The 72,089-nt window shown below is 39.6% G+C and overlaps 1 protein-coding gene across 6 annotated transcripts; it reads left to right on the top strand.

Annotated features, from left to right (window-relative positions):
* Nucleotides 1-25,239: 25,239 nt before the first annotated feature.
* Nucleotides 25,240-65,108, top strand: ADGRF1 (adhesion G protein-coupled receptor F1). Of its 6 annotated transcripts, none has more exons than XM_055330293.1 (17): nucleotides 25,240-25,350; nucleotides 33,580-33,644; nucleotides 36,626-36,704; nucleotides 38,537-38,629; nucleotides 39,943-40,000; nucleotides 42,187-42,336; nucleotides 43,585-43,758; nucleotides 45,414-45,514; nucleotides 46,360-46,418; nucleotides 50,321-50,481; nucleotides 51,606-51,769; nucleotides 53,459-53,647; nucleotides 55,356-56,729; nucleotides 58,412-58,453; nucleotides 59,455-59,514; nucleotides 63,392-63,458; nucleotides 64,890-65,108. In XM_055330293.1, the coding sequence occupies exons 3-17, from the start codon at nucleotides 36,675-36,677 to the stop codon at nucleotides 64,961-64,963; spliced, it is 2,796 nt and encodes a 931-aa protein (XP_055186268.1). In that variant the 5' UTR covers nucleotides 25,240-25,350; nucleotides 33,580-33,644; nucleotides 36,626-36,674; the 3' UTR covers nucleotides 64,964-65,108. The 6 variants fall into 6 exon arrangements, with proteins under 6 accessions (XP_055186268.1, XP_055186267.1, XP_055186271.1 ...); XM_055330292.1 differs by lacking the exon at nucleotides 33,580-33,644 and adding an exon at nucleotides 25,655-25,739; XM_055330296.1 differs by lacking the exons at nucleotides 25,240-25,350; nucleotides 33,580-33,644 and adding exons at nucleotides 25,445-25,561; nucleotides 25,655-25,739 and having other exon boundaries at nucleotides 59,493-59,514.
* Nucleotides 65,109-72,089: the final 6,981 nt, after the last annotated feature.

The following is a 72,089-nucleotide window of genomic DNA, read 5'->3' as shown; positions in this document are numbered from 1 at the left end:
TCTTTCCTTCACTCCTATAGCCAACCAGTTGCCGGTCTTATAGATTGGACCGCCTCAGCATCTGTGATGTTTACCTGTTGCTCTCTTTTTTCCCCAGCTCCTGGCTTCCCTGGATTATTAAAATGCTTTTGCTTTCAGTTTTTCCCTCTGTACCCATCTCCCACAAAGCAGCTGAAGTGAATTTCCTTCAGTAGCTCCCTATTGCTTGCAGGATGAGAGCTGTACTCCTTAGTGGGCCCAATGGAGCCGGATGTCATGTCACCCTAAAGTCATGTCACCTTTAGTGGGCTCCTAAAGCCAGATGTTTCTGCAGATTTGCCTTTCACCAGTACCTCTTGTATTCCACTCACCACACAGACACACGCTCTACATACACATTTTTCACCTTTTCAGAAGGATACTCTTTATTCTCTGATCTCCTTCCTCATTTCTTTACTTGTCCATTTCCTCTCCTTCAACCCACCTCAAAGCCACCTTATCTACATATCTGTTTTAAGACCTGATTCCAGGGTTATTCCATCTCTGAATACTGGGAGGCTTTTCTTGACTAATACCCATCTCCAATTCCAGGAACAACAGTTCTTCCTTTGAATCTTTCTACATTCTTCATCCATGGAATCTCTAGCCCTTTATTACCAACATTGTTCATTTTTGCTTTAGCACTTATTACAGTGCCAAAACCAAATAAATATTTCTCTAAGTGATTGCATAAATTCTTACCATTTCTAATTGGACAAGTGTCACCTACAAATCTCAAGTATTAACAACCAAGGAGTTTTTTTCCTAGAGGACAAATCTGCTATGAGAAGGGAAATAAGGCCATTTGACTTACCCAATATTTTTAATAATCAAGAATGTGGATTTTCTCTTATTTAGCATTTATGAAGTGTTTACAGAGTGTTAGGAAGCACAAAAACATACCCTGCTGTTAGTCAAAATTAAAACAGCTCTGTCAGGGTAAGTGCTTTTACGGTTCTTTAATATTTTAAAAATAAAATGAGTTTTTTGGTTAGAGAACACTTTTGCAATTTGAATTTCAAACTCTTGCAAATGGATTTGCCTTTTACTTTTCTGTACTAGCAACACAATTAACTTGAATATGGACTGTACTGTTTTACTTTTTGTAAGCACAAGTTCACTCACTGGTAGTTGTGACGAACACATCCTTAGGTCTACCTATAGAGAATATTTGCCTACAGGTAGCAGAGGAAAGACACGTCATACCTGCTATAATTTACTGAGCACTTACTCTGTACTCAGCACCTTCTATCTATCATTTGACTTTACAACAACCTCTGGATGCAGGGGTTCATTTATAAAAGAAGAAATTGAGACTCTACATATGCCATTCAGTGGAAGGATTCCTGCGCAGCAGTGGATCTTTATCAATGGGTTTTGGTGACATCATTGTACAGAATAGGATAAGGAGGCATAGGTGCTTGCTTGTGAATCCCTGCCAATCACTGGCCTCTAGTACCTGCAATCATCTCGGATCTTGCTCTACCCTGGAATTTTCAACCTTCTACAACTACCTAGTATAAAGACCTGGTTGCATCGTTCTGCTGTGATTGTTTCATCACTAGTTTTCATGCTCCCTGACTACCTAAGTGTCAGTTTGTTTCATTCTCTCAAATTCAACACCTCTGAAATTCGATTTGAGCCAGATACTGTTTTCAAGATCAGATACTCATCTTCCAATCTTATAAACTAATCTATATTAATAAGTAATTGGAGGAGGGTTAGAGAATCTCTAAATTTCCCATTCATTTTGAAAACTCATGTAAGTGTGTTCTTGAAACTATGTCATACTGTGCCAATGTTGTTTAACCAAAAGATGAGTCTTAGGTACATTTCATGGCATGAAGTGGGAAAGGGTCATGTCACAGCTGGCTCAAAGATAATTTAATTTTTGGAAAGTAGGAGACCTTGAGTTGGGAAAAATCCTCAAATTAGCTAGTACAGTGTTCTTCAACAGAAATATGCTAGTCCCATAGTTACATACATAATATGAAACTTTCTAGGAGCTAAAAATTAAAAAGAAACAGGTGAACTTAATTTTAATAACATACTTTGAAATCTTCTGTGTATTTTACATGCTGGACTAGCCACATTTTAAGTGCTTTATAGCTAGAGGCTACCCTATTGGGTAATGCAGCTCTAGAATCCCAGGGTAGAAAGAAAACTCAAAGTTATCAAATCCCACATCTCTTTGAGGGATGAAACCCAACTAACTTAACAAGACCAATGTGATCCCTGATCTTGTTCTTTCAGAAGGCTTCCCTAATGTTTTCAACTGCTCTCTGTGTGAAGTGGAGGATTTCCAGAGTCAGAGGACATAGAACATGATTATCTCTTAAGTGCTTTCCAGTTCAAATGTTCTATGACTCCAAATATTTAGCTGCCAACTTAAAGACTGTGTATATAGTAAAAGTGAAAAACTTCAAGGGAAGAAATAGGCCAAGTAAATTGATGAGTCATGTATTTCTGTCCACATGTTAGAGGATTTAGAACCAATTGAAAGGAAAAATTGTAATGTTTCTGTGTAAGTAGCTTCTTCTTGCTATAGTTCTTAACCCTCCATGTGATGTGCTTTCTCTTTTGGAAGAGAAAAGAGCCCTTCAACCGGTCTATCACTTAATCACTCCCTACGCCATCCACAGATTAGAGCTCAACCCCAAAATACCTCAGAAAATAATGTATGAGTAGTCATTTATTAGTGTGAATTCAAGCTAGTGAGCTTCTCTCCCAAGGATAATTGCAATTAAAACCTTATCTCTAATTATAGGTATTGAAGAGACAGGAAACTTCTCATCCATGAAACCAATGGATGAGAAACCAATGGTAGAGATTCAGCTAAATCTTATTTTAGGCAAAAAAAAAAATCACTTTTAGGTCTTCAGTTTGTCTTATAGATTGAACAAATACCATGACTTAAGCAGAGCAAACTTTCTTCTTTCACTTTATCTAGGCCTTTTATCTATTTATTCAACAGCTGATGGATTATAAAAAGGTCACTACCCCCAGATTATGGTAAGTCCAGCAGAAAGAACTCAACCAAGAACTTGGGATGGATTTGCCCAAATTCTTCATTGCTACTGGAATAACAGTTCATATTATTATGGTGAACACAAAGATGGAGGGACTTTTAGAGTTGGAGACAGGAATCACATGTCCTTATCCTAAAGGAAATACTTGACAAATTTTTTGTCAAATACATAAAGAATATCCCTTATTTTTTGTAAAATTGATGAATTCAGGACAATTTAACATATAAATTCAGGGATGACATGTGAAAGCTCTTATTAAAGTTGGTTATAAAATCTTTTAAATAATACCATCTTCTTTTTTTAAAAAAAAGATTTTATTTATTTATTCATGAGAGAGACAGAGACCTAAGCAGAGAGAGAAGCAAGCTCCCTGTGGAAAGCCTGATATAGAACTTCATTCCAGGACCCCGGGATCATGACCTGAGCCAAAGGCAGACGCTCAACCACTGAGCCACCCAGGTGCCCCAATAATATAGTCTCCTAAAGGACTTTTAAGAGATAACTTTATTTACAAAACACAATCAACCTTTGCAGAAACACTTTTTTTTTTTTTAGGAGACTTAGACCTACCATTAGTACAGCATTTTTCTGTTCTTTCATCCCAGAATTAACATTCAGAAAACTCCCGGCAACCATCTCAACATCAATGACTTTTTGAAAAATAGTCCAAGAAGGCAGAGACCTAAATAAAGGAAGCTACAGAATAGTTTTGAAAGAGAAGGGATATGATATAGGGCAAAAGGATTCACTCATTTATTCTCCAGCTCTTTTCCAGAAGGGAAAAAGAAAGAGAGAGAGAGAGAGAGAGAGAGAGAGAGAGAGAGAGAGAGAGAATAGTGGTAAATCACACTCTTGGATTGTGTTTTCCAAAGATGGCCACAACATCTCCCATTCCACATGCCTTTCTATAAAGTGAGCTTGTTATGCCTTCATCAATAGGTGAAGTCTAATTCCCCTCTGCTTGAATGTAGAATGGTGTTATGACTCGTTTGGAACCCACAGAACTGAGTGGAAGTCAGTTGCATGTCTTTTATTTGTTGTTTGCTTTCTTAAAAACTTAGTGAATTTACCTTGCATTGCTGCATGATGTGCTCATTTGATTTTTTTAATTAACCTTTTTATTTTGATATAACTGTAGAATCACGAAGGGTTGCAGAAAACAGAGAGTTCCAGTATACTATTAACTCTAATGGCAACTAAACATATTGTAAAACTACAGTTCAGTATTGCAGTTCATTCAGATACTGACATTGATACAGTCAGGAAGATATAGGACATTTCTATTACAAGGATCACTAATGTTGCCTTTTATAGTCACATCCATTTCCTTCCCATCCATACCCTCTTCTTAAGCCCTGAAAACCACTAATCTTTCTCCATTTCTCTAATTGTGACATTTCAAGGATGTTATATAAATAGAATCATATGGCATATAATCTTTTGGGATTGGCTTTTTTCACTCAGCGTAATTCTCTGGGAATTCACTCAGAGCATGTTGCAGGTATCAATAGTTTGTTTCTTTTCATTGCTGAGAAGTATTTCATGGTAGGATGCAACACAGTTTGACCATTCAGCTGTTGAAGGGCATATGAGATATTTCCATTTTGGGGCTCTTATGAATAAAGCTGCTCTGAATCTTCATGTACAACTTTTTGTGTGAACATACATTTGCACAAATGCCTGGGAATGCAACTGCTAGTGTACAGAAGTACAATTGATTTTACATGGGGATTCTGCGAATTTGCTAAATGCATATATTATTCAAAGAGTTGTGGTGTGTGTGTGTGTGTGTGTGTGTATTTTAGTTCTCCTTGGGATTTTCTAGGTAGGTAATCATGTTATCTATAAATCGGGACATATTTATTTCTTAATTTCTGGTCTGTACAACTTTTATTTCTTTATTGCCTTTTTGCATTGCCTAGAACTTTCAGTGTCATACTAGCAAGAGTAATGAGAATAGATATCCTTGCCTTGTTTCTGATCTTAGGATGAAAGTACTGTTTTTTTCCTATTAAGCGAAAGGTAAACTAGGCATGTTGTAAATGTTCTTTATCAAATTGAGAAAAATCCTCTTTATTTCTAATTTTCTAAGAGTTTTTTTAAAAAATCATGAATAGATGTTGAATTGTAACATGTTTTTCTGCATCCATTGATATGATCATTTGATTTTTCTTCTTTCACTTGTTAATGTAGTTTACATTGATTTTTCAATATTGAACTGGTCTTTCATTCTTGGAATAAGCTTCACTTGGTCATGGCATATCAGTGTGGAATCTCTCTGCCTCCTTTTATGTCTCTTTGCCCTCTGCCATTTATAATTGTTTCAAGTATTTCCCCCATACAGGTTTAGAACCACATTAAATAACAATATGGTTTCTTATTTCAACATTAAAATATAATTTAGAAAACTCAAAAGAAGAAAAGTCTATTGTATCTATGCATATTTTTATTTGCCAAGTTCTTTCTTCCTTTTTGATACACCAAATTTCCTTCCTTGATTGTTTTCTTTCTATTTAGAGAATTTCTTTTAGCCATTCTTTTAGGGTAGCACTGCTATTGATAAATTTTCTTAGTTTTCTTTTGTCTGAGAATGTCTCACTTTGCTTTTCATTCTTGAAAGATTTTTTAAAATATAGAATTCTTTTCTTTTAATATTTAAAAAATGTCTCCTGTCTCATAGTCTCTGATGAGAAATAAACTGTCATTTAATTGTTTCTTACTATAAGTAAAATATCAATTCTAACTACTTTTAAGTTTTTTTTCTATGTCTTAATTTTTGGATGTTTGAATTTGATGTGCCTTGGTGTGGATTTATCTGGGTTTATCCTATTTAAACTTTGTTCAGCTTCTTTAATCTGTTAATTTATGTCATTTGTCACATTTTTAAAGATTTCTGTCGCTATTATTTTAAGTCCTTTTCAGCCCTGCCTGCTTTCTCCTCTCCTTCTGGAAAGCCAATGACTTTAATGAATGGTAAATCTTTTGTTATAATCCCACAGGTCCCAAGGCTCCGTTCACTTTTTTCCAGTCTATTTTCTCTCTGTTGTTCAGATTAGGTAATTTCTATTGTTATCTTTTCAAATTCATTAATTCTTTCCCCTGTGCCCACTATTTTATTGTTGAACTCAACATTGAGTTTCTACCTCAGTCTTATTGAAAACTATTGGACATATATGTCACTGTATAAGTGTAAGGCATACAGTATGATAGTTTGATTTATGTGTATTGTAAAATAATTACCTCAAAAAATTCAGCTAGCATCCATTCTCTCATATAGGTACAATAAAAAGAGAAAAGAGAAAAAGGAAAAAAAATTGTCCTTGTAATGAGAGCTCTTAGGATTTATTCTCTTAACTTTCCTGTATATTAGTGTATAGCAGTGTTAGCTCTAGTCCACATGTAGTACATTATATCCCTAATACTTATTTATCTTATACATTGGGTTTTTATTTTGTTTTTTTTTTCAATTCTCCATTCTAAGGTTTCCATTTGCTTCTTTGTGTCTTCTGTTTCTTTGCAGAGACTTTTTACTGTTTCATTTGTTTCAAGCATATTTATAACTGCTCATTGAAACATTATCATTATTAGCTGCATTAAAATATTTGTTAGAGGGTGCCTGGGTAGCTGAATCTGTTGGGCAGTGCCTTTAGCTCAGAACGTGATCTCAGGGTCCTAGGATGGAGTCCTGCATCAGGCTCCCTGCTCAGTGGGGAGTCAACTGCTCCATCTACCTTTCCCCTCCACCTCACTAGTGCCTGCTCTCGTTCTCTAATAAATAAATAAAATCTTTCAAAAATATTTAGCAGGCAATTTTATCATCTCTGTCATCTTAGTATTGACATCTCTTGATTGTTTCTTTTTATTCACTCCATGATCTTCCCAGTTCCTGATATGACAAATGATTCACTACTGAAAGCTGGACATTTTGAGCATTATATTATGAGACAATAGAACTTATTGAAACCTTCGGTTTTAACTGCCTTTTTCTGACACTGTTCTAGCGGAAAAGAGGAACCCCTCATTACTGTGCTGTAGGAGAAGTCCAGGTTCTCACTTGGCTTTTGTTGAAACTCAAATGAGGGGCTTCTCGTTACTACTGAGTAGGGGTGAGAGATCTGGCTCCCCATTAAGCTTTCACTGATACCTTCCTGGCTGATAAGGGTAGGATTGCCTTGTTTCTGTTTCTACTGACACTGGAGATGAGGTGATCTTATTATATCTGGGCACTGGTGAAAGTCCTGACTCTATGCTATACTTCCTCTGACACCCCCTACAATAGAAGGTAAGCTGTGCCTCATTACTGCCACTGCCAAGTGGTAATAGAAGTCTAGACTATGCATGTGTCTCTACTGAAGCCAGAGGGACAGGGAACAGGACTTATATATCTGGTAGGAAAGGTGTCCCAGGTCCCTACACCACTTTCTCTGATACCACCTTTGCAGGAGACCTTGGGTGCCTCATTACAGCCTGGTGACAGTGGAATCCTAGGCTCCCCATTTTGCTTTTTCTGGCATGGGTTTGAGGTAGGGCCACAGTTTTTCTATTGTATTTGCCTGCAATAGAATGATTATTGTTTAAAGGTTTTCTGCTTTGCTAATTTGCCCTTTTCCTGTGGTATTCCTTGGGTTTTTTTTTTGTGATTATACCTGTTAACATTCTTGGATTGCCAGCTTCTTGCCAGCTCCATGTCTGGGATGATATGAAAAAAAAAAAAAAAGAAAAAGAAAACACAAGGGACTCACCAACATGTCATTTTTTTGTGTTCAGAGATCCTTAGTGGGTTTGTCTTCTTCTTTTTGTGTTCAGAGATCCTTAGTGGGTTTGTCTTCTTCTCTTCACTTTTCAGGGCCTTCTTATGTTTGTTTTATGTGTATTATCCAGGACTTTTAGCTCTATAACACTATGGACTGAATGTTTGCATCCCTCCCCATTCATGTGTTAAAACATAATCCCCAAATGCAATGGTATTTGAAGATGGAGCCTTTAAAGGTAATTAGGTCATGAGGATAAAGTCTTCATGATGGCATTAGTGCCCTTATATAAAAAGATTCATAAAAGAGCTTGCTTCCTCTCTCTACCACAGGAGGATAGTGTTAAAAAAAAAAAGTGCCCATCTGCTACTGAGGAAGAGTGTTCTCATCAGAAACCAAATTGGCCAACACTTTGATCTTGGACTTCCCAGATTCTCAATCTCTAAGAAATAAACCTCTGTGTTTAAGCCATCAAGTCTATGGTACTTTTGTTATAGAAGCCCAAACTGACTAAGACGCATGACTTTTGAGGCTAGATCAGAAAAAGCTATGCATCTTCTGTCTGGGTATCTTTGTATGCTTTCTCCATCTACTTTGAGTCCACCATACTGGAAGCCACAAGTAAACACTCCAGTCAACCATCACAGCTGAGCTCTCAGCCAGCAGCCAGTATGCAGTGCTAGCTTTGGAAGTAAGTTTTCTTGGCTGTCCAGCCCAGGCAAGCCTTCTGATATTTGCAGTCTTAGATAATATCTAATTGCAAATGGCTGAGAAAATTACTCAGCTGCACCATTTCTGAAATTATTGTTCATAAACACAGGAGTAAAACAATTGCTTATTTTTTATACCTCTAAGTTTTGGGGTAATTAGATGAACATAAATAATAACCAGAACATTATTTATAAAAGGAAAAATTGAAGAAAAGGAAATTATTTTACCTTCTCAGAGGTCTTTGGCAATTGTTTTCTATTGCTGTTCTAACAAATTACCACAAGTCTAGTGACTTACTCATTTATTATTTCATTATTCTGTAGGTTAGAAGTCTGAAGTGGGTCTTACTGGCTTAAATTCAAGGGGTTGACAAGGCTGTATTCCTTAATGGGAGCTTTAGGCAATAATTCACTTCCAAACTTTTTTAGGTTGTTGGCAGAGTGGAATTCCTTGTGGTTGTGGGACTGAGGTTTACATTTCTTTCCTGGCTGTCAGCCAGGGGATGGTCTTTGCTCCTAATGGCTGCCTAATCACTTCTCTTGCTTTCCACCATTTCCTGGAGGCCCCTCTATAGTCCTTGCATTTAAGGCCCTATATCTCAGAATCAGCAGTGATGTGTCAGTCCCTCTCATACTTCATATCTCTCCCACTCCACCATCTGCTGCATTTCTCTTGCTTTCTTCCTTACTACATATCTCTTCTGCTTCTAGCTGGGGAAAGCTCTCGGCTTTAAGGGTTTCTGTGATTTGATTGAGCCCACCCTCATAATCCAGGATGATTTCCCTATTTTAAGGTAAACTGTAAATTTAGTTATCTTTGCAGAGTTTCCTTGGTCATGTAGGGTATTATATTCACAGATTCTGGAGACTAGGGCATGGACATCTACAGGGTGAAAGAGGGACATTGTTCTGCCTATTACAGCAGTCAACTAGAAAGGAAAATAGCACTTAGGTATACTGTCACCATTTGTGCCTACCAATTTCTATAGGGCAGAGCTAAATAACCTCCTTAAATTCTTCCCAGTCAAAGTTTCTTAAATCTACCCTCCTGGTGTTTTCTGCCATCTCCCAGAATAGCCTGTGATTAATCCCAAGGCCACAACTTAGAAAGAAAAAAGGTTGTGTTCTGAATACAAAGACTCATTCCCACTCCTACCTGCCCCCCTTCCTTCCAGACTGTTTCTGAGTATTTGGAAAGGATCTAGCCATTCAGTATGTGAAAATATATTGGAAACGAGGAGTAGGGGAAAGGGAAGGAATGGGAAAGGAGGAGAGGAAAAAGAGAATGACTGGAGAAGAGGGAGGGAATGGAAGAAGGAAAGATGAGGAAGGAGGAGGAGGAAGTCATAGCATAGGGAGGTATGGAGGTGAGAGAACAGCCAGCTGATAGGATGCTATGGATCTTCTATTTGGACATCTATCCAGCATGGCTGACAAGAGACACAGACCCACTGAGTGCCCACACTAGCCTTTACAGAGACTTTGTAAAAACCAGAAAAGGCAGCAGGCTGGACAGATGTGACACATGATTTGGCAAGTGGAGACCAAGCTGAGTTTCAGCCCTGACTGTGCCAGGTGCCCTTGGGAAGACACAACCTACACAGTTGTATGCAATGCCCTGATGGTCTTCACAGACAGCTGTGTGCCCACAGTGTGTGTGTGAGGTACAGCATTGGCATTGGGCTGTGGGTTACTCTCACCAGGGACCTTATCCTGCATTGTCTAAGGAAGACCTGGAGGCAGACGGGCCTTGCCTGGTTACAGATGGAATCAGAACTCTTCAGTCATAAATCATTTCTTTCTCCAGCCAAAAGAAGTCTCGAGTCCCCTTTTCTGTCTGTCTGTCATTCCTCCTTGAGGTTAGTCACCAGGAAAGAAAGTAAAGAATTAGAGAAGCTGGAGAAAACTCCAGAATCCCCCCCCCCCCATTTAAAAGAGGTCTAAATGGCAGGGGCTGTCTGTTTTTTGCTGGTTATTTCCTTTGATACAGCAGCCAGAAGGAGGGGTGGCCATTGAGGCAGGAAGGAAGAATAATGTTGTTTAATGTTGCCCAGCTCAGCAGATGAAAGCCTGCAGGCCCTTGGCTGAAGATAGCACATAAAGGGACAGACAGAGCCAAACTTCAATCATTCCTCATCAGTATTTACATCAGTGAGCCCTGGGTACTGCCCTGCTGGCAGCCTGGGTTCTAGTAGCTGTTGGCTCATGGCCTGACTGGAGAGAGATTCCAGATTTTGGAGGGAGTAGAGGGAAGTAAGAACATCATGTCCTGTTCACTCGGAGGGTATGGATGCCTCTGGAGAGGCCAGATGTACTGGCCACCTGGATTTGGGGTGAGGCACCCTCTCACACCCAGCACACATGTGCCAGGAGAATCTCAGATCAGAGGTGAAGGAGGCCTTTCAACTAGGATATGGTTCAGCTTCTTGACTTCAGCTAGGAGAAATGGGATCCTGCCCATTTTATAGGTAAAGCAACCAAGCCTGTCCTTACCTTGAGTTATACAGCTAGAAAGTAGATTGAAGGGGAAGGAGGGGAAGATAGAAGTGCAGTCTTTGATCCCCACTGGTCCCCTCTGGAACACTCCAGCAACCTGGCCAGCCTGGACCAGCATGAGCAACATTATGGAAATAGTGCTTGCCCGTTTGCCCCTTACCCATCCCAACCAACCTCCTTTGTAGGAGTTGTCAGAATCTAATAAGCCTATTATCCAAGGCTTACATGTGTGGTGTTGATTATTTAAGGGAAGTCATCCTATTAAAAGCCAGAATAGCAAGGGAGAAAATAACCATGGAAAAGAGAACTCGACGCAGGCTTTTAATTCACTGTAGGACTTGATGAGATGGAGAAGGAAATGGCTATTCGTTTGAGGAAGCCACATTTTTTAAAGCATTTTTCTTTGATAGTTGTTAGAAAAGCACTCTACATACATAGTCTCATTTAATCTGCACAGCAACCCTCTGAGATAGGCATGAATTGAGGTAGGTTTATGGATAAGTTTAGGAGTTAAGATGCTTTATTTAGCGTCATCAGCCAAGAAAGTAGAATTGACTTCAAAACCAGCAGTTGTACCTCGAGCCCCTATTCTTAACCCTTGCACTATCTGTTTTTCATGGTGCAATAGGAGAGGCAAGAGGGAGTTCTGGGAAGAAATGTGCAGTGGATTTGATTGGCAGAATGGGTGTAATTTATATACATTTTCTGTACTCAGACATGGGTTAGGTGCTCAGTATTTCTTTGGGCATCTGCTGATCTAACACTTAGCTATAATATTAATGTTATAGAAAAGTCAGCTGTAGCAACATAAATAAGATCTCCCAAATTCAGTTTCATTTGATGTAGTGTCAGCTCATTGTGAGATTGATGAAATGACCTGGATGAGTCTGCTCATCACCAGCTCTATTAGACTCCAATTCCCATTATGATGAGTGAGGTGGTTACACTATTATTGTTTATTTGTCCATGTCCTTTATTAATTATATGTCCCCTGAGGGTAGGGATTGCTAGTATTTAGCTCAGAGAAGTCCCTCAGTAATTAAAGAAACTCTCTTCAGTTTCCTCAGTCCTCTCAAGCTCGAGTTAGTTAAATCAAGATATTTTATGGTGATCATTTCATAATATACACATATATCAAATCATCACGTTGTACACTTTAAAGTTATACAATGATATAGGCCAATTACATCTCAATAAAGCTGGAGAAAAGAAAAAAGAAAAATTTTCAGCCATATGATTTTGAGTAAAGTTATGAAACAGCTAGAGTCAGGGCTCCCATTGTCTCCTCAAATGGTCAAACTGCTTTTAAGAATTTAAAACAGTAATTTAAATTATGTTTTGGGACCCCCCCAAAAAAAAAATCTCTGAAGTGGAATTTCTTTTAACAAATATAGGTCCAGAAACTTTTATTCATTGCACAGATGGGGGAATTTAATCCTTTGAAGTATCCTACGACCGATAAAGTTTCCTTAAAACCATATACTTAAAGTCTCATGATTTCTAAATTTGGACATAGAAGCATTAAGTCATGATTTAAAGGTAAATAAGGAAAAGCTCAGAAACCCAAGGTGGACAGACCTAATTTTCAGAGTCAGCTTTTCTGCTGATTCTGTGACCTTCAATGAGCTGGCTAACCTTTCAAAGCCTTTTTCATCATTATAAAATGGAAGAAACAAATAGAACCCTTCAGAGGTGGTTGTTGTGAAATTTAGTTGAGTAAATACATGCAGAGCATTTCCTGGAACTACTGTGTTCCTAAACGTGAAATTGGAGGTGAGAAAGAAGTGGAATTGTCTTGGTTATTTCTATTCAAAGGCTATTTGTGTCCTAGGAAAGAGTAAGTGGCACCAGGGGTGGGTGGTTGGAGGAAGCACTGTGGTCCATTTGTTGTGGGACAACCACAGGGAGAAGCAACTTCAACAGGTTCCATGACTCACTGGGGGAATTGCATAGGTATTGTGCCCGGATGAAATTCACTACTCCCCCTATCCACACCACAGAGAAAGGTGGATCCTCACATTTTCTTTGATTGGAGGTTTTCCTTGTTTCTTAGTATAGAAACCTATTCTGTGAATCATTACACCTCTTTTCCAAAGACCTGAAATAGTCTACTCTCAGGGAAAAAAAAAAAAAAAAAAAAGCTTCTTTTCTATCTCTTAGATTTTATTTCTTGTATCTAGTAGGCAAGCCAATACTTTAAAGTGCCTTAATGTAGGTAAACACTGATATTAGTAATTCTCAGTGTATTTCCTATTCCCAAGTATTCACCCTGAAAAGATGTTGCCCTTGGAGACCTCTTGAAATGTTGGGTCATGGTAAACACAGAGCTGATGCTTGTTAAGTGAACCTGAAGGGTCCAGATGTTGTTCTAGCTAGTCAGTTGTTAGGGTCAGTTGGATTGAATATAGGCCTCTTCATGTATTGTGTGTCCAGTTACCTGACACCTACCAAAGTAAGAGGAGTTATCTATGGGATCAGATGGCTAAGGTGATCCAGATGAAGTGCCAGAAATTTTCCATACCATGGACAAAAGATGGTAGCTCTTGATGTACTGATGGCTTTTGTGCAATACCCAATATCTCATTGATTTTCATCTATTTTTGGTTGGTTAAATAGATGAGTCTCAACAAAAAAGTACAACATTATAATTTTTGATGAATGTGATAGAAATAATGTGGAGGCCAATAAGAGCAGCGTGAGAAATCCAGAACCATATGGGTTGGACCATTTATGGCAGTTAGCTTGTAACGAGGGTGAGGGTGTTTTTGGATGAGATTCATATTTGAATTGATAGACTGCATAGGGCAAATTGCCCTCCATAATGTGAGGAGCCCTCAACCAATCAGTTGAAGGCCTGAACAGAACAAGAAAACTGATCTCCCTGTGAATAGAGAGAATATTGTCACCTGATTGATTGAGCAGGGACAGGTCTTTCCTGGCCCTCAGATTTAGACTCTTCTGGGATCTTGGATCTTGAATTTGTCAGCTTTCACACTGGAACCCACATCATTGGCTCTCCTGGTTCTTAGGGCTTCAGTTCTGAACTGGAGCTGCACATCATCTTACCTGGGTTTCTAGTCGCCCATGGCCGATCTTGGACTTCTGAGCCTCTGCATTCACATGAGCCAATCCCTTATAATCAATCTCTTTCTATCTACGTACAGCCTATTGGTCCTATTTTTGTGGAGGACTCTGACTAATAACACACTTGGTAAATTAAGCATGCTTGTGTTTTTGTTTATTCTGTTCAGGCATTTGATGAGCCATTTAAGTTTGTCTTCCCACTTTAAATAACTGCACCCCAAAGTCTGGCCTGCTGCCTAACTGTGAGTTGCTGTCATGAGAGGGAACTAGAAAAAAGAATATGGGTTTATAAAGATAAATTGACACCAGCTCCTAAAATTCTCTATGTGGATTGATGTGGATTTTTGTTTAAAAGTTTTTGTGAAAAAGTTTTTTATATGACAAATTATAAATTAGGTCTCTAGCTGGCAGAGTCGTTAAGTGTGAGGATGTGTTTGATCAAGTTTATGTGAAAGAAGCATTAAATTTGAGAATACTCCACATAAGAGTCTGCTTTGAGGTCTGAAAATTAGAGTTAAGTCAAGTTAAAAGAAGTCTTTTAAGAGAGGTTGTTACTAATCAGTACCAACGCTTGCCAGAGCACCGAACACATACTGCAATAGAGAGCTTTGGGATTTATTCTTCATGATTTGCAGTACCCTCCTCCACCATGCCCTTGCAAGGCAGAGGAACTGCCAAGGTGATCAAGAGGAGGAAAGGAAAGGGACAAAAAGGTGGGGTGGGTAACAAATATAGATGGATAATTAAGCATGCTCTGACCTTGTTTAAATTTCATCGGTATGCAGGAAAATAGGAGCTGTCTCCAAACGCACATCATATCCCAGGGCCATAAAGCCGGAGCAGTAACAAATATAAATAGCCAGAGCAGCAAAAGCGAGTATATTTTTTCTGTCTCCCTGGCTTCTTTCCTCTCCCCTGCCTCTCTTTCTTTAGGAAATAAATGTATTTCTTTTTAAAGGTGTATCTTTTATTCCCCATTATCCCAGAAGCTCCTCTTTGCAATTTCATGATAAACTTGCAATGGAACATCATCCTGAGTGGAAATATTTCTCAATATCAGGTTAATTTTGTTTTATATTTTAATGACACATGTGAGCATGCACATATATCTCACAAGCCTGGGGTATAACTAAAAAAAAAAATTCTCTTTTGTGTTCTTTAGTAAAGTTGGAAAGTTTCTTCATTATGGATCTTGTATATTTGTTAGAAACATTCCTCCGTATTTTATTCGAGCAAATGGAAAATCAAGCCATATTCTTAATTATGGGAACCCAACATTCAAAAGCTATTAATTATCCTTATGTTTGCCTTACATTCAACACAATCTCAATAAATATATTAATAGATTTTGAGGGCGCCTGGGTGGCTTAGTGGGTTAAACGTCTGCCTTCAGCTCAGATCATGATCTCAGGGTCTTGGGATTGAGCCCCGCATTGCATCTGGCTCCCTGCTCAGTGGAAAGTCTGCTTCTCCCTTTCCCTCTACCACTCTCCCTGCTCATGCGCACTCTCTCTCTCTCTTAAATAAATAAATAAAGTCTTTAAAAAATAGATTTTGAAGGAGGTAGTGTTTGTTGGAGGGAGGGACCACAAGCTGATTTTAAAGTCTATACGGAAAAATTCTCCTAAAGTTTATATAAAAAATTATTAAACAGTAAAAAGAAAAATTTGAAAAGGGAAAATGATAAGGAAGAATTATTATATTGGATATGAAGATGTATAGTGAGGCTACAGCAAATAGTGTTGTTTGTCCTTGAGTAAACACAGATGAATGAAAAGGACAACAAAGTCCACAAATAGACCCCAAGACACACAGGAATTTCATATTTAATGAAAGTGACATCTCAAAACAATGAGGAAAATCTGGAGTTTTCAATCAATGGTGTTGGAACAAATAGTGAGGTAACTGAAAAAACAGTCATTAGCATCATTTAGCTGCTACTGGCCCACTTACACTACTTATTCCAAGAAAACAATGACTGGTTCTCAAGCAGGAGTAAAAAGGGAAGAAAATTTAAAAAAAGCAAAATTTCCAGGCAAAAGATGCAACTAATTCCTACCTCTAACTAGTAAAATATAAAACTGAGATGGACTTCAGTGATTAGGACCAATTACAAGTAAGCCTCCTGACAAGGAACAAGTCAGGGTATGACCATCAAATCTGTTGCTGAAACAATTGGATTAAGATGCTTCTAAGTAAATCCTTTCATTTGGAAAAAATTGCTCCGGGAAAAGAGACCAAAGGTGTGGCCTGATTCCCTCAAGGTATCTGCCAAAGAATGGGGTGGGGGGGAGGAGGGGGGCATAGCTATTGGCACTGAAATTTCTGCATCCATTTCCAATGCATGTGGGAGAGAGGACGGGTTTCCCCCACATATCCAAGCAAGACTTGGACACCAGTGGGGCATCCTACCTTTTAACTCAATTCTGACACTGTCAGTCAAGATAGCATCAGACTCCATAGGTTAAAGTCCTACAAACCTGCCCCCCCTCCACATCCACATCCCCTACTTCAGATGTAATTGCAACTCCAGGTTGTTACCTATACTTCTGAATAACTGGCTATAAATCAGAGGTTCCCATGACTCTCTCCTTTGGTTTGTTCAATTTGCTAGAGTGGCTCATAGAACTCAGAGAAACATTTTACTTACTAGATTACCAGTTTATTATAAAAGGATATTACTCAGGAACTGCCAGATGGAACAGATGCATAAAGCTCCCGCCCTCTCCCAGTGTGCCACTGTCCCCAAATTGCCACAGGTTTACCAACCTGGAAGCTCTCGGAAACCTGTCCTTTTGGATTTTTAATTTTTTAAAAAATGTATTCATGAGAGACACACAGAGAGAGGCAGAAATATAGGCAGAGGGAGAAGCAGACTCCCTGTGGGGAGCTCAATGTGGGACTCAATTCCAGGACCCCAGGATCACGACCTGAGCCAAAGGCAGATGTTTAACCACTGAGCCACCCAGGTACCGCTGTCCTTTTGGATTTTTATGTAGGTTTCATTACACAGACAGGATTGATAAAATCATTGGTCATTGGTGTTTGATTCAGCCCTCAACACCTGTCCCTTCCCTAGGAGGTCAAGGAGGGTGGGGCCATAAATTCTAATCCTTCAATCACTCAGTTCTCCTGGCAACCAGCTCCTGCATCCTTAGATGCTAAACAAAAATCATCTCTTTAGCATAAGACAATTTTACTGCATCCATCACTTAGGAAATTCCAATGGTTTTAAGTTTTAGGAGCTCTGTGCCAGAAACAGGGACAGAGACCAAACACATGTTTCTTATTATTAGTCACAATATCACAGGCCATAGAGCTAATTGGAATAAAATAGTTAAAAAACCAACTATGTTTTTAAGAGAGTTGCACTGTAAGGAAAGCCACTGTTATACTAAAAAGGATTCTAACTTCTTTGCCTAAAGCCACAAGTTTGGTTAGCACATTATCTGCCATCCAGCTTCACTCAAATGTTTCATTGCATTACATATAACACCTCTCTCTATTCTTTTCCAATACATTTCCTTGCTTCCCATCTGCCAGACTGGAAGCAAATGCCACATACTTTTCATATTTCTCTTATGAAAGCTTGTGTCCCACTCTTGGTACCAATGTCTGTATTAATTTAAGCTAATTTACACTATAGTAACAATTTCAGAATTTCAATTGCTTAAAACAAAAAAAAATATGTTCTGAACATATAATAGATTTTAAACAAATACAATCCGCCACATCTATTGATGGATTTTTATACTGCTTCTAATGTTCACATATTACAAAATAATTCTGCACTGGATATATTTGTATAGGTATGCATTTGAATGATAATATTGTATAATTTTGCACACAAGCAAGCATATTTGTAGGTTATATTTCTAGAAATTCAGGCATACTTTAGAGATACTGCCAGTTTGGTTCCTTACCACTGCAATAAAGTGAATAGAGCAATAAAGCAAGTCAAATGAAAAGTTTGGTTTCCCAGTGCACATAAAAGTTATGTTTACACTATACTGCAGCCTATTAAGTGTGCAAGAGCATTATCTCTAAAAAAACAATGTGGTACCTTACTTAAAAAGTACTTTTTCCCTAAAAATTACTAAGCATCATCTGAGTTTTCAGCCAGTTGTAATCACTGATCACATGGCACCTAACAAATTCAATAATAATGAAAAAGTTTGCAATTTTGTGAGAATTATCAAAATGTGACACAGAGACTCATGTCTCTGTTTTCCAGCAAATGCTGCTGGAAAAATGAGGCTTATTCATTTGCTTGATTCAGAGTTGCTATAAACCTTCAGTTTGTAAAAAAAAAAATGCATTATGTGTGGAGCACAGCAAAGTGAAGTGCAATAAAAGGATGTGTGCAATAAGAGGAAGTGCAATAAAAGAATTGCTAGTCCAAAGGATATGTGCATTTTATAATTTGATACAGAATTACTAGTTTATAAACCTACTAGTGGTATATGAGACTGCCTCTTTCCTCCTACCTACAAAAATTTTACCATTTCTTTTGATTTTTTTCCCATCTGCGAGGTGAAAAATAATTTTTCATCATTTTCATTTATCTCAAAAGTATTTGTATCCTTTTTTTGGTTTATTCCTATTTGCCCACGTGTCTCTTTCTTATTGATTAACAAGAATTACATATTCAAGAAAGGAGTCATTTATGATGTAAATCAAAAACATTTTTCCAGTTGCTTATTTGTATTTGGTTGCTGTTCATTATATTTTTTGGTAGGAAGAATCCCGCCCCTCCCTTTTTAAGTGGTCAAATATCAACTTGTGTGTGATGCTCGAGTTACGGTCTTTCTTTACAAAAGGTCTTTTCCATAAATGAACATATTATTTAAAGAATAAAATGGAAACAATTTTTTGTTTTCTTCTAGTATTTGTAGTTTCATATTTTGTTTTAAAATTAATAATACAAATGCAACTAGTTTTGGTGTGGGGATGAGGTAGGAATACATTCAATCTCTAACTCCCTATTTGTGAGTGCCTTTGTAGGTGATGATTTGTTGGCTTGGAATAAGGCATAGTAGGAGACTAATTTTCAACGAATATATTCTTGTAATTTTGACTTTTGCACCCCATTCATATGAAATCTACCAAAATTTCATTGAAATAAGTAAATTCTTTGTTGTTATTTAAAAAAGGAACAGGAAAGTAAGCAGCCCCTGCCCAGCTCCTGTTAAATATCATTCTACAGGAATATGGAAATAATGTTGTCAGATCTCAGTTTTCAAAAAAAGCTGAAGTCTGGATTTTCATGTGAAATCCCTTGATGTTTACATGTTAGCGACTAATTCGGAGTTTTAAAAATACTGCATCGGCCAAACAAAACACATCTGCAGGCCAGATGGGGCCCTCAGGGTGCCAGTTTGAGACCTGTGGTTTAGACATGTATTCTTACCCTTGGAGATTTGTTCGAGTGCCTTTTCTATGGACTACAACAGCATAGTGTGGTCTGGCCTTATCACAGTATATTTTAATTGATTGTTGCTAGCCTTGTCTCTCTATTAAGCTACAAGGTCCTCGAAGGCAGTGTATATAAATTATGAGGTGCCCATGGCCTCAGAGTGTCTTGTAGCTAAGTCGATATTTAACACGATTGTTTGTTGAATGAATAAATGGATGAGTGAATGAACTTCACAGAGAGTGGAATCCCTGCCAAGCATCTGGACCAGGTAGCTCAGGATCTCGGAGGTTCCCTGATTCAGATCATTTCTTCTTTTTCCTCCCTTCTCACCAAGTGTCCCAGTTCACCCTCATGGCATCTAAACCTCTGTACCCTACAGGGATTTGGTAAACAGGTGGCCTCTGCTATGGGGTGAGTCTTGGCCACTAGGTGTCTCCCTTTGCTTAAAGGACATTCTGAAGCCCTGGGGTCAATTGGCGGTTTGCTAAACAGAAACAACACTTGAGCAAAAAAGAATGTCTTAATCTCAGGCCACATCTTCAGATGTTTGTCCTCATGAGGAAGTTGAGTACAGCCACAACGTCAAAGCAAAAATGTCCAGGCACAGAATCAGATTTATTTTGTCCTGGGAGAGCTTCTCACCCACAGGAATTTTTCTCTGGGGGACTAAGTGACAGCCCTTCGGGTTTTAGCCTCTAATCCAGCAGACCCTTGAGTGTACTGGAGCCTTGTTTGTGTTTCTTTTTTCTGCTGTTATAGGACAATGGGGAAATGCATCTTACTGTTAAGGGTCTGGGATTCCAGACCCTGCAGAGTAAAAGCAGGATTCTTGTAAACTGTATCAGATTGAGCTTCATTGAGGCTGCCCTGACCTGCATGTTTTTCTACATCCTGTGAGTGCAGGGAGATGTGTGCTTTCCCTGCCACCCATGGAAGGTCCTTTGAGCTTAGAGAGGAGGATGCTTGATGCTGTATAATTCTCTTAATGCAGAGTGAAAAAAACAAAGTTTACTGCTTTTATAGTCCATAGCTTTCTTTCTCGGTGTTAGCTCTGGCCTTCAAATACTGTACACTCTGAACTGCTGAAAGCCAATGGGGGAATTTTGTCTGGCCCTGCTAAACTTGCCCAGAGCCTTGGATTTTAGTGAAAACATGAAGCTTCCTCCCTGAATGAAATGGAAATGTGGATTCTGAAGGGCTTTGGTGCCTCTTCAATTTACTGTGAAAGGTCTGGATGGTAAGAATGCTATGCCTCATTAACAGCTGAGACATCATGTTGCCTTTCACTTTTCTTTGGTTATTTTGGAAGGATTGAATACTCTTCTTATAGATATCTATAGACATATGCGATATATATTATATATCTATAATAATTGCATTTCTCATCTGTCTTTAGAAGTAGCGGAGTATACCTCGGAGTGTACCTCCACATTTCCTCAACTGTGAAGTGGAGATGATAGTGGTAATGCCGCACAGGCTGCTGGGAACATAAAAGCACATGGACACCGCTCAGAACAGTACTTGGAACATAGAAAGTACTTAGGAAATGTGAGCTGTTACTATGTGCTTGTTCACTGATAGCTTCTCTGGTTTTCTCCCTGGGCCAGAGTTCATGTGTGTAGATTGTTACACTTGTCTCTGATACCAATGAGAAAAGATTTCCTACAGTTTTGTGAACTTTCTGTTTATTTGAATGTACTTTATTTTAAGGCTCCTTAGCATTACAATAATTATTAAATGCCACCCCCAACAGTTTCTGGTAAGTCCCTTCAACTACGCTTTATCCTCAAATCGCTTAATAATCCCCTGCCCACTTCTCTTTAAGTCCTAGTTCTGAGTGTGTTAAGAGACTATATCTGTTTTGATAAAATCTTATCATATTAGTTAGGAAAACTTCCTCACTATAATTTACATTTTTTTAAAGATTTTATTTATTTATTCATGAGACACAGAGAGAGAGGCAGAGACACAGGCAGAGGGAGAAGCAGGTTCCATGAAGGGAAGCCCAACATGGGACTCGATCCTGGGTCTCCAGGACCATTCCTTGGGTCCAAGGCAGCATTAAACCGCTGAGCTATAGGCTGCCCTATAATTTACATTTTACACTCAACCTGTCTACTGTTCCTTTCAGGGTTTAAAAAAATATATACCTGAAATATTTCTTTTTCTTTTTTCTTTTTTTTTTGGGGGGGGGGAGAGAGAAAGAGAGCAAGTGAGCAGAGGGAGGGGCAGAGGGAGAGAGTAAGAGAGAGACTGCTTAAGAGTCTCCATACTGGGTGTGGAGCCTAATGCAAGGCTTGCTCTCAGGACCCTGAGATCATGACCTGAGCTGAAATCAGAGTTGGATGCTTAATTGACTGAGCCATCCAGGTGCCCCATAATGTGAATTATTTTTTTGTAAAGATTTTACTTATTTATTTGAGAATGAGAGCAAGAGAGAAAGAGCATGACCCGGGGTGGGGGGCAGTGGGAGAAAGAGATGCTCCCTGCTGAGCAGGGAGCCTGATGTGGGCCTCCATCCCAGGGGCCTGGGATGATGACCTGAGCCACCCAGGCACACACCCTTGAAATAATTTTTTTTAGATTTTATTTATTTAATTATATATTTGAGAGAGAATGAGTGTGAGTGGGGGCAGGTGGAAGAGCAGAGGGAGAGAGACAAGCAGACTATGCTGAGTACAGAGCCCGATGTGGAGCTCGATCCCTTGACTCCAAGATCATGACCTGGGCTGAAATCAAGAATTGGACACTCAACCGACTGAGCTACCCAGGCACCCATGAAATATTTCTTACTGCATTGAGTCATTTCACAATATGGAATGAAGCCACCTGAAACAGCTCAGGGCCAATCTCACAGAGTCACCATATCATTCAAGGCAACCAATTGTGTTTGCAGCCTGTGGATTAGTTTCTCTAAGACCAAGGGCAAAGAATGCCTAGCATCCCTGATGGATACACACTGTCCTCCAGAGTCTTCTCCAGGTTCACCTGCTGACCTCATTCAGATATCTCCACCCACCCAGTGATAAGATGGGGTAAGATTTAGAAAACAAGTTCCAACCAAATGAGTGATTCTGTTTGCTAGTGCCTTTCTCCAGGGCCTCAGGTGTGTTGCTGTTTATTCCTATGACTCTACTCTTGCTGAGAAACCAAAGCCATCAGACCATTCAGAAAACCAGCACAAGCAAACAGGTGACACAACAGGTCTGCAAGTGCTTCCTCAGCCTCTGATCTTCCTCCTTGTTCTCTCTAGGATGCTGGGCCCAGCCTACCTAGTCAAGGAAGCTCTGTGGTTATGATTATCAGAGAAGAGATGTAAAGTAGACCAAGATGGACTAAAACACATTTGTTTAGCTGCCTTTGTGTGCTCAGGTGAGCACCTTGCTTCTGCTCCACAGGTGAGTGTGTGTGAGGTTTTGTAGTAGCAGGAAAATTAGAATTATATACCAGAGGAGCAAGGCCTTCATCAACTCTGCCTTCACACATAGCTCTTCCTGGGCCCAGGACAATGCTATGTCACAATGCCACCACAGGGCTCAAAACCCATGCTGTTTTCTTTTGCTTTCCATTCTCTGCAGGGACTGAGGAGCTCCATAACCTAACCAGGAAGTACTGAGGAGTTCAGAGTCTCATGTCTTGGTAGATCATTAGGAGGAAAATAGAAGGGCTGAGTAAGTGGCTTACCAGTGAGTCATCAGTAATTCAAAAGCACACCTTGTTGGTGAAACAATGAAATATTGGGCATACTATGATCTCCTTCCATTAAATATGGAATGAACAAACTCTTACATATATTCATTTGTTTGGATTCAGATTTTTCCCTCAAACCAATATGCTCAAGAAATTATTGATGTCTATTGGTTGCCTAATTTACTACTATCTGCTAAAATGTTTTTGGTCTAAAAAGAAACTATAGGGATCTCTTTGGGTCCTAGGGCCATATGCCAGCCCCTGGGAGGTTGCTAGGCTTTGCAACACAATGAGCTGGAGGTCAGTAACAGAGCTTCTTTGTGAGCTTCAAGACCCCCCCACATTAAGCTCCACATTGATTGGCCATTTTGTCTGCCTTACTCGTTCCCTTTTTCCCGTTCCAATTCCACAGCCACTTTCCTCCCTAAGTGATTGGCAGATTATTGGTTCCATTTTATGAACATATTCCCACTAAGCAATTAGTGACTTTTGTGCTCCGACAGGCACTTGCATTTTAATAAAGATAACAGGAAAAGGGCAGCACCAAACTGAAAAGAGAGCATCTAGTCCTAGGACTTCAGGATTGGATCAACTGAATGAAGTCCTTCTGGCAGCTCTTGACTCTCTGTATTTGGTTGGTGGATCAGAAAAACAGGCAAAAGGGCACAGAAGAGAATGAAATTGATTTGATTGAATTATGAGATCAGTTCTATTCTTCCTGGGCTCATGGGAGACAAGGAGGAATGGTTGATGCCTTTGAGCAATTAGGGATTGTCAAGCAGGCTTTGTCCTTTGGACAACTTTTCTACTGGACCAGATTGAGACTTGACCATGTAGAATTGTGCCTCAGACCATGTGGTTCACCTGGTGTTGGAAATAAGAGGGTCACATTGTGTTTGGGTCTTCTTGGCCCTAAAAGTCTTAGGGATATTGTTCTTTCTAAAAAATATATTTCTATCAGAATTTAGTGCTCTGAAGACCATTTTCTCCTTCCTCAGAACTTGAATGCTTCCTCTTTTGTGATAAGAACAATATACCTGATTAGCTTCCCCCCCCTTTTTTTTTGAATGCTATAAAGCTCTGCTCCTAAAATGAAGTTTCAAATTTATAAAATCATGTGGACGCTGCATAGGTTTTTGTTTGCATTCTTTTTCTTAATTGCCACTCTACTTTTATAACTTCCCTTTTTAGAGTTTGTGTAGTTTATATAGAAATTTCATAGTTTGTGCTCCCTTATTTCTATTTTAATATCATTTTTTTTGATGCACTAGCCTTATGAGCCACTTTAAGTCATTTGCAAATTAGGGAGTGGCTTAAGGCCACCTCAAAGTCATTTGTAATAAAGATAATGCTAGTTTTCAAATCTGTTGGATCCTTAGGAATGAAAAAAACATTTATTTAAAAAGTTAAAAATCAGATTTAGTTCTAGGTTTTCTAAGAGCAAAGAATATACAGAAAGCATTCACCTTCAGCATGTACACTGTTGTTCTGTTTCACCAGCCTCCAATTCCATATTATCCCACCAGCAGGTCTGAGGTTCCTTTGTCTGGGAAAGAGCTAAGTTGGTTCTTCGGCTTTGAGTGAGAAAGTCAGAATGGAAAAATAACATGGACTCCTACCTTCACTCCATTGGAATTACCCACCTGCCCCAATTGGAATGATACATGAAGGATTGCATTCCTTTTACTTTATGGGGTATGACCCAGGTTGTCCTGAGGCTGGACATGAAAGCTTGATAGAGTGGCATTTGCTAGCAGACTGATCTAGGACAGAAGTGTTCCGCATTCCCCTAGAGCATTTTTCTTCCATTTTCCTTTTGTGGTTTCAGAAATCTGTCTGTGTTTGCTGCAAAATCATTAGGTCTTGGTCTCGGAGCTCCTTCCTCTTACCAGGCCTGGTATTCACTCCAAGTGGGAGGGAGTCAGCAGAAAAGTATTTCTTTTTTCCTTCTTGAAGGGGGTGTGTCTTGGGCTTGTCTGCATACAAGGGCAGCAACATGCACCTGGAGTTCCTTATGTGTCAGTGGGCCCGTGTGAATGCCGGTGAGCTGCTGTTCAGATATGAACGATGTCTTTCCAAAGAGCATTAAGAAGTGACTGAACCACAAATACACTGGAGGAAAGCTCCCAAAGGCTGTGAAAGAGAGGAATCACCAGGTAAGCCCAATGGCTGTTATTTGATTCCTTAGAATGTGTCTACTATCACCAGTATGGTTGGTTCATTTGAGATATTCTCCCCTCCACTGTGGGGAAAACTCTGATTTCAAAATCCCATTTCCTGAAGAAGGCTAAATAAATGAATAGAGGATGGAAAAGGCAATGAGCGGAGACAAGAGAGTTCATCTTCTTGGTGACTGTGTAAATTGAGGTGAGTTGCTGATTCACAGACTCCAGGTTTTCTGACACTGTACACACACTTCTCTCTACAAGAGATTAGAACACAGTATCCATTATTTTTCAGGTGTGACTGGGAAGTAGATGGACTGGAATAAAGAAGGCGCCACCATGGATACTTGTTAAAAATATCAATTTCATGACTTCCCCTGGTCAGTAATACATTAACTTGAGCCACCTCTTTAAATAAAAAGATGCTTGAGCAGATTAATTGTATTTTCACTTTAAGATGAATTCATAATAAGCTTTGCCTGAACCAGCATAAATCTGGAAAGTACTTCCCAACTTAGCTCCTTCCTTGAACTCGGAAAAATCCAAAAATGCATCCATATTATCATTCTCCTGCTTCTTTCCCTTAATAAATATAAAGGCATATACTGTATTTTCTGACTGACAGGCCTTGAAAATCAGCAATTTTTCTTTTTCTTTTCTTTATTCTTTTTTTAAAAACATTTTATTTATTTATTCATGAGAGACACAGAGAAAAATGCAGAGACATTGGCAGAGGGAGAAGCAGGCTCCCTGCAAAGAGCCTGATGAGGGACTTGATCCCAGTACCCCAGGATCATGACCAAAGGCAGACACTCAACCACTGAGCCACCCAGGTGCCCCTCTTTTTTTTTTTAAGAAAAATTTATTTATGTAAACCTGATATACTAGATAATGGGAAATTACTGAAGAAAGTATAGAAAGAAGGTCAGAGTGCAGACGTGTGGAGAAATGATGTCTGTGGCTTTTCCATGTTGCTATTCATTAAACTAATCCTGATAATAATACACATAGGTGAAAAATTACAGATAGAAAAAAATAATAAAAATAGATAAACATGTGTTCTATAATTTATTTGAAGATTAATACAGCCTTTTATGTTCTTTTTTTTCTGTAATAGAGCCCCTGCTAATTATCCAACCATAACCAAAATTCAAAACAGTCTCACAAAAACGGCCAAAAGCATACTACTTTATTCAACTATTAGCAATTATTGTAACTTTGAGCACATTATTTAGCTTTTCATGCTCTGGTTACTTAATTTGCAGAATGGTAGGGACCAGCGTCAAGATTTAAAATAAGATTTAAATTAAGATTTAAAATAAATGTAGGCATGTTGAGGCTTCTCAGGTTGACTTGCAAATCCTTCTATTTTGTGCACTGCCACAAACTGATGGAAACTGTTGCTGACATGCCTCATAGGTATGCATGTCCTACTTCTCTAAAAAGAGAGTAAATTTCTTTAATTGTTTTTTCAAGTAGGGATAGGGTTCCCATTACAGGATTTATCTCTTGTTGTGCTGAAGATACTTTGCATCCATATGCACTTGTATGTGTATGTGAGCAAGGAAGTGATCACAGGATGTCAGGGTCTCCACAGTTCAAGAGGAGATAGATACCCAGTCTTCATAGCTGTGAAAATAATCTAGAAATTTGGAGGGATGGTGCAAAAGGTCTACATGGTCTGGCATTTATCCTCTCACATGCCCAGCTGGTTCCAGCCTTGAGGAAATCCACAACTGTAGGACACAAACCCTTGGAGAATGGAGGCCTTCCTACCATACCCCTCCTCTGAAAGCCACTGAAAATCTCAGAGGCTCCTGTTCAATGGCAGGTGGAAACCTGGAATTCTAGGATGTCGAGAATGAAAATCCGTAAGAATTAATAAGTGTGAAAGTGCCCTGGTATTTCAGAGAGTCGTCATAAATTCCCTGCAGGCAGTCAGTTGAATAAATAACATGTAAAGAGGAGAACAGCAGTGAGGCATGTAGCCCTCAAACTGTGCAAATGGTAGTTAAATCTTGTTAATGGGGGTTATCGGGCCCCCCCTCTGGGTCCTCAGTGCAAATGTCCATTTTTAATTTCTGAGGTCCACAGACTTTGGAAACTCTAGATTTTCATTTTGTTTTAAAGAAAGTCTTTTAATATAAAGTCTAAGAGAATTTCCTTATTTGCTTTTTTATTGTAAGATAACATAAAAAAAAACTGATTGTAAAAGTTCCTTTATTGTTTAGGGATAAACAGGCATTTACTATAAATTTGTGGTATTAGGTAGCTTGTCACAATGGAACAAATTCACACCTGCGAAGTTTTGGGTAAAGAGACTTTGTATAAGCAGATTATATTTTCCATGAAAACCCTGCACACTTGTGTTTGTAGTTTAGCACAATTTTGCTTGAAGACTTCCTTATGCTTAATCCCTTAGAAAATTAGGCTAATTGTTTCTCGTAAGAAACTTAATGATATATTTCTTGGGCATATTACACTCTACCATGTTATTGACCAAAATGCTAATTAACCACTAAGTAGTGGAAGAAAAGACACAGCGGTAAAATTTGCAAATATTTAAGTCAGAATTTTATTATATGACGAAGGTGGCCTTTAAAACTGATAAGGAATTACTGAGCTATCTTGCTAAAGAATGGTTTGGTCAAGATATGTAGTTGGGATAACTGTTCATTTGGAGGAAAATGAAAGTAAACACTAGTTTCATACCAAAATCTAAAGTAACTCCAAAAGGATTAAAAGTTTAAATGTAAAATTAAAATTAAAGAAGGTTTAGAAGAAAATATATAAGAATATTTTTACAGTCATTTTATAAAAAATTTTTTTTAGAAAGATTTTACTTATTTATTCATGAGAGACACACACAGAGAGAGAGAGGCCGAGACACAGGCAGAGGGAGAAGCAGGCTCCATGCAGGGAGCCCGACATGGGACTCGATCCTGGGTCCCCAGGATCATACACTGGGCCCAAGGCAGATGTTCAACTGGGGAACCATCCAGGCGTCTGTATAAAAATATTTTTTTTATAAAAAATTTTTTTATGCATGACTCCTAGTTTAAAATACATACTGGAAAAAGAATGACAGATGTGATTTCATGAACACTTTGAGCTCTTGTGCAGACCATGAGAAGTTAAAAAACCAAAGACAAATGAACAAATATTTATAACAGAAGTGACAAAGAGCTAATATACATGTTATACAAAAGTTCCAAAGAAGCAGTTCTTAAGAAAAAGTAAACATCCCAACAGAAAAACTTTGAACAATGACTTAAAAAGTCAAGCCAGAAAAACAAACAAAACAAATGGCTAATAAACATCTGACAAAAATAAGGCTTAGTCTTAGTGATAAAAAAACCAAAGACATGGAAGATAAAACAATTAGACAAAAATTTTGCCTATCAATTTGGCAAACATTAAAAAAGATGCTGGGAGCATGGTGATGAAATTAGCATTTCTACACCTCGCTGGGGTGTGTAGATGGGGACAAATGGAGAGGGCATTTGGTTACTTTGATCGAAGTTCAAAATGCATAGACCTTTTGAAGCAGCACTTGAACCTGGAAAAAAATCTCAGTTTGTCCAGAATTAAGGATGCACAAGACAAAGCTTGATAGAAGGAATGTTTGAGGGCAGATTGTAGGAGTCCAGATGACGAATCTGCCACAATAGTGTGTGTACTTTTTATCTGAATCTAGTATGGGGCCTGGGAGGTTTTTGAGTATGGACTAACATAATATTTACAGGATAGGTGGAATGCCAGGAAACTGGTTCTATTTCTAGAAGAATCATTTGGGGAATGTTTTTGGAACTTGCTTTTACTCATTAGGAGATTATTATGAAAATACTGTTAATAGGCATAGGGAAACAAAGAAAGAATGGTTTTGGTATACTTGAAATAGTTAAGATTTATCAGTTTAAGCTCTGAATGAAAGTTGTATATTCATTTTACATTTCTTTAAAAAGGTATCCAAGAAGAGCCTGTAACATCTTTAATTTGATCATTCACATAAGAAGATGCCACAAAGCCTGTTTTCTAGTTCTTTCCAATGGGCCTACTAAAGTGTGTTTTCATCCTTGGACACTGATGACACTCACATTGCTAGGAGGATAGCTTTGAAAAGTATATTCTTCTTTTTTCTGAACAAAGCAAGCTTATTTGTAAGAAACTCAGATGGAGATCAAATTAACAATCAGGACCTTATTAAAATCATATCCCAAACAATAACATGCATTGGCTCAGAGTCCAAGAGAAATATTAAATTCTTTAGGGAGAGAAATTTAGAGAAAAGGTTGATAAATTCTTTTTATTTAGAATATAGGCCTATCCTTCTCATTTTCTTCAAGTATGTAATGAAAATAATCCCCACTTTACTTGTAAGATTGCCAAAATAACCAAATCTATACATACAGAAGCATTTAGTAAATGACAAAGAATTATACTTATTTCTTATTATGTAATCATCACCTCCCTTAAGTGCTGTTCAAGTACTTTTTCAAGGGAACAATCTAAGAGGAAGTTTAAATTCCATGGGTTTTACCCGCTAAGTAAGCAGAGTCATGTGAGGAAGATGGGAAATAAATCCGACCTGGGGATTCCAGGAAGGCTGGGTCCCTATCGCTGAGCTGAAGGCTTGGCTGGAAGAAACAGCTTGGCACCTTCTCTGGAATGCCATTAATCGTCCTCTAAGGGCTTGGTGCTAATATTGGCTCTACTGACCCATGAATGACAGGAGAAAATCTTTAGTTACAAAGGGTTGGAAGAGAGCCAACTCCCGAGGCTGGCCATCAGGCTCTTGCAACAGGATTGAGCTGGACTTGTCTGTGGGAAATGTACTCTACTAGGACATCGGAAGAAGTATTGGGTGATGAGCTAAGAACAACAGATCATCCTGTGTCTTTGTTGAGATACAAAGTACAGACAGAAAAGCTTTAAAAAGTCCAGATCTTTGTTAGTGGGGAGCACACAGCCATGCTAGGCTGACAGCACCAGCAATATGAGAAATGCTCTGTAGCCAAAGTTCCCACGAGTGGGAGAGGACACCCACACTTGTAAAAAATAGATTTCTTGATTTTGGGGTCTAAAAGGATCCCACGAGGAGGTAGGGTCATGAACTGGGCTCTGAAGGGAGAGCCATTCAAGGAAACGGTGCAGGATTTAAACAAGAAACAAAGAGACCCCAGCCACCCAGCAGTTGTTTTCAAAAGTAGGGCTGGATCACCGCTTTTGGAGTTTCCCAAAACTACGGGAGCTAGAGTGTATGAATGCCTTGCCCAGCTATGCTGTGAACCGCTGGTGTCTGGTACAGTGCCCAGAAAATTGGAGGCTCTCAATATCCAGTGGTTGAACAAATTAGAGTTTAGCAGATGGGTAAAGCATCCTGGAGAAGGAATAACTGAGCTAAGTCGTTCCTTTTGTCTCTCTCAGCCTTATAATTCTAGAATTCTCAAAAATCACACCTTTGTTCTCAACCCAAGGACTTCATTCTTAGTAGGTTCCCAGCCTATCTCAACACATATTCCAGAATTTTAATAACCAGTTGGAGGAGAAAACAAGTATAAAGCCCAGTAAAAAATTTTAATCTTTCCCCACTTAGCTTGATGATTGACAGACACTATAGGAGAGAATAATTAAATAAATAATGTCCAAAGAGAAACTGACAAATGGGCATATAACAATAGACTTTGAATGTGAATGGCTCTGGGCTCATACTCCCCTATTGCTTATTTTATAGAGGAAGAAACTGTGTTCCAGCATGTTCTGTTTTTTTTTTTTCTTTAGCTTCCACAGGTTCTGACAGATCAGAGACAAACCTGGGGTTAGATTCTGTTCATCTAGCTCTTTTCCATTATGTTTATACAACAGAAGCATACTAAAATATGCTAAAATGTAAAATATGTGCTTAAAATTGTACTGTGCACACATATCTATGCAGATGCTCACTGAGATTTTAAATAACTTTAAATTGTAGTGCTTCCAGAAGAAATTTGTCTAGCTCAAGATTCACCAAACTTCTCAACACTTTTCCAGATGTGAATTGGTTGTCTTCTTTGTCCCTACCTACCTTTTTTACCTGACTCCTACTATAACTGCCTACTTAAAGGAGTACAAAGAAACCCATCTCAAAGGCAAAAGGCCTAAGGCTTCCTCCACAAAGACATATCGCAATGAAAATGTTACCAAAAAGCTATAAAATGAAAGATGAAATAAAACCAAGGTTTTACAGGTCTTCTGCCTATAAAACAATCAGTTCTATTTGAGTTATGATGTCCTTCAGATGTTAGCTGGAGATCTGCTGTTTCAATTAGTGTGTGCATGCACGTGTGTGTGTATGTGTGTGTGTGTGTGGTATGCATGTGTGCCCATGTGAGTCCAGGACAGAGAAGAGGGGGACATCTCTACTGGGAATTCTTCTATTTATAGAGGAAGAAACAATCCCATAAATACTGGTGCCAGGAGAGCAACCTAAGTGTTCAACAGTGCCTAAGATTAGAATATTGCTAAAAATGCTGGTAAGTGTAGGTATGAGCAGTTCCAACTCAGCACCACTGTTGATAAGGTGACAAGTGTTGACATAAATAAATAATATTTGGGACCCATAAAGACATAACTGGAAGAATGGAGAGACAATGGACAACATTCTCCAGAGGCGTAGTAGCGAAACCTAATGATTGTTCTCTGCAGATTGAAGGACAAGGATTATCAGGAATGAATTCACTTGAATGAATTCAAGGAAGTGAGGGAGGTTCTACCATGGTCAAGCCTTCCCACTGCAGCTGGTGCCAACACAGCTGTGGGTCAGGCATCAGCAGTCCCCAGCTGCTGCCCAGTGAGTGATGTAAACACGTGTACTCTGATGTCAACAACAGCTCCTTGTCTGTGGCAGGAGTACACAGATTCTGAGAATTTTTTAATAATCAGGACTTTGGGGACACCTGGGTGGCTCAGTGGTTGAGCATCTGCCTTTGACTCAGGACATGATCCCAGGGTCCTGGGATCTAGACCCTCACTGGGTTCCCCTTGAGGAGTCTGCTTTGCTTCTCCTGTAATGACTCTGGCTCTTTCTCTGTGTCCTTCATGAATAAATAAATAAAATATTAAAAAAAATAATCAGGACACTTTCAGCTTGGAAAGGAAGTGCTGAAAATACCATGGGGGTCACATTTAGTAAAAGCAAAGTTAAGTGGGATTTAAGATTACCCAAGACACACAGACAGACACACACAGACACAGTATTTCTGACATGCACACTGTCGAGGACTCTCTTTTGAGTCAGCTAATTCAGTTACTGTAAAAAAATAGCTTTTATCATTTTGAGGCTGGGATCCATCCTTCTCTTTACATAGTGGTGGCCATTGACTTGGGAGCACCTTTTACTTGGTAAGTTAATCTGACTCACAATTGAAGTCAAATTCTGACACAATTTAACAAGTAACTATAAATACAGGTGATGAAATTAAAATATTAGTAATGCTAATATTAATTGCTGACCATAATTGAGGCTTACTACCTGCCAAGCACTGTTTGGTGTACTTTACATGCAATAATGCTTTCAAATCTCCTAAGAATCTCTGAATTAATACGATTTCCTCCACATGATAGATCAGTAAACTGAGGTATGAAAGCCTCAATTTGACATTTATCAAGTCAAAGCTGGTACCCAAACCCTGGGCAATCCAGCCACAGTGCTTGGGTCCTGTGCACCTTGAAATTCTATTTTCCCACCTTTGACTAGATGTCAAATAGAGGATGCCTGGTTAAATTTGAATTTCAGAAAAACAACGAATAATTCTGGATGATCAATAATGTCTCAAATATTGTGTGGCTCATACTGAACACTAAAAAAATTAGTCATTATTTATCTGAAATTCAGTCTTCCAACCTTATCCCAGAAGTATACACCAAGGAAGCAAAGAAAACCCTTTGATTAGTTTGAGCTTTGGTCCCAAATCCCAAAGTAGAACTCAAATCTCAGGTTTGGCTTCAGTGCTGCACTCCTGTTCCCTATCCCAGAACCAGGCTAGAATAACAACTCTTAAACCTGCATAGAGGTCAGCATCCTTTGGTTGATTTAATTATGCACATGGCTGGGTTTGGCCTAGGATTGAGTAGGGTGTAAGGGGGATAAGGTCATCTGTGTTTTCTAATGAGCTTCCAAATATTTTCTTTTCTTCCTCTGTTCTTCCTTCCCTAACCTCTCCTCCTCCTTCCTTTTAATAGTCCAGCTATTCATGATTGGCCTACAGAGCAGGAATCACTGGAATCACTGGTCTGAAACTCTGACTGTAAGTGACAATTTACCATTTCTAGCAAGTCCAAGGAGACAGCCCAGAATACACCCTCCACAAGGGAGGAAGAGGGGATAAAGAGGCCAAGAGTATGAGAGAATTTCCTCATAATGCCCAGGCTGTCATTAGGGACTTTTAGAGTTGGGTTTGCAGGCTCAAGCTTGGGCAATATGATGGAGAAAAAAAGATATTTCAGAGAGAAATGATTGAGAGAAAGAGCTACATAAGAGCCAGGCCTCCCATTTGGAAGCAGGCTCTGGCACAAGGAGAGGATAGATTATACCCACATGCACAGTGACTATTGCCCTCTTTGAAAACTTCAGCACTACAGACTATGGTGCAAAAAGTGCTCAATGTCAGGAACTGACATTAAAAAGTTTTTCCTGGAAGTAAAGAAAAAGTGAGAATGGGGTTGGAAAGAGCACAAGCTTCCTCTACGACGTGGCTGTACTCGAAGAAGGTGTTGGTAAATCAATTTAGTAGGATGTGACAGTTTACCAAAAAAATAAAACCAGAAAAAAGCCACAACCCAATAAAATAAAAACAAATAGTTATATCTCAAAGCTATAGTGGTAAAAACAGTATGGTACTGGCACAAAAATAGATACACAGATCAATGGAACAGAACAGAAAACCCAGAAATGAACCCACAATCATATGGTTAATTAATCTTTGACAAAGCAGGAAAGAATATTCAATGGGAAAAAGTCTCTTCAACAAATGGTGTTGGGAAAACTGTAAAACATGCAAAGCAATGAAACTGGACCACTTTCTTACACCATACATGAAAATAAATCCAAAATGGATTCAAACCCTAATTGTGAGACAGGAAACCATAAAAATCCTAGAGAAGAATACGTGTAGTAACCTCTTTGACGATACCCATGGCAACTTCTTTCTAGATATGTCTCTTCAGTAAGGGAAATAAAAGCAAAAATGAACTATTGGGACTTCATCAAAATAAAAAAGTTCTGCACAGTGAAGGAAACAATCAACAAAACTCAAAGGCAACTTATGGAATGGAAGAAGTTATTTGCAAATGACATATTAGATAAAGGGTTGGTATCCAAAAAATATAAAGAACTTACAAAACTCAATACCCCCAAAATGAAGAATCCAATTAAAAATAAAAGAGTCGAATAGACTTTTTTCCAAATAAAACATACGGATAGGGGTTGCCTGGGTGGCTCAGTGGTTGAGCATCTGCTTTTGGCTCAGGTTGTAATCTGGGAGTCCTGGGATCAGGTCTTGAGTCAGGCTCCCTGCAGGGAGCCTACCTCTGTCTCTACCTCTCTCTCTGTCTCTCATGAATAAATAAATAAAATCTAAAAAAAAAGAAAAAGAAAAAGAAAAAGACATACAGACATACAAGAAAAGAGAATAAATAAATAAAATCTGAAAAAAAGAAAAAAACACGGCCAAAAGATGGCCAACACACCACATGAGAAAATACCTAACATCACATACCATCAGAGGAAAATGAATCAAAACTACAATATCACCTCACACGTGTTAGAATGTGTGAGGTGTGTTCCTGTGTTTTCCTGCTAAAATCAACAACACAGGAAATAACAGATGTTGATGAGGATGTGGAGAAAGGGCATTTTCTTACACTGTTGGTGGGAATGCAAACTGGTGCAGCCACTGTGGAAAACAGTATGAGGTTCCTCAAAAAGTTAAAACTACAGCTACCCTAGGGCTCCTGGGTGACTCAGTTATGTAAACATCCAACTCTTGGTTTCAGCTCAGGTCATGTTCTCAGGGTTGTGAGATCAAGGCCCTCAAAAGGCTTTGCACTCAGTGCAGAGTCTGCTTGAGATTCTCTTCCCCTCTCTCTACCCCTCCACCTGTTCATTCTCTTTCTCTCTCAAACAAAATAAATGATAAAATCTTTAAAAAAATAAAATTAACCTACAATCCAGAAATTACAGTACTAGGTGTTTACCCAAAGAATACAAAAATACTAATTCAAAGGGATACATACATCCCAATGTTTATACCAACATTATGTACAATAGCTAAGTTATGGAACCAGCCCTAGTGTCCATTGACATATATATATAACAGAATATTACTCAGCCATATAAAAGAATGAAATCTTGCCATTTGCAAGGCATAAATGGAGATAAAAAGAAATATGTTAAACTAAAATAAGTCAGTCAGGGAAAGACAAATACCACAAATACCCTATGATTTCCCTCTTATGTGGAATTTAAAAAATAAAACAAATGAGCAGAGGGGAAAAAGAGAGAGACAAACCAAGAAACAGACTCTTTACTATAGAGAAGAAACTGATGGTTACCAGAGGGGATGTGGGGGGGATGAGGGAAATAGTTGACGGGGATTAAGGAGGGCACTTGCTGTGATGAGCACAGGGTGTTGCATACAAGTGTTGAATCACTATATTGTACACCTGAAACTAATATTAACTAAGTGGAATTTCAATAAAAAGTTAATAAAAAATGGAAATATCCAAGGGCACATCTCAGAAATAATTATGCTCTGTTTCACAGAATTGTTCTGTTATTTAACTATTCCGTTATTTAGATGTACACACTCATACATTTTATTATATGTGTATGTATATATGCACATTATAAAATATATATCTTTTTTATGGGTCCTGTTCAAAATGTTTGAAAAACACTGCTCTATGGATAAATGTCCAGCACAGAGCTGGCCAGGGGAAATAGGACCCAGAGGAGATGAGTTTTGAAAAGCAAGATCTAGAAGAACAATCTGGAGCACAGGCTTCTGCTCAAAGCTAAATCAGTAGATTTTGAAGGAGTTTTGGCAAGTGGGAATGTAGGGACAGGAGTGGACCAGGAGGGGAAAAGGTAAACACACAAGTTGTATATGTTTCCTTGCTTATTTTTCATGCTTCCCTAGAAAGCCCTGGAAAGGGTCTCTGCTGACATGTAGGCCATGGCTGTAGTAATTTTTATCTTGTCTCTAGCACCTTTTTTCTTTTTTTGTAGATCCAAGAGCAAAGTGTGAGGCAGCACAGTCAGCCATGGCAGGGTTTGTATGAGGGTTAAAGTGCATCTGGGAAACAAGGTAAGGGCTGGAAGGAAGGGCTCAACTCTGTGTTTTCTGTGCTGCTAACCAAGGACACTTATTCTAGTGGTGGGTTATTGAGTTTGGGAATTAGAGTTTTTCATCTTTTCCCATGTGGAATAATGTTGAGAGGCCAGAGGGAAGTGTACCTTCATTTCTATCAATGATATTCAATACAACTTTTCAGAAATTGTGGTAAAAAAACCCCACATAACATAAAATGTACTGCCTTAACCATTTTTAAGTGTGCAGTTTCAATAATGTAAAGTATATTCACATTGCTGTACATCAGTTCTCTGGAACTTTCTGTTCTGGCAAAACTGAAACTTTTTATTATTATCGTTATTACTAAATAATAAGTCTCTATTTTCCCTTCTCCAAGCCCTTGGTGACCACCATTCTATTTTCTATTTCTGTGAGCTTGACTTCTTTAGATACTTCATAGAAGTAGAATCATACAAGATCTTTTTCCCATTGGCTTCTTTTTAAAAAATATAATGCCCTTGATGTTTATCCATGTCTTATCATGTGACAGGATTTCCTTCTATTTTAAGGCTGAATACTATTTCGTGCCTAATATAACTTTTGGCAAAAATGGAAGTGTTCTGGGGCAACTGGGTGGCTCAGTCAGTTGAGTGTCTGGCTCTCGATTTCGGCCCAGGTCATGATCTCAGGGTTGTGGGATTGAGCCCCAAGTCTGAATTCCCACTCAGCTTGAGATTACCTCTCCTCTCTTCCTCTCTCTGTGCCTTCCCCCTGTGCACTCTTTCTCTCTTTCTAAGTAATAAATAAATCTTCAAAAAAATAATCAAAGTGTTCTGCATCTACACTGCCTAACATTGGTAGCCACTAGCTACATGTGGTTGTTGAGCACTTGAAATGTGGCTAGTGTGACAGAGAAATCGAAATTTTCATTTCATTCTATTGTAATTAAAACTAAAATTTAGATTTCCACATAGCTCCAGTGGCTACCATATTGGACAGAACAGTTCTAACTTACCATGATTTTGTTGTTGTTGATATGAAAATCCTGGGTACACATGGCTAATTTTGTGACCATGACTATGTGTTGATTTTTGTCTAAATTATTCTGACATAAGCATAAAGTCAAGCATAATTTGTTGATAATTACATCAACTATAAGGAAAGAAATTTGTTTGATTTGTTCATTATTATTTCTATGCTTACATACTCTGATTTTGTCCTTATAGTCATGGTTCTAAGGATCTTCAGTTACTTATTTATTTATATGTTTGTTTGTTTTTCAAAGATGTTATTTATTTATTCATGAAAGACACACACAGAGGCAGAGACACAAGCAGAGGGAGAAGAGCCTGTTTTGAGACTCAATCTCAGAACTGCAGGATGATGACCTGAGCCAAAGGCTCAACCACTGAGCCACCTAGCTGCCCCAGATCTTCGGTTATTTTAATGTTTGTTTTTATGGAAATGAAAGGAAACCATGAAATATAAAAAGGCTGGATGTTAAATGCATTTGTTTGCAAAGTTAAGCAAGGCATGATTTTAAAATAGCCTATGTTTGGTCAAATTTCATCACTGAGAAGAGAGCTCTCGAGCAATTTTCTAGGCAGTTTGTAAAGACAGAAGCTTACTACTCCTGCTATCAGAGTGGAAATAATGGCATCTCAGGCTACACATGTGAGGTGGAAAAATAATCAACCACTCAGGGATTCTGACCCACTCGTTAGTCTCTACCGCTGTGTGCATTTTTAAATCCTGGCTTGAATGACCTGTTTTTGTGCCTCAGCCTTGCATGATATATCCATTGTCTAGCCACAGACTGTGACTCTGGTTGTTTACGTTGAATCCAGGATAAGGAGGGAGGCCAACTGAAGATGCAAGTCCACGTGCTCTGGCTCATCTCTTTCTTCACACTCATTGAGGGTTGGGAAGGCTTCCCGGGGGTGAGTTGGCATATGCCCTATTTTCCCTCTCTACCACCTCTCTTCTCTCCCTCTGCCCTTTGAAAGCCCATCATTCTCTTGGCAACTGGAACTGCATAATTTAATAGACTTGGAATGAAAAATCTTGGGTTCTTGTCTCCACGTTACCAACATTAGCTGCATAGCCTTGGACAGTTTTATCTCTTGGAATTTAGATGAGCTAACTGCAAAATAAGGAACTTAGACTAAACCATTTTGGAGATCATGTTTAGCTCAGCACATTCCTTCTTATGATTTCTTTGAGGAAAGGCATAAAGATTGGTATGGGCAATCACTGGACTCTCACCCCCAACTACACTCACTCTCTCAATGTTTTCATCTAGGATCATGGTTTTAGTATTCTTTACACCCTGATGACTCCCAAATATACATCTGCATCTCGACCTTCTCCCCTGAACTCTACAGCTATATGTCTGTCTACTACCTACGTGGGTGTCTCCAGCTGGGTGTCCAATAGACCCCTTAACTTAATATGTCCAAAATTAAATTCCTGATGTTTTTTTTTCACCAAACCTGCTTCTCCTTTCCCATCTCAACAAGTGGCATCATTGTCTCTCCAGATGCTTGGGCAAAAAACTTATTTTCACGTTTGACTCTTCCCATAATCCATATTTAAACCATTGGCTCCTGTTTTGTTTTGTTTTATCTTTGAAATACACCCAGAATTCAAACATTTCTCACTACCTCTGTGGCTTCCACCTTGATCCACACCTTTAGTATCTCTCGCCTGTGTTATTTCAATAACTCCTGAGATGCTCTCATTGCTTCTCTGCCTGTCTGTTCCCAACATGGCTGCAGGATTGAGCCTTCTAAAAAGTAAAGTAGAGCACTCTCACCTCTTTTGAGAACTCTCCAGTGGGTTCCCATCCCACTCAAGTAAAAATTAAGCTGTTGCCCTATAAAGATTCAACAGCCCACCTCCTTGGAGATACTTTCTGAGTTCGAGTCCTACCATCTCCCCTTCCCCACTCCATTGTGCTACTCTGGTCTCCTCACTCTCTCCTCACATGCCAGAGATATTCTTACCCCAAGGCCATTGCATGTGCAGTTCCCTCTGCCAGGAAAGTTCTTTCTCCAGGGATCCTTACTCCACTACCTCCTTCAGGTTTGTGCTCAAAAGTTGCCTCAGAGAAGCCTTCTCTGGCCACCTCTCCACTATCCCTGACTTGGATTTTAGATCCATAATTTCAATTCATCTGGGAGATTCAATAAGGCCTTATGAAGTAAATCATTACAAAGCTCTGCCTTAATAATTCTCATTTTCTTTTAAACAGAGAACTGAAGGCATCAAAACAAAAGGAGGACTCATTTTGAATAGGAAAAAGCATCCAGGTGAGCTGAGCCTCCCTTAGGGAGTGTGGTGCAGTAGACAAGGAACTAGGGTTCCTACCTCAGTAGGTCTTCTGACTGGAGATCTTTGACACACAGTTAAACACCTCAAATCTGGAAAACTAGAATAATAGCCATCCCTACTGGACAAATGCAACACATTTGTGAGAATTAAATAATACATAAAGGCGCAGTAACCTGCATCATATTGGGCAAGTAGCTGTTTCATATTCTTCCTTTCATTCCTTATCTCAATCCTAACAATGTAATTAGTGGGCCCAACCCTCAGCCTAGGAATAGGTTGCATTCTGAAATTTAATCTGTTGTTCTGATGTTCCAGACATTGAATATATTTCTTGGTGGAAACCATGGTGCACACAGATGGTTGTTAGGTTCCTGGGTCAGTCCGCGAAAGCTTTGGTCCAGGGAAGTGATCTGTCATAAAAAGTATGCAAATAGTGTCATTGTACAAACCACTCTGCAAGGCTACACTTCTTCAGAGAATGAAATAAAAATTCAACTTGGAATGCTATGAAAACATTTTCTCTGACGGTGAAAAGACAATATTTAGTGAGGTGTTACTAGGTGCCAGATGCTATGTTAAGTGCATTAGATGAATTAAATCCTTACACTGGCCCTCTGATTTAGGTGGAATGGTCATCTTTATTTTACAGTCAATAAAATTAAGACACAGAGCTAGGGGGAGGAGGAATGATTCAAATCTAAACACTCTGGCTCTAGAACCAGTGCCATGAGTCTCCTCCCACTTCTTACCTGCTTGGGCAGTGGGAGCAGGAGTCCACTTACCTTCGCCTACTTGGTGTAGCTCCCAAGACCTGGGACAGAGGTTCCAGCCTACAAGGAAGAGGAGAGGAGAGAGTAAGAGGCTGGGCTGAAGCTCTATACAGGGAGATGGTGGAAGCAATGGTAGGCAGGAAATTCTTGTACATGTTCTGGGGCATGTCAGCCTCAGCTGGCTTCCTGCCACCCTCTTGAATGCCTTCTGAAAAGTCTAGAGGTTGATCTGCTGATTTCCTTCTCTATAAATTTCCCTTCTGCCTGGTGCCCCAGGCTCCTAACAAATGGGCCAGTTTCAGAGAAGCTCCCCATCTCATCCATCCCCGCAGAAAGCATGGCTGTCACGAGAAATCTGAGAATTCTAGGAAATTTCAGTGCCAGTGGCAGTCAGAAGAGACCCACAACAGAAGGATGTTCACCCTTTCCTTCTCTCTCTTTAGGGTCCTTATATTCCTAATCTAGATGTGTAGATGAGCTTAGGACAATCTTGAAACCTCATGAAATCCCACACTATGCTTCATGTGAATGTGCCTAAATGAGTTCTGGGTAGGAGGATCCTCCTAGGATTCATAGTCTCCTGAGTCCAGAACATGTAACAGCTTCTCCTTAGGAAAACAAAAGGTGCTGCTCAGGAGTGATAAGGCAGAGATGAGGGTACATAAAGGCTCAAGTAAGTTCTGGTTTGGTTTTGCTTTTGCATTTCATATAAGGTACTCAAAGTTGGCTAATTACTGAAACCTCCTCATAGGATCAAAAAGGGCTCTTTGGAGAGGGAAGTGTGAGACTGGGGGGTTTTATTTTTTTAAAAGATTTTATTTATTTATTCATAAGAGAGAGGCAGAGACACAGGCAGAGGGAGAAGCAGACTCAATGCAGGAGCCTGAAAGGGGCCTCGATCCTGGGACTCCAGGATCAAGCCCCAGGCTGAAAGTGGCTAAACCGCTGAGCCACCTGGGCTGCCCAAGACTGGGGGTTTTACACTGGACATGCTCCAAGGAGACTGGAGCTGGGAGAGAAAGAGGGAAGAATAACTAGGATTTTCCTCACCTCTTCTTTCTTGGGTCTTGGTGCCTGAAACTTGACCTTGAATGCATCCTGATGAACCGTGTAAAGTCAGGAGGGTGATACCAGGATGGGTCAGGGAGAGTGGAGAGCTGGCTTGGCAGAAATGGGGATAGACATAGATCAAGCACATGTGGAGCTGTCTGCAAGTGTTTCCTCTGGATGCTCATTTTTATTTAGTGTCTGGATGAGTAGAAGTCAGTAACAAGCAACATGACATAGCCTATGACCTCCAGGCTACATGTGACAATTGCTTTCTGGTGGCTTCCTTGGCAATATTTCTCTCTCAGATTGAAAAAGGAGGCTCCTAACTATCTTCCTCTTTTTAGGCCCAGTCCGGGAGTATGAGCTACTGCTTCAGGTGTCCTATAGAGATTCCAAGGATAAGAGAGACCTGAAGAATTTTCTGAAGCTTTTGAAGCCTCCATCATTATGGTTACATGCTCCAGTGAAGATTATTAGAGCAAAAGCCACTACATGTAAATCTGCCCTCTTGGGACTGGGAATGGAAGGGGGAAGGTGGGTAGCAGTCGGGTCAGGTTAGGTTACTCTATGGAGACAATCATCCCCACATTATCTGTGGTTTGAAAGAAGACATTTTTATTTCTTCTTCATGCTACCTCTTTATTGCAGGCTGGCAGCAGGGTTGTGTTTGTGTGGTCACTTGGGAATTCAGGCTAATGAATCAGACACTATCTCAGATGTACTCAGTTGGAGCCAAAAAGAAATAGAACACTCGTTGGCAGTTGAATCCTCTAACTCCGAAGTGACACATATTAATTCTGCTTACAACTTATTGGCAAATACTGGTCTTGTGGCCCCATTCAACCTCAGGGGGCCAGGATATGTAATCCTACTATGTGCCTGGAAAAGAGCAAGAAATAATTGATAGCAATAATGATCACAATGCTGGGTCTCAGAGACATTAAATGCTTTGCCTAAAGCAGTAGTTCTCAAAGTGTGGTGCCCAGATTAGCAGCGGAACCAGTATCAGAGAGCTTAATGAAAATGTAAATCCTTGGCCCTCTCCCAGACTTACTGAATCAGAAACTTTGGAATGAGACTCTCCAGGTGATTCTGACATGACAAAGTCTGGGAATCATTCCCTATCATAATATCACAAAGTTTGAGAATCATTCCCTATCAAATATCATAATGCATATTTCCCCAAAAATGTCTGGTGACTTTGTCCCATTTTTTTGGCCTATTATAAAGGAATACCTGTTGATGGGTGTTTTAGGTCAGTCAGTAGGGAATGAGCACACAGAATTGGCTGATGGAATTTTTCACCATGACTCTCAAGAAGAAAAAACTCTCTTGATGTTTAGCATCACCTGAGAATGGTGCTGGGTGGGTAGGAGGAACCTCCAACAAAAAGGTGGTGAAGAACTTTATAGAATTCTTAAATAGCTGTCAGGTTGACACCCTCTCTTCAGCTTCTCTTTCCCATTCTAAGGGCTATCTACAGGGCATCCGTGGGCATCCATCCTTCTTTTGGATGTCAGGCCCAGCCACTTGATTTTGTGTTTTTGTTAGGTGTCTGTTATCAGGCTGAGAATCTATTGAATTGGACATATATTTACCTTAAACATATTGCCATCCTACTTTCACCCTTCTAGCTCTTGGTGAGAAACACTTGGTTCAGATTCTAAGTCTAGGGGTGAGAGCTCAGGACTGGTCAGTTTATAAACCAGATCTCATGCAACCAAGCTCTGTTTTTTGTGCAGACTGTGGCAACCAGAATGGGAGTTTGGAGTGTGCCTGTGAGGACGGCTACACCTGGTTTCCTCCCTCATGCCTTGATCCCCAGAAATGCTACCTTCACACAGCTGGAGCACTCCAGAGCTGTCACTGTCATGTCAACAACCTCAGTCAGAGCACCAATTTCTGTGAGAGAACAAGTAAGCACATAAGGGTGCCAGGAGGAGAGTTCTGGACTGGGGCCCCGCCCACCCAACCTGCACAGAGAGGGAACTCTAGTTTCTTGCCCATGTGTTAACTCTTAGTCTCCATGAGCAGAGCTATGGTTTGTAGGATTGTCAAAGGGCCATGACAACATAACCCACTAGGCTTAGTTGGACAGAGAGAGAGCTTTATAAGTGTAGAAAAAAGGGAAATGAGAGTCGATGTTTGGGCATCACTTTAACCCCCTGGTCATCCAGCTCAGCTCTGCATTTCAATGATTTTATTGAGATTGAGGGGGATTCACAGGAATCCCAAGTAGGAGAACTGCTTGAGTACACAAAATTTTTTTCCTGCCTTCTTTTCATTTCTTTTGCCAACATCAATTTCCAGAAAAGGGAAGTCTAGAGGTGTGAGAGTAGGGAAGAACACATAGTGGTTATACTGAAATATATGTTCTAGGTGGCCAACAAATATATGTATTGAATGCATTACCAAAACAAAACAGAAGTTAAAAGTCTAGCCTAGGAAACCAGTGGAAGCTGGGGGACCTTTGTTGCCTTAGGGTTATGTTCAGTAGATGATGAAGTGAGCCAAATGATGTGGCCTCCAGGGCTTGAAGGACTTTGGAAAGTCTCCTCAGAGACTACTCCAGTTCTCCTGAAGCTCTGGATTTTGGTAGAGCTGTGCAAAGAGAGGGAGAACCCGAAAAAACCTAGCATTCCTGGGCATTCTTGCCTCCCCTTCCCAGGACCATGCCAATTCATGATGGCCACACATATTTATTAAATGCCATATTTATACCCAGATCTGAGGCGAATTCTGGGAGGACACAATGAAACATTTCTCTCTCTCTATGAATTAGCAGCCCAGTTGGGGAGGTGAGGCTGTAATCCAAGAAAGAGGACAATGTAATTTCTTCAACAAATTTGAATTAAAGCCTACTCTTTGAAAGGTGGTCTATGTCTGATGCATCTTGAAGAGATACAGAGATGGATCAGACAGGGATTATACCCACAAGGCTCTTTCCAAAGTGGAGTGTGTTTACATAAACGTGAGAAATGCTCACAGATATGTTGGTACAAGTGGTTGTAAAGGGAGTATGAACAAAGTACTGTAGGAATTTAGAGGAGCGAAAGAATTTGCGTTTGGGGGATCTGGGGAGGCCTTGCAGAGGAGGTACATTTGACTAGGTCCTAAATGAAGGATAAACAGAGCTTGTCCATATGAAAATGAACAACAACCTGCCCCAGCACAGAAAAGCAATGGGAGAGTCAGCAAGTAGTGTTTTATAGTTTTTTCTTCTTAAAAATTTTTTCAGACAGAATGTTTCAGCTCAATGCCTAGATGGACACACATTTTAGTGTTAACTGACTGCCTTTTGTAACCACACGTGAGTGGCCACACATTTACGTATTAGTAACGTTATCTTGATCACCAGCACCTTCTCGTTATATTTCAAATCCACAACTGAAAAGTCTAGTTTTGTGTCTGCTTCCTATATTATTTTAGGTGAACATTCATTACATTACAAGAAGAAATTGAAATGCTGCTGTTGAATAGGTGGGCTTCAAATGTACTTCTGTAATTTTATGCTGCAATAAATTCCACTGAGTGATTTTTATACCTATAAACCTCTTTTTATTTCCCATAGAGGTTTGGGGCACTTTCAAAATTAATGAAAGATTTACCAAAGACCTTTTGAATTCATCTTCTCCTTCATACTCCAAATATGCGACTGGAATTGAAATTCAAGTAAGCGCTTTCTACTTACTTCATAAGAAATTGTTGGCTAAACATAAGTTCAGATGTTTTCAATTAAGCGTGTTTATTTAATACATATTCTTAATTATTCATGTTCAATGAGTTATTACAGAGCAGTTAATCGCATTGCCCACAACTGACGTATGTTGAACATTTTCTTTCTGGGAGATTTTTAACAATTGACTTCTTTCCATTTCTCTTGTGTTCATTTTTGCTCATTTATGTGAGTCATAGTCTACCAAGTCTTCTTGATTATTTTCTGTTTTATATTTGTCAAAAGAAAATTTCATGCTCCAGGCTCCATTGTCAGCATTTGGGATTCATTCCATAAAGAAGCCTCGCTTCTAAACAGAATTACTGAGCAAAATTCTGGACTGTGTAATGAAGTCACCAAAAAACCGAATCAGTGTCTGTCTGCTTAGGATGATGGTTCAGATGTCATTTTCACTGAAGACATACATGATTACTTGCCAGATAGAGTCAGTTTAAATGCATATGGAGATTTATGGCTTATTTTTGTGAAGGAGAAAACAGATTTTGGGTAAATTTGTATCATCTAGCACCCAATCCCCTATTTTCTAAGCAATTGGTTCTCCAATCTTTACTAGCAAACTCAAAAATAAATGATGTGTGTGTGTATGTGTGTGCGTGTGTGTACAATTCTCAACTGTCATTTGAAATCTATTTGTGTAATATGCAACTGCCTCTTGTAGTATCTCTTTCCTTTGCTCAATGGTTCTATTGGTTTACTTATTATCTGCATGAGTTTTTTTTCTTAAATATCTTTCTTGTATGGGGTCAAAGATCAACATATTGCCCTTTTTTCTCCTTGTAAGCTTAAGGAGGCATTCAAAAGAATTCAAGATTTTGAGTCAGTTCGTGTCACCCAATTTCGGTAAGTACTCACAATGGCCTTAAAAGGACATCCCCAGAGGGGTGTCTGGGTAGCTCAGTTCGCTGAACTCCCACCTCTTGTTTTCAGTTCAGGTCATGATCTCAGGGTCATAAGATGGAGCCCTGTGTTGGGAATCTGAGCTCAGCAGGGAGTCTGCTTGAGATTCTCTCTCTCTCCCTCTGCCCTTCTCCTTTCACATGCTCTCTCTATATTTCTTTCTCTCTAAAATAAATAGATAAATCTTTAAAAAAGGACATCCCCAGAATTGTGCACCCATCCTGCAGAATGCCTAGTGCCATTCCCAAATGATCTAGACAGAAAACAGGGAAGAACCAGCCTTTCTAGTAGGATTCTCACTAAAACCGGACAAAAGTCTGTGATGCTTCTAAAAGTCAGAAGAGGAAACTTAAATATTGAATGGCATTCTCCAAGTGTAGCTCAGGAACTAGAACTGCAAACCCATTGTTGCAGAACTTGGGATGAAACAGGAAATCATGGTATGCAAGGATGGGAAGGATGAGGGGTAAAGATGAGGGTTTAGGTTGCAGAAGGATGATTTCTCTCTGTTCACAAGCACAGAGGGGTATGATACAGTTATATAATTGGGAACCATGCGAGGAGACTTGGGTAAACCATTTTTGTGTAGATATCACCTATGCATAGCTCAAAACTGACTAGGTATTGTCTACAGCAAATAAAGAGATATTTAGTAAATTGTCCTTTTGTTTATGCTTTCATTCCAAAAATTAACTGGTTAGTTAGCCATGTGTACATTGATTACTACTAATAGTCTTCTTGATAGAGGAAGGGCCTTAGAGGTCAGAGAGCTTGACTATATATATATATTTTTTTCACAGTTAAAGAATAGCTATAGGAAATTTTCAACAGCATTGCTTTAAATATACTGTCCTAGATATTATCCTTCTAATTATCTTATGTTGTTACATAAAGGCCTATATGTATAATTTTCTTTAAAATTCAATGCTAGGAAAGATACTGCTTCTTTTTTCTAATACCAAGTTCTATATAATAAATTATATTTTCTTTTCTGACTGCAGTTACTGAATGCATAGCAAAACTCAAAACAATCACATTAATTTTTGTATTCAATATTCATATTTTTCTTTACCTTGGTCCTAGTTTTCCATTTATATTTATTTCTTTTTTATAAAATTTATCTATTAATGAGAGACAGAGAAAGGCAGAGACATAGGCAGAGGGAGAAGCAGACTCCCTGTGGGGAGTGTGATGCAGGACTTGATCCCAGGACCCCAGGATCATGACCTGAGCCAAAGGCAGACACTCAACCACTGAGCCACCCAGGTGCCCTTCCATTTATATTTCTAACACATATTCCATTCCATATATTTTATAAGCTATCTCCCGTAATTTGTAGATAAAATCATAAAGTAGGCATAAGTCAATAAGATACAATTATTTAGGTCTTATTGTTTATGTATATGATTTAAAGTAAATCTTTATCTCTTAATGTCACAGTTTACTTCTCTGGTGAATGGGACTGTTAAAGCCTGTGGAATCTGATTTAACTTGATTAAATCAAATGAAATCGTAGGCAGGAAAATATTTTGTAAACAATGTTTTGTTGATAGGAGAGCCATATCAATGCAAAGACACTGTGACTCTCACTACATAAAAGAGTGTTTGGATTTATTCAAACATTGTGAGTGTAGTTCAATGTAGTGATTAAGAATTTGATATTTGGAGCATGAGAGATTCTAATGCATCAGTTAATAATTAATAATTACCTGACCCAACTTCTCTTGGGGAGTCTAGCTCCCTTACCTACAAAATGGGGGACAATATAATGTTTACTTTATGGCATTATTGCAGGATTTAATATATATGATCTCACTTGTTTTCATGACCTCAAAACACAATGCATTATGCTGATGGTTTCTAAATGTATTACTTGAGCTTAGCCTTTCCCATGAAGTCCAAACCCAAATATCCAACTGCCTATTAACATCTCCATTGGACTTTCTAGTAGTCATGTCAAACATAATGTGTCCAAAACAGGGATCCTCCAACTTTTCTCCTCAAAACCTTTAAGCTACTTCTCCCACTGCTGTGTTCATCCCAGTTACAGTGACGCAAGTCTTCCAGTTGCACACACCCAAACTTGAAGTCACCCTTTGTAATCATTTTTTATTGAGGTATAATTTACATAGTGAGAGCTCAAGCCTTATGTGTACAGTTTCGTAAGCTTTGACAAATGCTTGTACCAGCCACCTTTTAAGGAGACAGAACATTGTCATCACCCCTGAAGTTACCTTGTACCTCCAGACAATTCCATGCCCACCCCTACCTCCCACCAGAAATCACCACTGCTCTTATTTCTATCATTGTAGGTTAGTTTTGTCTATTTCAGAACTTCATATAAAAGGAATCACCCAATTTGTAGTTTTTGTGTGTGTCTGGCTTCTTTTCATCAGCATAATGTCTTTGAGAGTCATCCTTGTTTTTCTGAGTGCCGAGGGGTTCTTCCTTTTTTTTTTTTTTTAAAGATCTATTTATTTATTTTAGAGAGAGAGGGAGAGAGAGTCTTAAGCAGACTGCATGCTGAGCATGGAGTATGTCTTGGGGCTCAATCTCACAACTTTGAGATTTTGACCTGAGCTGAAACCAAGAGTTGACACCTTACTGACTGAGCCACCCAGGTGCCCTTGGGGAGGGTTTCTTCCTTTTTATTTCCCAATGCTATTCCATTGTATGAATACACTGCAATTTGTTTTTCCATCCCTTACAGTCATTCTTGACAGGATCCTTTCTCCATTCCTAGTATCCTTCGCGATTCCCATGGCTCAGTTTTCATGTGCAACCTGACCACTTCTCCCCCCACACACTGGCCCCCTGATGGATCCTCCTGTTTCCCTGCTTACCTCCCTTCAGCTCATTCTATGCAGTGGCTCATTCTGAGCATGGCACTGACTTTTACTAAAGAATTAAACCTTTTAATAAAAATAAAATTCAAACTCTAAGGTCCTACCCAATCTGGCTTCTGGCTTTTACCTAAAGTCATCTACCATTTCTCTCTTGCTCATTGAAACTTAGCTACGCTAAAATTAATTAATTAATCAATTTTGTCTTATAACTTGTTTTATTGAACTCAGTTTATTCCCCCTAGGATAATTGAAACCCACACTGAAGCCTTTCTGCATTGAGAAACAACTCCAGTTCTTGAGCTGGCAGATAGTCTTTCTATTTGTCTAATTGTCTAACTCATAGCATTTTCCTGCCTCAGGACCTTCACACATGCTGGCACCCTACATCAATGATTTTTGTAACACTGGACTTTTCTTCTCATTGTTTGGGCCTCAACTTCAGAGACCCTCTGCATAGAAAAGCCTTTTTTGGCCAGCTTTATTTTAATGTGAGCCTCACTGAGGCACCCATGTGGCACAGTAGGTTAAACAAACAGACCTTGGTTTCAGCTCAGGTTTTGATCTCATGGGTCATGATCTCATGGTGATGAGATTGAGCCCCACATTGGGCTCTGTGTCAGAAAGGAGTCTGCTGGAGATTCTCTCCCTCTGCCCTTCCTCTCAGTCATGCAGGCATGCTCTCTCTCAAAGAATTAAATAAATATTTTAAAAAAATTTAAAGAAATAAAGTGGGCCTCATCTCCACCTACTATTCTTATCACTGCATTTATCTCTCATAACATTTAACTAAATTGATATATATATTATATACAATTGCATAATTATTTATATATGGTGGTTACTTGCTTCTTGTTTGTATTATCTTCTCTACTAGAATGTAAGCTCTATGAAGGCAGGGACCAAATCTATTTGATGTGTTCCTATGGATCCAGTGATGTGCATACATGCAGCAGGCCCTGAGTGACTGACTAAATGAATCTCATTTTTCTTTCCACATAGTCCTTATAGAGATGGAAGAATCTTTGCTGGGTTTGAAGTTGTGAGTTCCAGCAGCACATCTGAGCTGCTGTCAGCCATTAAACAGGTGGCTAAGAAGGTGAAGGAAGGCCTTCACAAGCTGTTCCCACTAGAAGACAGCTCCTTCAGAATATTTGCAAAAGGTAATACTGAATTCCCATTCCTGGCTTAGGTTATGGGAGTCCTCTAAGTAGCAGCTCATTTGTCTCTTCAGGAAGTAGACTGGAAAGGTTTCTGATACAGAATTGTTCTAGTACTGACTTTTAGTAGACACAGGCAGCTGTTTTCCCCTCACCATGATGAAACTCAAATCCAGCCACCTATTTCAGATCCTTGCTGACCAGAGATCTGATCTCCAGCTCACCAAGGGAAGACTACCTCTCTGTAGGCTCTAATGGGCATGACTCAGCAATAGTTCACCAGTACACATGTTGAAAGAGCCCTGGGGGTGACATATTCCTAAACCATAATTCAAGGAATCAAAGAAAAAATGCATGTATCTAGATCTTTAACATGCACACATACATACTCACATACGACACCCCACTACTTTTCTTCAGATTTTTTCTTTTCCTTTTTTACATTCAATCTTAAACCTCTTATACCTGCATATGTGCCACTTTAAACAACATTTATTCAACAATATTTACTAAGTGCCAAAGTGTCTAGGCACTTAAGACACAGTACTGGGAAAAACAAGTACACATCAGAGCCCTGGAGGATCGTCCATTCAGGGTTTCCTTCTCCTGGTCCCAGTCATGGTAAGAATATACTATTAAGGGCCAGCTGCAAGAATAACTAGTGGCTGGCCACAATGTGAAAAGCTTTTAAAAAGGGTAAAAAGTAGAATGTGTCATCCTAAAATGGCAACCGCCCATCTTATAACCATATCGTTACTGCTTTGTTCCATAGCTTCTTGAAGATTTTCTGATTTTCCAACACATCCTTATGGAATGAAACTCTTTTCTGAGAGTGATCATCCCTGTCTTATTTTCACCTGATGCTTACTAGTTTATAGCCCATTAAAAGCAAGATTTTTGGCACAGGTCAGACACCTAGAGGGAAAGAGGCTGGCCATGGGGAGGGCATCAGAAAGTAGAAAGAGTACTGATAGGGATGAAGCTGGGCATCAAGTACAAATTTCTATTCCTGAATTTTGTCTGGGTTTTGTCTCTGAATATATGACTTCGAATGCACTGATATATGCTTTGTATAGAGTGCCAGGCTATTTACACCTTTTTCCTTTTGGTTTCCATTTTTTTCCCAGCCCAGTGTAACAGCATTGTCTTTGGATTTGGGTCCAGGAATGATGAGTTTACTCTTCCCTGTAGCAGTGGTTATACTGGAAACATTACAGTCAGTTGCCAGCCCTCTGGGTGGCAGGTCCTCAGGGAGATGTGTGTGCACTCTCAGCTGGAAGAATTGAAGAAGGTAAAGCATCTCTGACTTGCATTTTGAGTTTCACAGTGGGTATCCCTCAGTGAGCATGGCTAGGTGAAGGTTAATATGTTAATTTGTTTCATTGGTCAGTGCACAGAAGTCAGGGGTGTTATCAGACCCTGGTAAATATAGGCAGTGTTGGCATGATTGGCAGGGTCTAGGAGGAAGCCAAGAGAGTTAGAAAAAGTCAGAGGTGATAGTCCTAGTTGGGAGAGTGCTACAGAGTAATGAATCAATGTTAAAATGGTCTATGATAGATGGTAAAACAGCAACTAAGCTGGTCTTAGAAGTTCAGAAAGCCTGGGAAACAAAGATCCAACTAAAGGTGTGAGTCAGAAGCTGCAAACTCAAAAAACAAACAAACAAACAAACAAAAAAAGAAGCTGCAAACTCAGTACAAGTAAAAATATACACATGTTAGAAATCTGGGCAGCCAGAGATGACCCATATGCAATGATAGAATGACAGTGGATCTTAAGGGTCATCTGGCTTATCAACCTATTATTATAGAAATGAAAGACTAACCAGTTAATGATCCCTCTGGTAGCAAAAGTGTTAAATTAGAAACATGGTCACTTGATTTCCAGTCCAGGACGGTGACCTCCACATGATGTTTTCTTAGGAGGGTTCAAGTTCTTAAGGAAAGGTAAATAGAAAGATGGAAGCAAATGATGAGGAATTAGAACTCAAGTCATGGAAAAGAAGTACTCCAAGACCAGTTCACAGATATTATTTTGCAAATAGATGTCCATATTGAGCAGAACTTCTCTTCCAGCTAGAGACCCTACTATTGCAGATGAAGTCAGAATGGTATTTCTCAAGGGACTATAGAAGTTTACTGCTTCCTTTCTGAGATTTTTCATCTGTAAACTGGGTGGGGAGAAGTCAGACCCGATGGCTTCTGGAGTCTATCCTTGCTCTTGCTTTCTTTGCCTCAGTTCTGGGCAGGGACCATAGCTGGGACTAGTCCAATCCAGGGTGTGAGGGCAGGCAGAACCCAGGTGCTTTGAGCACAGAATACTACTTTGTATTTGAGTACAAATTCTCTGCTTTGAGCAGAGAATACTACTATCAGCTGAGAAAAGCAAAAAGGAAAACAGATGGTGAGGGGATGCCTGAATGGCACAGTTGGTTAAGTGTCCAACTCTTGATTTCAGCTCAGGCCATGATCTCAAGGTCTTGAGATCAAGCCCCCAGCATGCTCTGCACTGAGCATGGAGCCTGCTTAAGATTCTCTTTCTCCCTCTCTCTTTGCCCAGTGCCCCCCCAACTCATGCTCACATTCTCTCTGTATCTCAAAAAGGAAAACAGATGGGATCTTGTTCCTGGATTGACTTGTTTTTAAGGGAAAGGAATATCCCTTTTTGGCTGCCTTCCAGGATAGCTCAGTATAGTGGAAGTAGAGAGGAACCTCAAGAAAGAAGCAAAACTCCAAACCCAAGACAAAGTGTAGTCAGATCTCCACATATGTCCCTCTATCTTCAAGGATTTCTCAGCATAGTATAGAGAGCATAACAGAATTTAGTACCAGTAGACCCTACCTTTCCACTTCCTAGCTGGGTACTGTTTGAAAAGTCACTGAATCTCACTGAATATCAGTTTCTGTATAATTAGGGTCATAGTTTATATGAAACACAAGCCTTTCATTGTTCTATAGAACTTAACCATTTTTATTCCTAGAATCTCAGTGTGATGGCAGGCCATGCCACCGAGACAGCTGTGTCATCCTTGGTGCGAAATCTTTCCGTCGTCATTCAGCAAAACCCATCAACCACAGCTGGCAATTTGGCTTCAGTAGTGTCAATTCTGGACAGCGTCTTGTCCCTATCACTGGCAAGCCATTTCAAGGTGTCCAACTCAACAATGGAGGTACAGTCTACCTGTGCTTATAGGACTCACTTTAGAGGCTCAGTCTCAGGAGGAATGACAAAAACCTGAGTTGAAGGTGCACCAATGAAAAAGAACAGAATCACGGAGCAGTCATTGTGTGAGCCTTATTGCATTCTCCACAATGTACAAAAAAACTCATGGGATCAATTATATGAATTCAAAGCAAGAGGGGCCTATGTCTAGGCATGCTTAGAGGAAGGGGTGAGCATCTGCACTGTATGACACAGTATGACACTGTATGACACTATGTCATGCTGTGTGACACGGTATAACACTGCGTGAGACAGGTGCCCGCTGTTTAATGTCTTTCCACCTGTCGTTCCTGTGGCTGAGAGCTCGGACTTTAGTAGTGCATATTTTAAGAAATCCCTCTTTTAAACGGGGAAATTCATGATTTAGTTGGGATATTTAAAAATTAGCTTAAACTTTATTCATATAACACTTGCTTACTAAGAATTGCAAATAGGCAAAAAAAAATGATATGTAATCTGGTCACCCTAGAATAGCCACTGCTTGCATTTTAGGTATCATCTCAGTGCCTAGAAAATGAAAAGTAGCACAAACAGGAACTCAATAAAGATTTGTTAAATAAATGTCCTTCCAAACATTTTGGATGTATGCATTTTATATGGTAAAGTATATAATATTTTACAAAATTGGATTGTAGAATTATAGCATTCATGATCACACCATGATACTTTAACTACATAAGGTGACATTATATCAGAGAAGACATTAAATATAAGTAAAACTCTGTGAATCAAAGAAAAAATACTCAATTTTTTTTTAAAGCCTGACTATGTGTTGTTTACAAGAAACCAACTAAAACAAAATGACACAGGAAGTCTAAAAAAAAAATATGAAGGGCACAAACAGGGCAGGCAAACAGAAACCATAAGAAGGCAGAGGTTCCAAGGGGCAGTAAAAGAAGCATGCTATGGGACTTGGGGCCAGAAGCCACAGAGGGCTCATTTAGAGTCAGACTCAGAGTGACGATGCCTGGGACAGAATGCCTGCAAACCAGAGCCATGGGCCAGAGACAGGGTCCTGTTGGAGAAAGCAGCACCTTTCAAGGACTTGTTTGGTAAAGGAGACTTTTAAACAAAGACGGACCCTTAAAACCCACAAGGGTTTCATGCTTCCAGGTCACTTGTCCAGTATTTAGGGGTTTTTGCTTTATATTTTCTTCTTTTGCTTTATGGTGTCTCCTATTAATTATCATATGCACACATATTAAAACTTGAATGTTGACAACATGAATTTAGAACTTCTGATGACAGCAAAACAAATGTAACATTGGAAGGCAGTTTAAAACAATGTCCAATGTCTTGCTCTTTCAGCCTCAGCCTGAGCAGGAAGGCAGCCATATCTGTCACCTCTGAGGAAGGAAATGGGCCCTGATGCAGCCCACATCACAGGATTCTTTCTCAGCCATGCTGGCATCCCAGTGTGCATACAAACGCTCTGGGGAGATCACTCTGGAACTTTCACAATTCCACTGACCCAAGTTTCTTAACCCAAAGTTTCCACTGTGCAGAGCAACTAAACTCATTTTCGCTGAGTTTGGATGTGGTCAACTGGGCTAACTCTCTGGGCAATAGTGATACTTAATCCTGATGACTATCCCCTCCTAGTCCTCTGACCTGCTTATTCAAAATACAAACTGACTTTCATCCTTGTATTTCAGGATGTCATCAGTATAGCTGACCACATCCTTAATTCAGCATCAGTAACCAACTGGACGGTGTTACTGCAGGAAGAACAGCAAGCCAGCTCGAGGTTTCTGAAGACGCTAGAAAACATCAGTAGCCTCGTACCTCCAACAGCTCTGCCTCTGAATTTTTCTCGGGAATTTATTGACTGGAAAGGGATTCCGGTGTCTGCAAGCCAACTTAAGAGGGGTTACAACTATCAGACGGAACTGTTCCCCCCAAATGCCTCCATTCCTCTCAAAGGCCATGTGTTGATTGGGTCAGACCAATTCCGGTGGTCTCCTCCAGAAACAATTATCAGCATGGCCTCGTTGACCCTGGGGAATATTCTATCCACTACCCAAAATGGAAATGCTCAGGTCAATGGGCCCATGATATCCATGGTTATCCAAAACTATTCCATAAATGAGATTTTCCTGACTTTTTCCAAGATAGAGTCAAATCTGAGCCAACCTCATTGTGTGTTTTGGGATTTCAGTCGTTTGCAGTGGAACAATGCGGGCTGCCACCTAGTGAACGAAACAGCAGACACGGTGATGTGCCGATGTACTCACCTGACCTCCTTCTCCATACTGATGTCACCCTTTGTCCCTCCTGCCATCATCCCCGTGGTGAAATGGATCACCTTTGTGGGACTGGGCATCTCCATTGGAAGTCTCACCTTATTCCTAATCATTGAAGCTCTATTTTGGAAGCAGGTCAAGAAAAACCAAACCTCCTACACACGTCACGTTTGCATGGTGAATGTAGCCCTGTGCCTCCTGATTGCTGATGTTTGGTTTATTGTTGCTGCCACTGAAGGTTCCACCGTAAACCTTTCTGGAGTCTGCATAGCTGCAGTGTTCTTTATGCACTTTTTCTACCTCTCCTTGTTCTTTTGGATGCTCATGCTTGGCATCCTCCTGGCTTATCGGATCCTCCTTGTGTTCCATCACATGGCCATGCCTTTGATGATGGCTGTCGGGTTCTGCCTGGGGTATGGGTGCCCTCTCATTATATCTGTCATCACGATTGCAGTCACCCAGCCTAGCAATGCTTACAAAAGGAAAGACGCGTGTTGGCTTAACTGGTCTGATAGGAGCAAACCCTTACTGGCCTTTGCTGTTCCCGCACTGACTATTGTGGCTGTGAATTTGGCTGTGGTGCTATTAGTTCTCACGAAGCTCTGGAGGCCCACTGTTGGAGAAAGACCGGGTCAGGAAAACAAAGCCACTATTGTCCGCATGGGGAAGAGCCTCCTCATCCTGACCCCTCTGCTGGGGCTCACCTGGGGCTTTGGCATAGGAACAATAGTGGACAACCAGAATCTGGCTTGGCATATTATTTTTGCATTACTCAATGCATTCCAGGTGAGAACAATAACTCTTTCTTTCTTTCTTTCTTTCTTTCTTTCTTTCTTTCTTTCTTTCTTTCTTTCTTTCTTTAACTTCTTATATCACCAGGTGACTGGAATAATTATAGAGAACTGAGGTTTGTAATACCACTCTGGAGGCTATCTCATCTCTCTGCCTCCAGTGTGTAACCAACACTGCCTGGCAACAGTGAATAGAAAATAAATACATAAGCAACAGGATCCATATTTTCTAATAGTTATTCTCACACTAAAGCAGAATATTAGACTTCTTCAGGAATCCATCCCAGGATTTTAAACATTTGAGTTCATAGAGCTAATATTAATCCCTCTTGCTGCCAACTCAGTCCTCTTTCTCTTGGGCAGACATCTGCAAAAGCACACAGGTGAAGGGAAAGAAATCATGAGTGCTTGTTGACTCTGAATGGTGCCCAGTCTCTAGAACATGACAGAGGAGGAGCTGGCAAACTGTAGCCAGTTCTGTTTTTGTAAATATAGTTTTATTGGAACACAGCCATGCCCATTTTTGTAGATATAGTCTGCGGCTGCTTTTTTTATACTGGCAACATTGAGCAGTTGCAACTGTATGACTTGCAAAGCCTAAAACATGTCCTATCTGGCTCTTTACAGAAAAAGTTTGCTTACATCGGCTGCAAAACATGGGTTTTACATTCCACAATCAAAGAATGTTCAGAAACTTGTGGATGAAATAATCTTTAGGTTTCAATGAGTGTGGAAGGGAGCCTTTAACCCTGGTTGTATGAAAGTTTGCTGGTCACCTTTGCACAATGAATCAGGGAAGTGGTGATTAAACATTTGAGCTCTGGAGTTAAATAGGTCTGGGCTCAAATATGTCATGTTATCAACTGTGACCTCTAAAAAAATTACTTAATCTCTCAATTCTCTCATCGGTTAGAGAGGGATAATATAATTACCTAGATCATAAAGTAAATGTGAGGATTAAATGACATAATTTAGCTCTTAGTACATTGCCGGGAATGTAGGAAATGCTAATATGTTTTCTAAAAGCAACCAGTTCTCCACCTACATCAGTGTACCAGTGAACGTTTCAGTGGTACCAGAAGGCAAACCCAGGGAGCATGGACCTAATGGAGGCAGATTTAGGGAGCCTTTGTAGAGGGCAAGCCCATGGTGATATGCTGTGTGAACAGACACCAACTGACGGTGGTCTGACTATGAAGAAGACCTCAAGCTTCAATACAGCCTCTGCCAAGGGTTCCCTGAGGGCCGGATTTGATGCAGATAGAACAACCCTATGCTTAGGGTTGGACCTCAGTGTCCACTGCTGTCATAGATTTACGTGCACTCAGTAAATGTTTATTTAATGCTGCTCTAAAGAAAGACTAAGATATAGAAGCATATGGAAATTATTTGGGGTTTAGGAAGACACAAAGGGAAAAGAAAGCTCCCCATGCATTTAAAATCTTATGCACTCATTTATTTACTTATACATTCAACTGAAACATTTTTCTGAGTGCTTTGTGTTGTGCCAGGTTTTGTGGATGCAGCCTGTGTTCTTGCTTTCAAGGAGCGCACAGTCTAGTAGGGAGGCAGGTAAGAAAACAATGTTGGGTGATGGAATGGTATTACACAGCAATGCTTTCTTTTCTGGAGAAGAAAAGCCCATGCATGTGATTTATTTCTTTTTCTTTTTTAAAGGGTTTTTTCATCTTATGTTTTGGAATGCTCTTGGACAGTAAGGTATTGTGCTCATTTCTCTCTTCATCTCTTTCTTCTTCTAATCCAGGGATCTAACTCTTCTCCTTCAATTCTGGGCTCTTATTCACATATAAGAGATGAGACCATGGGTACTCTTGTAATCAAATTCTATAATTTTATAAAAGGCAAACTCAGTGGAAACACTCACTGCTGATAAGAAAACCATATAGAACGAATCACAGAATATAATATAAACATTATAGAAAAAAAGGGAAACTATTTTTACTTTTCATTTTGCTACTTTAATCAATGGTTTGGCAATCATTAAAGAGAAGAAGTACTTTCTAGAGGGGTGAATTCCCTTTTGCTCCTTTATTAAATGTATGCATTTATATAAGATATGCTGAAAGATGCATCTACTTCTACATTTCTAGAGTTTTATATGGTAAATATTAAATAACCTTTAACATTAAATAAAATCTCTAATGAAGGATGATCAGTATAAGTAAAAGATAATAGAAAAGATACATGTAAACTTGTGTTATCATTTTTCCCACCCATTGAGCAATTCTGTTGAGAGAGGCAAGACAGTAAGTTAAGCGATATAGACTGTTTTTAAGAAGATAAGAATATTTTATAATTAGTACAATTGTAGAACATGCACAAAATCCCTGTTTATAAAGAAGCAATTTTCTGTCCTTGATTGGACTCAGTAATTCTCTTGATGGCACCATTCACAGGTTAGGAAACCCTTTACTTCAAAGATAAATTTCAATTCAGCAATTATTGCCAATTACTATTGTCTAGGATCTGAATTATTCTGGCTTTTAGTACTATTGTTCTTTGTTTAATCCTAGATTTATTTATAAGTAAAGCAAACAAATAAAAGAAATCTTTTCATCAGGTAGCCATACTTATGGTCTATTAAGTGCTTCCAGGAAATACCTCTGTCAAATAGCAATTCTAATCTATAGTTTTCTTCCGGATTTATGTATTATGATTGTATATGTGTCTCTGTTCAATATTTCTCTGTTGCCCTATAGCTGCGACAATTGCTGTTCAACAAATTATCTCCTTTCAGCTCTTGGAAGCAAGCATCAAAGGTAATTCTCTCCTGCTGCCGTAGGTCCAATGTGTGGAATTCCTGTTTTACTTCTCTCTGTGCGCAGTCCCACAGCAAACCCACTTTTGCAAAAGCTCTGGAGTTTCTGTCACCATTTTATTTCTGCTATCTGGCCTGGTGCTCAACATAGAGTCGCTACTCACAAAGTTGAGTGAGAAAATGAACAAGGGAACGACTGAATGAGAAGCCATGGAAAGTTACAAAGTGGGCAAATACTTTTGAACAGTGCCATTTGCTTAATTTGACTTGCCTTCCAACATCTAGAGTCCATGAGACCCTTTTCTCTACCTGACTTTCTGCACCTCCTGTAGATCATTTTGGCTTCATGAAAGGAATATATATATATATATATATATATATATATATATATATATATATTTCAATTTGCCAACATTTAGTATAACACCCAGTGCCCATTCCATCAAGCACCCTCCTTAGTGCCTGCCACCCAGTTACCCCATCTGTCCACCCACCTCCCCTTCTGCAACCCTTTCTTTGTTTCCCAGAATTAGGAGTCTCTCATAGTTTGTGTTTCTCTCTAATTTTTCCCCACTCAGTTTCCCTCCTTTCCCTACGGTCCCTTTCACTATTTCTTATATGCCACGTATGAGTGAAACCATATGATAATTGTCTTTTTCCAATTGACTTATTTCACTCAGCATAATATAAAGGGTGAAATCTTGATTATCTTCTTTATTTGAACTGTTCTCTGAGTTTTCTCACTTAAGTTGGTATAACTGACTCTGACCCTTGCAACTTGAGCTCTTAAATCTACAAACTGAGACATTTGTATGGAAACAAAGGATTCCTGTTTCATTCTTTGCCATGAAAGTGCAGTCCCTAGGAGAAGAGTATTGAAGAGTTGTTTTTTAACAACAAAAGCACTCATGTTCATGTTTTGTATTTTTGAAGTTAATTTAGACTTTTGCTCTTCAGCAAAACACTGAAGGCCTTTCGGAAAGAGGTCCAAGGCAGGGATTTCTGTGTCTGATAGAAGTCAGCTAACTTAAGTGCCTGAAAACCTACACAGGTGTTAGAGATTTTCACAAGGGGCAATATAATCTTTTGAAATAATAATGTTTAAAAAGTGAGGAAATTAACCTCTAACCTTAAACGTTTTCTCTGGGTCTGCATTTCCTAGTACCCGGCACTGCGAATTAGGGAGCAGTGGTCCAATAGCCAGCAGATCTGCCTTGTATTTCTGACTCCGTAATCAATTGGCTGAGTGATTTTAGGAAAATCACATGGTTCTGTTCGGTTTTAACTTTTTTCAACTGTTGACATTAACTGTTGGACTAGTTACTCAAAGCAAAAGTTCTGACTTTCCGTGATTTTGAGTTTATGTCTTGAAGAATTAAAATCTCTTGAACCAGAGAATGTGAAATGAATAAATCACTAACTATGCTTAAGAAAAGGAGATACAGCCCATGTGGCTGCAGTATAGAAAAACCTGTCAAGGGATCCCTGGGTGGTGCAGTGGTTTGGCGCCTGCCTTTGGCCCAGGGCGCGATCCTGGGGCCCCGGGATCGAATCCCACGTCGGGCTCCCGGTGCATGGAGCCTGCTTCTCCCTCTGCCTGTGTCTCTGCCTCTCTCTCTGTGTGACTATCATAAATAAATAAAAATTAAAAAAAGAAAAACCTGTCAATAGAGTGAGAGAGGACACCCCCATACCGCCAAGTAAGAAGTCAGAATTTTTCTCATTTGAAAACCAAAGAGAGAAACACACCCCAAAGTAAATTAAAACAAGAACAAAAGTAAGGATGCCTGACAGTGTTTTCTCTCCCTGTTTCTAATGTAAAGTGTTGACGCTTTGCAGAACGCAGCGGTGGTCATCGAGGTCTTAAGCAGCATTCAGGCTTTGTACTCCCTTTCCAATGTCATTTTAAAATCAGATGACAAAAAAATGGGATTTTGTTTTCAGGTTAGGTGGCTCATTTGCTTGAAAATAAATGCATAGTTGGCAGAGGAGAAGATGGGTGTTTGTAATTTTCTGAGGGAGTTTAGATGTAAAACAGGAACCCAGATTACAGCAATTGAGAACAGAGAAGGCGAGGACAAGTTACCTCAGTGGGAATGTTCCTGTCAAGAAACTCGCTGTGAGAGAAAAGAGAGTGAGGGTGGAGACCAGATGCAGACTCAGGACCAGCCGTGGTGGTAGAGCTGAGTCACGAGGGTATAAGCAAGTCCATATGCTGAGAGGGATGAGCCAGCAAAGCGAGGCTGAAGACAGATGGGGAGTGGAGGGGAATGACTGAAGGAAGAGGATTCCTGGGGGAAGGCGGATGGAGTGTCTAGTCTGAATATGCAGGGATCGGCCTCTTCCCTGGACACAGGAAGCATCAGTTTGATGCAGATGGACGATGGGTACAGATTGGGTCACCGTGTGAGAGAATTCAGACCTGGATACCTTTTTGTGTTGTTTTATTTTTAAAGTAGGAGAAAAGGCTATCCACTAAGAGATGTTCAGGAAATTGATGGTAACATAGGAGTCTTAAAAGAGCAATGAAAATTTGGGTTGTTAGCTGAATGGAATGAAAGAAGCCAACAATGTTCTCAGCAAGGACCATCCCTCAAGACACCATCACACTGTGTGGACAGCCCCACAGTGTGGTTTTTCTCAAAATCCTCTCCCTGCTGGGGTCTCAAGGCTCCTTCTTGGCTCTTCCATTGTCACCCTTCACTGAGAGACAGATACTGGGGACCCCTACAGATTCTCCCTCCAGGGAGAAGAGATTTATTTATTAATGGTTCCAGTGACCCAGGCCCTGTTATTTGATCAACAACTTAGCTTCATGTCTGAAGAGGCTGCTTTCTCCCAGATTGTGTAGAGTCCTGAATAATCTAAGAATCATTTCTCCAAATGGGGTAGGATGCAATTTTAAATGCAGTGATAATGACTATAGAATTTTTCTTTAAGGGTTACAGTATTATATGTTTACTCAGTCCTGAATTCTAGAAAATCAATTTTCCTTTGGATTTTTTTTGACATATCTCATTCCTCTCTCTATGATAATTTTTTTCCAGAGCTCAATGTGGGATAGCCATTACATATTTCAGTGAAAATCAGGAGCTATCATTGAGCTGTCCACTGCATGTAACAAGAACCTGTTTCTCACATCTTGATTTAGCTTCCTCATGACATGGACTGTGGCAGGAAATGGAAGCTTGTTTTTTTTTTTTTTTTTTTTGTTGTTTTTTGCAATATTCCTGGTGTCTAGCACACAGTAGTACTCAACAGGAGATATTAAATTAGTGAATAAATCAATTCATGGGTGGACAAAGACACAATGTATCTTAATACTTTTACCTTTCCCCATAAGTACATGCTTCTCATTTAAATATTTTATTTCCTTTAGATAATTCAGTTTTCAAAATTTTGAACTGTTTAGCCTCTGTTCCAGTTACTAAAAGATTATTCACAAAGAGATTTGAATACTAAGATGAGTGAGAATAAGGCAAAATATTTATTTGAGACCATTTTTATAAAACTTTTGTTTTATCTCCATGGTTTCCCCTTTTAGAGATAAATGTGTGAACCAAAGAAATATAAGCATGGACATCAAAAAGATAACATCTTCCTTAAAATTGCTTTCTAGTTTGCTGTTAAAAGTTGTGAGAATAAGCAGGAACACAAGATTCAGTTAGAAATATATTCTTAAGCATTTTAAAGGAGAAAAGTGTCCTAAAGGAGAAAGAGAAAAAAAGGAGTACTCTAATTTCTTGAAAAAAGAATGGTGCCCCACATCAGTGGAGTACTAATAAAAGGATTGCTAATGACATTAAGATGTCAAGAAATACAGAGCATGACTAAAATAATACTATTGATGTCAGAATGACTTGTTTTTCTTTGTGCAGCAAGACTCATCAGATGTATCTGCCAAACCCAAATTCCCAAAGCCTTTCAACCCATTGCAGAACAAAGGTGAGTTAACAATAAGTCAAAGGTTAACAAAACGTAGATGAAAGAATGTGAATATATCATATGAGGAAAATTGAAGGGCTACTTTTAAAAACCTCATGAGAAATTGGGGAGTATCTGCTGGTCCTGTGTCTGGGGTTCATCAGGATGGTACACATGGCTGATAGAACATTGTCAGGGAGTTGATGCTCATGGAGACCACTAGTGTCCCTTTTAATTTCATCACAAATCACAACCATTTCCTCACTTAGACATTCTATAAATGGTGATATTGATCATTGTGGTCACGGGGTACAAAATGCGATTAGACAAACACCAATTGTATCCTTCCTGAAGTTCGAATCAACTTTGTTCCAGCTACTGAGCAGTAGCGTGGGCCTCGTATTTGTGCCCCCATTAGACATACCCTCCTCCCTAAAATATTCCCACAGAGGGAGAAGCCACCACTTGCTGTGCGTGAAGAAGCACTGTCCCCTTCACCTGTGACATGCATTGTTTTTTTTTTTTAATTTTTATTTATTTATGATAGTCACACAGAGAGAGAGAGAGAGAGGCAGAGACATAGGCAGAGGGAGAAGCAGGCTCCAGGCACCGGGAGCCCGACGTGGGATTCGATCCCGGGTCTCCAGGATCGCGCCCTGGGCCAAAGGCAGGCGCTAAATCGCTGCGCCACCCAGGGATCCCACATGCATTGTTTTTATGCTCATTATTAGCTATTGCTAAAATCAATGATATTCAGTGCCTGGAGGACTGCTATGTAAGCATTGCAAATAATCGCCGTATGCCTGGAGGAGAAGAGTGGAACTGGGGGGGCTGAGGAAGAGACATTGCATTGCAAGTTAACCTGAAGTCATCTTTAGGTGCCTGGGTTCCATTTCATGTTAAATTATGTTACTATCTTTATGAAAGCAGGGAAATAGGCTGCTCATTTTAGGTTCCAAGCAACATTATTTGACTTCCAAAATAAATTCAAGTGTCTGAACTCACAAAGGTACTTCCCTCCCAAAATGTTCAACATGCTCACCTAGAAGCCTTGGGTCCCCTTGTCACTGTCACCGGCCAGCCTGAGTGCTTTTGACAAATCTCTTAACCTTTTTGGACATTTGTCCCTCATCAGTAAAATGAAAAACGAAGAGATCACGAAGTTTTCTTCTAGCAACAACGTTTTATGATCTCAAACCTACTTTACGTCATTTCCCAGCCCTATCTGAGAGATGTGGTGCTTCTTTTCTCGAACGAGAGAGGTTTGACAAATACAAGTCTCTGGCATTAATGAAATGCTGTCAGTCAAACAATTGCATTCTGCATCTTTCCCTACCATCTTCCCGGACCTGGCCAGAGTTGTAAGGAATTGCATAGGCTTCATTTCATTTTGGTCTCATGCTTGATTCTGACATAGCAACAATAACTCTTATCCTCTCTTTCCTCTCTTAGGCATTTATGTACTTTCTCATACTGGAGAATCCTCAAATGACATCATGCTAACTCAGTTTTTATCAACTGAATAAGGCTGCGAACCATAAAATCAAGGAAAATTTTTTGGTGCAACTTGACATTTAGAGCTAAATGTCAGTGAAAAAATTAGCTTAATCTTAAATGGAATTTTCTGATTTAGAAGTCTTGGAATAAAATTAAAAGGTTTCAGAAGCTTCATCACGGCTCATTGTATCTTCAGTTAAATGGAACCATTTATTTCCATGTGGTTTGATTCAAAGAAGTTGCTTCATAAATGTAGAAAAGTGGGTTTTATTGGAAATTGCGTCAGTGGTACCAGCTTTTCATTGCCGTGAACTATGATTTCCTTTCTCATCAAATAACATTATTCCCATGGCATTTCCAGTTATCTGAATTGGAGTAAGAAAACTTCGTGAAATCACCTTAGATAAATTGATGGACCATGCATGCTTTCTATAAAAAAATAATGGGTGCAAATTTCCTAGGGAAAAGGTATTTGCTTCCCAAATTTTTTCTTTTTTTCCCCCTGAATTTTTTCACTTGAATTATATGTTTATTTTTTCTTTTTAGGTTCAGTCACTTAATTTTGAAATTTAATCAGAAATAAAATGAAAAATTCCATTACAGACAGTTTTGTAGCCATTAGTTGGGAAGTATAATAATATGATTTCGTAGGTAATGCAGTCTTTTTCAGTCTACAGGATGCTTTCATCTGGTCCCCAGGCCAGTGAAGTGAGGTGTCCAGGCTGATCTAGAGCAGAGATGAGGTAACAGATGTTCAGAGAGGTGGAGTGACTTGTGGAGATTGGGAAGCCAGGAAAGGGGTACTAAGGACTTTTAGGACTTTGGATTCCTAGTCCAGTTCTAAAGCCTATAACAGCCTTTGGAAATCATCTGTGACCCTAACAACATTTATAAGGTCAGATATGAGATTCATTACTCCCAGAATTCTCTCTATGTAGGAGGCAAATTGAAAGAGATTTTGGTTGTCACCTTTCAAGGAGATACCCTAACACATCCTGGTTTTCCTTGATAATCACTGTAAGTACTTTTGGAATTCTTTGCATGTATAGCCAGGGCCACTTTTAGATGAGATACAGAACAGCAGGTGGATAGACACCACATAAAGCAGTATTCCCTTCCCATACTTTGACCTTTTGGGCTCACCTGAGTTTCAACTCTGACTTCTGGGCTCAGGGCTTAGCCCTCTAATTTATCCTTGCTTCCAGAAATCTTAGAAATCCTTGAAATCTGTACAGGTAGTGTTTAAAGCAAGTGTCCACTATTCTTGATGCTTTGCCTATATTAACTCATTTAATATTTATAATAAGCTTGTGAATAGGGAATATTACTTTCTCGTTTTACAGCTGCAGAAAGAAAGGCACAAAGAGGCTAAATAATGTGAGGAGGGCAACATGGATGGTGAATGGCAATGCCAAGATCATAGTTGTGGATGTTGAATTATAATAGGTAAGGGGTTATATAAATTAGACTATAAGGGCAGCCCCCGTGGCGCAGCGGTTTAGTGCTGCCTGAAGCCTGGGGTGTGATCCTGGAGACCCGGGATGAGGTCCCACATCAGGGTCCCTGCATGGAGCCTGCTTCTCTCTCTGCCTCTCTCTCTCTCTGTGTGTCTCTATGAATAAATAAATAAAATCTTAAAAAAAATAAATTAGACTATAAGAAAATGGCATTGCTTATGTAATTGTAATTATAATCTTACACCTTTTGGTCTGTAGAATCCTCTAGTAGTCTTGCATGATCTAGTTATTATTTTACACATAACCATGATGTCCTGAATCTCAGCACCCTGTGATTATGAGATAAAGTCAAGTTCATTTATCATGGCTTTTTATAGTAGTATATTAATTCAGACTGTCTTAAGAAAATACTACCAAATGGGTAGTTTAAACAACAGAAATTCACTTTTTAATAGTTTAATAGTTCTAGTGGCTAGGACATCCAAGATCAAACTGTCTTTAGGGTTATTTTCTGATGGAACCACTCTTCTTGTCTCATAGACCACCACCTTCTTGTTTGGCCCCCCATGGCATCTTCTCCGTGTGTATGTAAATAGAGGTGTCTGGTGTCTCTTTTAAGAACATCAATCCTATCAGATAGTGGTCCCACCCTGATCACCTCACTGAACCCTAATTTCCTCCTAAGTGGCCCCGTCTCCAAATACAGTCACATTGGAGGTTAGGGCTTCAACATATGAACTTTGTAGAGACACAACTCTGTCCATAACAAGTAGCTATAATTCTTATTTGCTGTTTAATTGAAATTAGGGTCTTCCAACATGTCCTCCCAGTTATTTCTTGAAGTCCCCAGGGGGATAATGAAGGCCAGTCTCACAGGGTCACTGCATATGGCTTCATAGGCTGTGTACTAAAGAGGGTGCCATTCTTATCCCTGTGCTACCTAAAGTGGTCTGGGCCATAATCTGCAGACATTTGTGGTAACCCTGACTAGGTCCACCCACCTTGGCCTCCCTTTCTTTTTTGGCCTCTCACACATTCACAGTTGCTGTTTACAGAGTCTCTTTGGTGAAGCCTCACTCCTACACCTCTCTTTCATAGATATTGTCAATGCCCATACCAAGATCCAATCCTAGATGTCTCCAAGGTTCCTGTTACTCATGGTGTCAAAATGGTTCAGAGTAACCTCCTCTTAGTCTCTGACTCACTTTGCCTGGATATACCCAGAATATATATAGAGAGGTCAGTCTAGAGAGGTCAGATGTGAGTGCCAGCACTTAGTGAAGAGCAAGCCCAGAAAGGTCAAACTCTAGGCTGGACGGTCCCTACCCTACATTCTTTCACTGTTCTCCTACTGACGGGAGAGGAGACGTGGATGGCTTTTCATGATGCCAGTTTGGAGTCATTGATGGAGGAAGGCATCAGAGCATGTAAATTTATGTCAACCATTTGGTACTCAGGCCAGGCTCTCTACCACAACATGTCCTCTTCAGGGCAGTGCATCTGAATTCAGTCCCATGGACACATTGAGCACTCAATAGGCAGGTGCAAGTAGGACATAGAGCAGATTTCTGAATGGGCTATTTTGAGAACTGCACAATCTTAAGATATGTGTTAGCTTCCCGACATGAATAGGCTTCATAATATTCACATAAAGAGAGCAAGGGGAGCTTCTAGTTAGTGGTGGTGGATTAAGTAGGCATACATACAATAAATGAAAACGCAAGGTTCCACATGGCACCAAGACATAGCACAGGTGAAGAGCTATAGTGAGATGCTCAAAGGAAATGATGCAGGATCAGTAGATGGTTTCATACTCAACAGAGATATACAAATCAAAAGAGAAGTTTTTGAGAATTTCCTTGGAGAAAGCTACTCCATAAACCTCCTCATCTATTCTAAAAGGTGAGAGAAAAAGAGATGCTTTTCCTCTGACCTCAAACCTAATGAAAGATTTCTCAGTCTTCTATTAGATCACAGGGCTGACTGGGAGGGGGGAATGGGAGTTCTGATTCTTGCATGAAACTGTGGCCACAGATCTGCTAGTGGGGCCCTGAATGGTTTCTGAATTGAGACCAGCCTACATACCTAGGATTTGTCAGGGTGAAGCAAGTCTATGTGCTTTCCACACATGGTGCATGGTGAGATAAGCAAGAAAAGAGAGACAATATGGGTCTGTCTTGGATACTGTGTTATCAGGCCCCAAAGTGGTGGAAGCAGAGCAGCAAGAAGCTGGAGATGAAGCCAGATTAGAGGATGAGAAAGGTGTCACAGGTGAGCGCCTGGAATACAGAGGAATTAGTGTGAGTTAAAGGAGTTACATGTGAGAGAAGTCAAGGATATGGGATTTCTGAAGAGTTCCTGAATGCACCTTCCCTTATTATCCAGAGAGACCTGGCACTATATGAAGGCAACCCCATCTTATACTACAAAACTCTCTTCCTTGGAGTTGAGGGAAAGGAGGTCAGAAACCTCAAAGCCCAAGGTGGGGTAGAAGGAGAATAAGAAAAGATAGACAAAAAAGTCCATCAGCAGAGATATGGCAGTGCAAGCAGCCAACTCAAAGCAGGACTCCACTGGGGGAAAAGAGAAATTTAATGCCAAATTATTTGTGTTTATTACTATTACATGAGACAGGGCATCCTAATCACCAAACTGAGTGTGTTTGCTATTGAAAGTGACCACAATGCTGGAGATGTTGGAGTAATATCTGGAACATACGCAGTGGGAGGGAAAAGCTTTTCCCACTGAATAAATTTTACAATTGTGATGAGAGACAAAAGAAAGCATGTTTGATCCCATATCCTATGCCATGTTTGTCTAACCCACTGATTACATACAACAGTCACCTCTGCTCCTTCCCAAAATGTTACTAAAAACAATAAAAGAATCAGAAAAAGAGTAAGACATTGCAATAGTTGCTATTGCTGAATTTAAAAATTGCCACAGGGGCAGCCCCCGAGGCTCAGTGGTTTAGCACTGCCTTCAGCCCAGGCGTGATCCTGGAGACGTGGGATCGAGTCCCAGATCAGGCTCCCTGCATGGAGCCTGCTTCTCCCTCTGCCTCTGTCTTTGCCTCTCTCTCTGTGACTTTCATGAATAAATAAATAAAATCTTTAAAAAAATTGCCACAATTTTTTTTAGGAGCTTAAAACAAGCCAGGGACACCTGGATGGCTCAGTGGTTGAGCGTTTGCCTTTGGCTCAGGTCATGATCCTGGGATTCGGGATTGAGTCACATTGGGTTCCCTGCAGGGAGCCTGCTTCTCCCCCTGCCTATGTCTCTGCCTCTCTCTGTGTGTCTCTCATAAATAAATAAATAAATAAATAAATAAATAAATAAATAAATAAAATCTTTAAAAACAACAGCAACAAAAAAAAAGTCACATTCATAATCTCACAGCTTCTACAGACCAGAAGTCTGGGTACAGCTAACTGGGTCCTCTGCTCAGGCTCTTGAAAGACTGTAAACAAAGGCTGCATTTTCAACTGGAGGCTTGACGAGGGAATTCCAACTCTTTCAAGTTGTTGATAGAATTCATTTCTTTGTAGTTGTGGGAATGAGAATCTTGAATTTTTGCTGACTATTAGCTAGAGGCTACCCTGAGATCCTAGAAGCCATCTATACTTCCTGCCACATGGGCTTCTCCAACATGGTCACTTATGCCCTTAAGCCTTCAGGAAGAGTCTCTTACTCCAGTCTGCTCTTAAGATAGGAGATATATAACATACCGTAAATCAAGGGAGTGACATCATATAACTTTTACCATATTTTATTGCTGGAAGTAAGTCACAAGTCCTGGCCACAATCAAGGAGATGATAGGCAAAAAGAGATCCGCAGTTAGGTTTGTGTCCCTCCAAATTCATATGTTAATACCTAACCTTCCAAGTGATAATAGTATGAAGTGGGGCCTTTGGGAAGTGTTTGGGTCATGAGGGTGGGATCTTTGAAATTGGATTAGTGTTCTTTTATTTTATTTTATTTATTTGAGAGAGAGCATGAGTGAGGGGAGGAGCAGAGAAGCAGACTCCCCACTGAATAGGGAGCTGGACACAGGGCTCGACCCCAGTACCCTGAGATCATGAGCTGAACAAGCCAAAGGCGATGCTTAACCAACTGAGCCACTCAGGTGCCCCAGGATTAATGCTCTTATAAAAGACTCCACAGAGCTCTCTAGCCCCTTCCATCAAGTGTGGACAAAGCCCAAAGTTGGCAGTCTACATTTCAGAAGAGGGCCATTGCCAGAACCTGACAATACTGACATCCTGATCTTGGACTTATAGCCTTCATAACTATGAGAAATAAATGTTGTTTATAAGGCACTCAGTCTACGGTATTTGGTTATAGCAGCCTGAACCAACTAAGACAACATCAGTGTGAAATTTCAGGTCATAGAAGAAAAAAAAGAAGATCCAAACATTTTCAGAGGAGGAAAAAAAAGGTTTTACGTAAAAGGTCAAAATCAGAATATTATCAAACTTTTCACAGCTACATCGTCATCTAGATAACAACGGAGGATGGTTTCAAAATATTGAGAAAAGAGTATTGCAACCCAAAAGCAATTAAGTGTGAGGAAAAATAAAGATCTCTTCAGACCAGAAATTCTCCATAAATTTTCCTGCAATTCTTCTTTTCCCAAAAGCTGTTGGGAAATAGACTATCCCAAATGTGGCAATAAACCCAGAGAGAAAAAGACTTGGGTCCCCAGAAATGAAAGATGCATTGGAAGAGGGAGCCAAGGGAGCCTCCAGGGTGGGAGTAAGTGGAGTTGCTACACAGATAACAGCCCGGGGCAGATACAGGCTGGATCTGCAGAGAGATTGCTCGAGAAGATGAAAATAATAGGATACCTAATAGATCTGAGAGTTATTTAGAAGAAATTTACATAGCTGGGGATGGGTTGGGATGAATTTTTGATGAGAACACAGAAATCCAAGCAAGTGAAAAAAAAAAAAAAAGCAAGTGTTACACCGAACAGAAACAAAATATGTGGAAAAGAAAAAGTAATTAAACATACTACCTAGCTCACCTGTGAATATAGTAGACAGGGTACCAATAATGCAAAAGTGATTTTGATATAACCAAGAGACTAACAATGTAAGTGTTTGGGAAGATACAGGATAGGAGGTCTATATTGAGGGATGCCAGAAGAGACCTACATCTTCTTTCTTTGTGTTTGGAAATCAATAAAACTGAGACACCAAGATGCAACACTATAATCATGATATTTAAAAAAATGGAAGTAACTATCAAAAGAAGAAGCTAAACAGTTAACAGAGATTTTCCCCGAGAAGCAGCAAATTGTAGTTTTTTGAGTCTTGAAATCATATCCATGTAACTGTGGTTAAATATAAATAAATGAAATAAATGTGGGGTGTGTGTGTATGCACGCGCTTGCATATTGGAGAGGGCAAGGGATATCTTAAAAGTTGGAAGTCCCCTTGATTCATTTCCTTGAACTCAAAAGCCCCAGGGCTCTCCAAGCTTATGTGGCTTTGGCCAGCTCCTTCGGGTCTTTGAGGTGCCTATGAGCCCTCCAACTGGAGATGTCAAGTAGGCCACTGGATATGCTAGTCTACTGAGCTAAAGATGGTACTTAAAGCTATGGGACCCTATGAAATCATTCAGTGAGTACAGGGCAAAAGTGAGGAAGTCCAAGGATTGAGCCTGAGAACCCCATCGTCTATATACAGGGAGAAG

This window comes from Nyctereutes procyonoides, unplaced genomic scaffold (assembly GCF_905146905.1).
Source record: "Nyctereutes procyonoides isolate TBG_1078 unplaced genomic scaffold, NYPRO_anot_genome, whole genome shotgun sequence".
NCBI classification, from domain to species: domain Eukaryota; kingdom Metazoa; phylum Chordata; class Mammalia; order Carnivora; family Canidae; genus Nyctereutes; species Nyctereutes procyonoides.
This window is presented reverse-complemented; position numbering and strand designations above follow the sequence as displayed.

Coding starts and splice junctions, on each gene's coding strand:
- ADGRF1 (XM_055330293.1), top strand. CDS start 36,675: ATGAGGGTTAAAGTGCATCTGGGAAACAAG. Junction 36,705..38,536: donor AAGTGCATCTGGGAAACAAG/GTAAGGGCTGGA, acceptor CGTTGAATCCAG/GATAAGGAGGGAGGCCAACT. Junction 45,515..46,359: donor CGACTGGAATTGAAATTCAA/GTAAGCGCTTTC, acceptor TCTCCTTGTAAG/CTTAAGGAGGCATTCAAAAG.